Raw genomic sequence first — 72,089 nt, 5'->3', positions numbered from 1 at the left:
CCATACACAAAAATAAACTCAAAACTGATTAAAGACATAAATCCATACAAATCCTAGAAGAAAACACAGGCAGTCATTTCTCTGACATCAGTTACAGCAACAATTTTCTAGATACATCTCCTAAGGCAAAGGAATCAAAAGCAAAAATAAGCTACTGGGAACTCATCAAAGTAAACAGACCCCAAGTATGTTATGTGCATAAGACTAAAGCTGAATTTCAAGCCAGAGTTAGAGCATACCCTAAAGTGACTGAAGACCATGATACATTTGCTGAACAATTTAACATATTCATTCCAACTTACCAACCTGGCTTCTCAGATTTTTATCAGTTGGCTCACATGCTTGTTGCTGAGGGCTAGGCCAAATATTGCATAAAACTCTCCCTCTGGTAACATCCTGAACTAGATTTAGAGAAACAGAAACTTCTCGGGGTGGGGCCAAGATGGCAGAGTAGCATGGAAGGTCTCAGCTTCTCTCATCCTTGAAATGCAGCAAGATCAGCACCAAAATATTTTTGCAAACTTAGGAAATTGATCTGAGGATTAACACACCAATGTGCATTATTTGAGCCACAGGACTTGGCAGGTACGTGATGCAGAGAGGTTATGTGGGGGAGAGAGAAGCCACGGATGGTAAGGAGCTGTTTTGGGGGAGAGAGGACAGAGAAACTGGGGGAGAGTGTGGTGCACTGGGAAAGAACAGGAAAAACACTCCCCTGAAAGCTGCTTGAGAGAAAGAGTGGAAACACCCATAAGGGACTGAACAAGAAATCTGTTCCCAAAACAGAAATCTGCTCCCCATTGATGGGGACAAAGGAGAGGGTTTCAATACCATTAGGACTCTATAAACAGGGGAGCACAGACTTGGAAATTCCAGAGCTCAATACCTGGCGGTGCTCTGGTGGGATGGGTGAATACCCAATAGCAGAGAGTGAGGCCCGAGGGGTCTGTGGGCCACATGTGGAGAAGTGGTTCCCCTGCTTGGAGGGCATTTGGTAGAGGCCATACAGCCTCCCCACAGGCAAAGGTCCCAGCGGACCCTGGAGAGCAGCCATGTTTCCTGGTATTAGAACAAAGATGCCAGAGTGGAGTGAAACCTGGTGCCAGCTATATGTTGTAATTTGCCATAATCTCTGAACCTTTGCCACTACAAGGATCGCATGAACATTTTCTGGGGTAAGCTAGCATCCAGCCATTGCTCAGTGAGAACCTTCCCCAGATGGTCGGAGTGGGTCCAAGCAGCAGAGTTCTCAGAAGTGAGGGGTTTGGAAACACAACCCCATCTGAGATAAAATTCGATAGAGAAAGGTGCCACCTGGCAGGCTGACTGCTTGGACATGGACAGTGTAGAAGCAGGGAGTGGATGGAAGCCAGAGACAAAGGAGGAGTACCTGACTGCGGGTGGGTGAGAGCACAGGGTTCCTGTGCCAGAAACTAGGAAGCTGGGTGATGCCAGTTTCACCTGTCTCATGCATGTGCATGCACGTGCTCACATGCCACAACAATCCAGCCCAGTAAGCAAAGCAGCACCACCTAGTGGAAAATGGAGCCATTATATCAAGCCCTGCTCAACTGTGCCCTCTAAGCACATGCCCTAGAGGATGACCACAAAGGTCTCTGCCTACTTAGAGTATGGATTACAGAGTGCTTCATAGTTGGAGTTCTAGGGGAAACTGAATGTAACTTGATGCAGATTTCATTCTGTCTGCTGGTTCATGTGTTCGATTTTTTTTCCTTTTTCACCTTTCTTTTCTTTTTCTTGCATACAGAAAGGAAAAAAAAATTTTTATTTTCCTTTTTTTAAAAAAAATAGTTTTACCATGTTTTTAAAAAATTTTTGGTAAATATTTTTATTCTATTTAATTTATTCATTTAATTTTATTCTATTTTGTTGTATATATTTGTTTTAAATTTTTAAACTTTTTCTTACTTTTTTAAATTTTTAAATTTTTTTCACTTATTTCCTTTATTCCTCTATTCTATCAAACTTCTTTCAACCACCAGACTGAAACACACGTAGGATATAGCTACCTTTACTTGATTTTTTTGTGTTTTTAATTTTTTAACTTAATTTTTATTTTATTAATGTTTTTACTTCCTCCAAAATGACAAAGTGAAGGAATTCAAACTAAAAGAAATAACAGGAAGAAATGGCAGCCAGGGGATTATTCAACAAAGATATGGTAAGATGTCTGAACTAGAATTTAGAATCACAATAATAAGAATACTAGCACAGGCTGAGAAAAGCATAGAATCCATTTCCCTTCCTGTGGAGATAAAGGAACTAAAATCTAGTTAGGATGAAATTAAAACTACTATAACCGAGATGCAATCTTGAATGGATGCCATGGTGGAAAAAGTGGACAAAGCGGAGTAGTGAATCAACATTACAGAAGACAAAATTATGGATGATAATTAAGCATGAAAAAATAGGGAAACAAAGGCAAAAGAGCATAATGCAAGAAGTAGAGAAATCAGTCTTAAAAAAGAAAAAAAGAGATAACATCTGAATCATAGGAGTCCCAGAAGATGAAAAGAGAGAAAAAGGGGCAGAAGGTTTATGTGAGCAAATGGTAGGGGGAAACTTTTCTAATCTGGGACGGACACAGACATCACCACCCAAGGAGCACAGAGAACTCCCATTAGAGTCAACAAAAACCAATCATCAAAAAGGCATATCATAGTCAAGTTCAGGAAAGGAAAGAAATATGAAAGCAGCAAGGGAAAAAAAGTCCTTAATCTACAAGGGAAGACAGGTCAGGTTGACAGCAGACCTGTAAACAGAAACTTGGCAGGCCAGAAAAGAGTGGCAGAATATATTCACCGTGCTGAATCAGAAAAATATGCAGCCAAGAATTCTTTCTCCAGCAAGGCTGTCATTCAAGATAAGGGAGAAATAAAGGGTTTTCCAGACAAACAAAAACTAAAGGAGTTTGTGACCACTAAACCAGCCTTGCAAGAAATGTTAAGGGGGCTCTCTGAGGGGAGAAAAGATGAAACAGAAAGACCAAAAGCAACAAAGACTAGAAAGGACCAGAGACCACCACCAGAAACTCCAACTCTACAGGCAACACAATGCAATAAATTTATATCTTTCAGTACTCACTCTAAATGTCAATGGACTAAACGCTCCAATCAAAAGATGTAGGGTATGAGAACAGGTAAGAAAATAAAATCTCTGTATAAGCTGTTTACAAGAGACCCATTTTAGACCTAAAGACACCTTCAGATTGAAAGTAAGGGGATTGAGAACACCTTCAGATAGAAAGTAAGGGGATCTATCATGCTGATGGTCGCCAAAAGAAACAGCAAGTAGCCATACTGATATCAGACAAACTAGATTTTAAAATAAAGACTGTGCAAAGAGATGAAGAAGGGCATTATATCATAATTAAGAGGACTACCCACCAAGAAGAGCTAACAAATGTAAACATTTAAACCCCCAACGTGAGAGCACCCAAATATATAAATCAATTAATCACAAACACAAAGACACTTTTTGATAATAATACCATAATAGTAGGGGACTTCAACTCCCCAGTTACAACAATGGACAGATCATCTAAGTAGAAAATCAACAAGGAAACAATGGCTTTGAATGACACACTGGACCAGATGGACTTAACAGACATATTCAGAACATTTCTTCCTAAAGGAGAAGAATACACATTCTTCTTCAGTGTACATGGAACATTCTCCAGAATGGATTACTTTACTGGGTCACAAATCAACCCTCAACAAGTATAAAAGGATCAAGATCATACCATGCATAGTTTCAGATCACAATGTTATGAATCTCAAAATCAACCATAAGATAAAAGTTGGAAACCCCACAAAAACTTTGAGAGTAAAGAACATCCTACTAAAGAATGAATGGGCTAACCAAGAAATTAAGGAGGAAATTAAAACGTACACGGAAGCCAATGAAAATGATAATACAACAGCCTGAAACCTCTGGGATGCAGCAAAGACAGTCATAAGAGGGAAGTATATAGAAATCCAGGCCTTCCTAAAGAAGGAAGGTCTCAAATACACAATCTAACCTTACACATTAAAGAGCTGGAGAAAGAACAGAAAATAAAGCCCAAAACAGGTAGAAGAAGGGAAAAAATAAAGATTCGAGCAGAAACCAATGACACCAAAGTCAAGAAAACAGAACCGATCAGTAAAACCAGGAGCTGGTTCCTTGAAAGAAGCAACAAAATTGATAAAAACCTAGCCAGATTGATGACAACAAAAAAAGGAAAGGACCCAAATAAATACAGTTAAGAATGAAAGAGAAGAGATCACAACACTGCAGAAATAAAAAAACAATCTTAAGAGAATATGATGAGTAATTATATGCCATTTAATTGGGAAATCTAGAAGAAATGGAGAAATTCCCAGAAACATATAAGCTACCAAAAGTGAAACAGGAAGAAATAGAACATTTGAATAGACCCATCACCAGTAAAGAAAGTGGATTATTAATCAAAAATCTCCCAAAACCAAGAGTCCAGGGCTGCCGGATGGCTTATCAGGGGAACTCTACCAAACATTTAAAGAAGAGTTAACACCTAATCTTCTTTTATAAAGAAGAGTTAACACCTAAGCTTTCCCAAAAAATAGAAATGGAGGACAAGCTACCAAACTCATTCTCTGAGGCCAGCATTACCTTGATTCCAAAACCAGACAAAGACCCCACTTAAAAGAACTACAGACCAATTTCCCTGATTAACATGGATGCAAAAATTATCAACAAGATACTAGCCAAGCAGATCCAACAATACATTAAAAGAATTATTCACAACGACAAAGTGGGATTTATGCCTGGGATGCAAGGCTGGTTCAATATCTGCAAATCAACCTATATGATACATAACATTAATAAAAGAAAGAAAAAGAACCACTTGATCCTCTCAATAGATGCAGAGAATGAATCTGACAAAATACAGCATCCTCTCTTGATAAAAACCCTCAAGAAAGGAGGCATAGAAGGATCATACCTCAAGATCATAAAAGCTAGATACAAAAGACCCACTTCTAATATCACACTCAATGCGGAAAAACTGAGACCTTTCCCCTTAAGGTCAGGAACCTGACAAGGATGTCCATGCTCACCACTCTTATTCAGCGTAGTGTTGGAAATCCTAGCCTCAGCAATCAGACAACACAAATAAATAAAAGGCAGCCAAATCGACGAGGAGGAAGTCAAAATTTCAGTCTTTGCAGTTGATAAGATATTCTTTGTGGAAAATCCAAAAGATTCCACCAAAAACACTGCTAGAACTGATCCATGAATTCAGCAAAGTCGCAGAATATAAAATCAATGCACAGAAATCGGTTGGATTCCTATACACCAATAAAGAAGCAGCAGAAAGAGAATCAAGAAATTGATTCTGTTTACAATTGCACCAAAAACCATATAATATCTAGGGATAAACCTAACCACAGGGGTGAAAAATCCATACACTGAAAACTATAGAAAGCTTATGAAAGAAATTGGAGAAGACACCAAAAAATGGAAAAATATTCCATGCTCACGGATTGGAAGAACAAATATTGTTAAAGTGTTGACACTACCCAAAGAAATCTACATATTCAATGTGATCCCTATCAAAATAACTCCAGCATTCTTCATAGAGCTACAACAAAATCCCTAAAATTTATATGGAACCAGAAAAGACCCCAAATAGCTGAAGCAATCCTGACAAAGAAAGGAGAATGGAGGTACCACAAGTCCGGACCTAAGGATGTATCACAAAGCTGTAATCATCAACACAGTATGGTACTGGCACAAAAGCAGATACATAGATCAACGGAAACAAATAGAGAACCCAGAAACGGACACACAAACGTATGGCCAACTAATCTTTGACAAAGCAGGAAAGAAGATCCAATGGAAAAAAGTCTCTCCAGCAAATGGTGCTGGGAAAACTGGAGAGTGACATGCAAAGGATGAAACTGGACCACTTCCTTACACCATACACAAAAGCAAACTCAGAACGGATGGAACACCTAAACGTAACGCAGGAAGCCATCACAATCCTAGAGGAGAAAGCTGGCAAAAACCTCTTTGACCTTGGCCACAGCAACTACTAACTTGACATGTCTCTGGAGGCAAGGGAAATAAAAGCAAAAATGAACTATTGGGACCTCAACAAGATAAAGAGCTTAACCGACTGAGCCACCCAGATGCCCCTCCACTGAACAATTTTAACGGCTTTTCCTAAGCCTGAAGGTTGAAAGAAAGTTCAGTCTTATACCAAAAAAGCCTCATGAATCTGTTCACGATTATCACCTTTGACTCTAAATTGTCTTTAATTAACTCTGCTCCTCCTTTAGATCTATGTTTGTTAATGTGCTAGTCTGGGACTTTTCCCTTTTAGTTAAAAGGACCAAGAATGGAATGGGAAACTATGTCCACTCTAGGTTTAATTAACCTGGAAAATCACTTTGCTCAGAGCCTAGATGAGTCATCTAGTGGAAAGACTGTTAAATTTTCAATGCTCAATTCCAGCAAATAAAGGCCACCTGAAACTAGAAGTCTAGTTCCTGCTGTGACTGCAAGAACTAGGACATTGAAAAAAGATGGTTATAAATTTAAGAGCTTCAAGGCCCTGCAGCCCTCTTTCCAACCTTTTCAATGTCCTCCCAATTCCCAAAGATGGGATTCCAAGGAACCACGGAGCCCTTCCCAAGCCTCCGTCTTAATCTCTTTGGAGAAACTACTCTCCCGATTGGGAATGAATGTATCTCTGTCTTTACTGAAGCTGCAACTAACCCAAGTGCTATAAAGCAGCCTTAGCCTCGGGGTACAAAAACAGCTCAATTAGGGGGGATCTATTAGATTTCAACACGTTCCTACCTCTGATCCTATTCCCTTTGATCAAGGCCCTTTGAGAGATATACACCCTATTCTCCTTAGTTCTTCGACCCGTATTGATTACCTGGACTGAGATTTCTTAGAAAAATACCATGCTGGAATTTCTTTTGCCCAAAAGGGAAAATAATTCTAGAATTTGACAACAGTAACCAAAATAGCAAAAAGGGATAACAGGATCCTTTGGCACCTTTTCTGTGCCGTGTCTGTGCCGTGCCAGCTGAGTCTGGAGGTACTGATCATTTATTCCTATTGGATCAGCTCCCATCCTCGTTATGGGCAAAATCTTCAACTGATCTTGGCAGAATCCACCGTGTACCCCCCGTCGAGATTCAAATCGATCCTGCAAAACTTCTCCCTAGAATTAATCAATATCCTATAATTTAAGAAGGCCTTCAATGCATCAACACCATAATAGAATGTTACAAGGCTCATGGCCTCATAATCCCCTGCAGTAGTCCATATAACACCTCTATCATACCTGTGAGAAAACCCAAATGCTGAGGATATTATTTTGTCCAAGACCTCCGAGAAATAAATAGCACTGTAATCCCTCGACATCCCCTTCTTCCCAAACTTCACACTCTACCTACATGGACTCCCATTGAAAGCAAAGTTTTCAATGTACTTGACCTATGTGGTGTAGTTTTTAGCATTCCAGTTTATAAAGATAGCCGGTATCTTTTTGCCTTCACTTGCAGGGAATGAATGACAGTACATCTGGACTGCAACCTCCCTGGGTTTCACAGAGTGCTTCATGTTTCCCACAAACCTTAAAGGCTGATTTGGATGATGGAAAGTGTTCTGCAGGCTCTACTTTGTTACAATGTGTAGATGATTTGTTTCTCTGCTTCCCTACTCATGCCTCTTCACAGAAGACAGCACCCCCCCTGGGAAAACTTTTTGTTTTACAACTTAAGCCTACAAAGTCTCCAAAGAAAAACTGCAGTTTGCTCAAACTCAGGTTAGGTATTTAGCTCACCTGTTCTCAGAACAAGGCCCACATCTGGACCCAGGCAGACTGAAGGCATCCACAATCTCTCACAACCTAAAACTAAGAGCCAATTACAAGGCTTTCTTGGATGGCTGTCTACTCTCAAAACTGAATTCCAAACTTCTCTCTTAAGGCTCAGCACCTAAATGCTCTACTGAAAAAATGAGAATGCTAATCCTACTATTCGGAAAGAGGGGGATGACACAGCCTCGTAAACGTTATACCTTTAATTTATGTTCTGTGGGCCATTATGTATATAAGACAGCCTGGTCCTTACCCACGACCGCTTTGCATGTCCCACCCTATGGACCATCCTTCATCACCAGTCATGAGCTATGACCCCACCTCCTCCATTTGGTAAGATGACCTGAAGTGGATGAGGGACTTGTAAAGCATATTCATCTTTTTCGGGAAAGACTTGGTGGGAATGTCGTAGAGATGGTTGTGAGGGCTTGGCAATTCAATTGCAAACCTGTCTGAGGACAGTGTAACATATCTCAAGCTTCTCAGGATGTATGTACAATGTGCTGTGTCATTTCCATGTAATGAGGTCAGCTATAGGTTTCTCTTGTCAAAAAGAAAGAGGATTTTTACACAAAGGCAGATGTATCGTGAGTAGTTGTGCACACTTTACAGACACAATGTTTTGAGTTCTGTGAAGGATGAAATGCACCCCTAAGTGTAGGTGCCTCAGGTGTCCTGTGTGAAATGGGGCACATGCATTATATGACACAGACCTTGTGTTCACCACAATGGAAGCACCAGTGAAGGAATGGGGGAAACTTGAATCACACAGGAATAGAAGGGAAGTTGAGGACAGTAAGCAGAGTTTGAGGAGGTGAAGAGGGGAGTATCCTGGGGTCAGTGAGATGCAGTTGCAGGCCATTCCTGACCACAGCCTGAGCAGGGAGCATGAGTTCCACAGGGAGCTGCTATGTGGGATCACTCTCCGTGCACAGTGCAGGGTTCATCTCTGAAGTGTCATTTTTGTCAAAGTGCACCTAGGTGATCATCTAAAAAGGTTGTTGTCTCCCTGCATTGTCTGAAGGTTCTGGATATTTATGGGTGAGAAAGTGCCCTGGATATATAGGAAATTTAGCTTGGTCTTAAGGAAATCCTTGTCTGCCTAAGTTCACATCCCTCAGTGAGACTAAAAGTGAAGACAGGATCTAGATCAGCTGAGAGCCTGCATTAGCCTTCAGCCTCAGTCAACCTACAATTCAGGGCTGGCCAGATGCCACCCCTGCTGGACCCCTGACATCACCCTAACTACAGCTTTGCATCTATCTCCTTAAACTTTTCTCACAATATCCCGAGGATTTACCTGTGTTTCTGCTGTCTCAGCCAGAATACCAATTCTCACTGGGACCTACACAGAGCCTGAGCTGTGTTATCTGTGAAACAGAGGTAATATTTGTTTCTAAGGGCATAATAAAAAGAAGACATTGAACACAGAATGCATCTGCAAAATGTCTGTGAAATGTCCACTCACCCTTCTCACAGTTTCAATTAAGATATCTCCACACAAATGATCATCAAAAACAGATGGTCACAGTCATACTCCTAGGCTTTTTGGACTTGGGTGGTCGCGTTTTGTGCACTATCCGACTGAAAGAGTGCCGGCACCACTAGGATGAAGCTCGTAAGATTTTGAAATTGAGTCATGAAACCATAACCATTGAATTAAAGAATGGAACACAGGTCCATGGAACAATCACAGATGTAGATGTCAGCATGAATACACATCTTAAAGCAGTGAAAATTACTTTGAAGGATAGAGAACCAGTGTAACTGGAAACACTGAGTATTCGAGGAAATAACATTCGATATTTTATACTGCCAGACAGCTTACCTCTGGATACACTACTTGTGGATGTTGAACTGAAGGTGAAATCTAAGAAAAGGGAGGCTGTTGCAGGAAGAGGCCGAGGCCGAGGAAGAGGAAGAGGACGTGGTCAGGGTAGAGGAAGAGGGGGTCCTAGGTGATAATGTCTCTCAAGATTACTATTTCAAAGTGATACGTGATTTGGAATATTTTTTGTACAGGCTTTGTTTGTTTATGTCAGTTTTTAATAAACATGAATGTAGGACACAGTTGTCTACTGACTGTCAAATTTTAATAGTTCATATAGATTCATGATATTTACATAGTAGGAGCTAAGCATTTCTACTAGGCAATCACAGACTGATTTCGTTTTAGATCAGACTTAATTTTTGAACTAAAGTTTTTGTATGAATGTATGTAGAATATGTACCTATTTCACATGCACTGAATATGCATTTTATTGTTTTACTTTGACTCCATTCTGTAGAACCTGCCTACAAGTGAAATAATAAGTTCATTTTGGTACTTCAGGGAAAAAAAACAGATGGTCACGGAAGTTCATTAAACTAAGACTGTTAACACCTCAGCCAAGGGATTGGGAATCGCCATTTTAAACAATAAGACAAAGACATGCTTTTTCTATTAAAATTCAGGCCCTACCAGGCAAAGAAAGAAAACGATAATTACGAGAATGTGTATATCAGAGTTCTACATCTGAGATCTGAAGACAATCATATTCCATTACATATAGACTCGCAGATGCATCCACACACTAAAGTGTTCATCTGAGGCCACAGATTAACTATCGAAGAGGGAATGCAGGTAGGAAAACATAACACCATAGGGAAATAACCCCAAGTCTCATAAATCTCACTGCCTTACATGACAACTATTTTGAAATTTGAAGAGGACTGTGTGAGCTGACAGAGTATGGTGATTATATATCTTAAAAATGTGTCAGATCTGCCTGCATGCTTTCTCTGCCCACATGGTGCTCTCCACTTTGTTTTTCTTAGTATCCCCTAATACTACTTTCACTGTTCTCTCTCTGTTTCAGTGTTTGCTTCTAGGAGGACCTACTCTCACTCCCCATCGAATACACACAGTACGGTTCCTATACACACAGGTAACAAACCAGCAGAAATTGAGGTGATGGAGGATAGTAGCAAGATCACCCTTTGTGCAGAGGAGCCCGAGAGAGTTTTCTGGGGTGATGGTAATTTCCTATATCTAGATGCATGGGGTCCTTGTGCTCATTTATTTTAGAAATACTCACTGACTCCTGGTGCTTCGGGTCAGATAGACAGGTTCCTGACCCTAGAATATGGCTGATTTGTAATGGTGGGTAAGGATCAGGGACCAGCAGTGACTGTGGGAGATGAGTGAGGAGGCTACACATAGAGATCCTTACCCAGGATGCCATGTCTCCACAGACAGCAACCTTGTGCAGGAGGGCTCTGAGGATCATATATTTCTTGATCAGTCCTGTGAACTCCATAATCCTACTCCAGATTTCTCACTGGGGGATGGACAGGGCAGAGGCCAGCAGCTGGATGACACCCTGATTATGGCTGGAGTGGAGCAGTGGGCCTGGGAGATTGAGTCAGAGAAAGGGAAAGGCAGAAGGTAGTGAAGAGGAGTTTGAGAGATAAAGGGAAGAGGAGAGAAGGCAGTGTTTTCTACTGACTTCACTTACATTTCTGTGTGAACAAAAGGAGATTCTTGTCTTCAAGGGAAGGGAAGAGCGCTGGCAAAAAGACAGAGTGACATTCTCAGCTCAAGTGCTCAGGATATCTGGCTTGCTCTTGAATACCTAACACAGGAAGCCTTCACTTTGTCATAAGTGGAACTGCAGCTCATGCCATTTAGTGAAAATTAAAGTGATGATGAAGGCCTCATCATTAAAGTGGTGCAACAAAAGTATGTGAACATACAGAGAGATACAATAGAAGCAAAAGTCCAAAGGTAGACTGACTGCAATACTTATGGGAATATAGACTATTGGAAAAGGAGGTACCCCAATGCAGGCTTTGAGACACCTGGGCAATATCTGAAAAAAAAAAAAAAAAGTAGTCCTTACTTCAAAAGCAACATTAGCGTTAGACACAAAGGGATTGTGATGGAAGGTTTAGGGAGAAACCATATGATTTCATGGTGCTGTACCCATGGTCCTGTACCCTCATGTCTCACCAAATTATACCCTTTAACTTGAGGCTATTTGTTATATGTAAATTATCCTTCATTAAAGAGAGTTTCAAAACATAAAATACTAGAAGCACATGTTGGAAAGTTCCTTTCAAATCCTGAAGTGCATGGGTGATATGAATCTGCCCGCCCATGTCTCAAAAATACAAAATAATAAGATATTTAAAAACTTAATAATAGCAGAGTAAGAGGACCCTGAGCTCACCCTGTGCCATGTGTTCAACTACATAACATCCACATCCAAATCCATGAACCAGAGAGCGATCCAAAGACTGGCAGAACAAATTCCACACCTAAATAGAGAGAAGCTGCATCAGAAAGGTAGGAAGGCCAGAAAGGTGGAGGCTGGCTGCCTGCAGAGAAGGCAGAGAAAGTGAGCCCTCACACCCAGGAGCTCACACAGAGAAGACTAATCTCCATAACATTTGGCATTAAAACCCAGAGCAGCTGAATTTCCTTGAGTTTAGATCCAGGAGCTTTGGAGGTGAGCTGACCCAGCACTGGGTGATCCAGGAGGATGAGTGCTAGCCAGGTCCCTGCCTGTGTAGAGAGGCAATGTAAACGTGGCAGTTTACACAATGCCGAGGCAACAGGAGACAGATGTATTCATGCTGATTCCTGAGTGTGTTGGAGGACTTCAACAATGATGGAGCTCACAGGCACCATTCTTCTCCCCCAGCCTCCCAGAATAAGCATAGAAGAACCCACCAGAGGCTAAGGCTGCACAGACACTTGCTACCTAACTCGTTAGCAGTGCGCCAGTCCCAGGGGTTCACTGGGGGACTCACCACACCAAGCCTCCTGATCTCAGGGCAAACATTCTTAAAACCACAATGGCACCCTGTCCAACAAGCATGCATAGCTGCCACAGTACGCTGTGCACATCTGCACCTCACCCAGCTGTGCACATCCAGGCACCCTCATCTGTCTCACCCAGACACATGTCCCCAGGCACAGACATGCTCTGTGCATATCCTCAAGCCCCTAGCTTCCACCGCTGGTCCACAGCCCCCAGCCACCAAAGGATATTGGGAAATCTGGCATAGGACTAGTAGCCTTGTGCAATTTTGCTAACACTCCTGCCCTGCTCCCAAGTTACCCAGTGGGCATATACCCCCACCGCTGGCCTGCCTGGGTCCCACTAATACCACTGAGAGCAAGCACAGCCCCAAACAGGCATGCAATCAGTGCAGACACCTGCACTGAAAGGAAAAGTAACCCAGACACAACAGCAGGGAGTGAGCAATACCCATATGATATCCTCCTGAAGGTCCAGGTCCTATAAATGGAGACGTGCACAAGTGAGGACTCCAGGACCTCTTCTTCATACAGTCATTAATTTCAAGATCAGAAGGCACTACTGACTTTCTTAACACAGAGAAATAGAGTCAGAGAGAAGACATACTGGACACACTGAGATGTTTATCCACAATGAAAGACCTAGTCAAAGCCACAGCCAGAGATTTAAGCCAAAGAGATATAAGTAATATACCTGATACAGAATTTAAAGCAATGATCATAACGATACTCATTGGAGTTGCGAAATGAGTAGAAGAGTGAGACCCCTGACATAGAGATAAGATATAACACAGTAGACACTGAGGACACAATAAAGGAGAAACATGCTTGCTGGAACGAACAGAGGGATGGAAGAAGCAGAGGAACAAACCAGTGACCTCGAAGACTGAGTAATGGAAATTAATCACACTGAACCAAAGAGAGAGAACAGAATTCTGCAACGTGAGATGAGACTAAGGGAACTCAGTGACTACAGCAAACATAATAATATTCATATTGGAGGAGTCCCAGAAGGAAGAGAGAATGGGGCAGAAAATTTATTTGAGGAAATAATAGGTGAAAACTTCCCTAATTGGGGGAGGTAAACAAACATCCACATCCCAGAGACTAGAGAACTCCCATCAAAATCAACAAAATGCGGCCAACACCCAGACATATTGTAAGCAAACTTGCAAATTACAATGACAATAAAGAAAAATTCTTAAGAGGAGCAAGACAAAAGAGACCTTAACTTAGAAGGCAAGACCCATAAGGCTAGCTACAGATTTGTGAACAGAAACTTGGCAAGCCAGAAGCTAGTGACATCACATATTCAAAGTGCTGAATGGAAAAATCAGGAGCCAACAATATTCTATCCAGCAAGGCTATCCTTCAGAATGGAAGGAGACGCAGACTTTCCCAAACAAAGACTAAAGGAGTTTGTACCACTAAACCAGTCCTGCAAGAAATATTAAGAGGGACTCTTTGAGTGGAAAGGAGAGATCAAAAGTGACAGTATAAAGGTAAAAGACACAAATCAAGTAAAACATGAATATTTCTGTAAAAAAATCAGTTAAGGAACTCAGAGAAATGGATTTGAAATATAATAACATCTACCAAAAGCCTAGGGAGGAGAAAATAATGGGTTCAAAGGTAAATGACCATCAACTTAATTCAAACTGCTAAATGCAGAAGAGGTTATATAAGCACCTAACAGTAACCATATACTAAAACCAGTCATAAATATGCTAAGAGTAAAGATAAAGAAATCAAATATATCACCAAAGAAAATAAGCAAAACATGAAAGACAGACAAGAAAGGATCGGAGAAAATCATTAGAAACCACAAGAAAACAGGTAATAAAATGGCAATACATAGATACATATCAACCATTTCTTTGAAGGTAAATGGAATGAATGCTCCAATCTAGAGACGTAGGGTGTAAGAATGGATGAAAAAACAAAAGCTGGAGTAGCAATACTTGTATCAGAAAAAATACACTTTAAAAAAAGTACATAACAAGAGACAGAGGAGGACACTATATAACAGTAAAGGGTACAATCCAAAAAGAAGATAAAACAACTGTAAATATATCCCACAATTAAATGGGATTTATTCCCAAGGTGCAAGGGTGGTTCAATATTCGCAAACAATCAGTGCGATACAATACATCAACAGGAGAAGGGATAAGAACCATACGATCTGGGTACCTGGGTGGCTCAATCTTTTAACAGTCCGACATCAGCTCAGGTCATGACCTCATGATTTGTGAGTTCAAGTCCCGCATCGGACTCCGTGCTGAAAGCTCAGAGCCAAGAGCCTCCATCGAATTCTGTGTCTCCCACTCTCTTTCTGCCCCTCCCCTCCTCACGCTCTGTCTCTCTCAAAATTAATAAATGTTTAAAGAAAAGAACAATACGGTCATTTCAATACATGCAGAAAAAAGTATTTGACACACTACAACATCCATTCATGATTACAACCCCCTAATATAGGTTTACAGGGAACATACATCAATGTAATAACAGGTATCTATGAAAACCCTGCAGTGAAAATCAACCTTAATGGGGAAAATCTGAGAGCTTTTCCTGTAAGGTCAGGAAGAAGAGAAGGATGTTTACTCTTACCACTTTTAATAAACATAGTACTGGAAGTCCAAGCCACAGCCAGCAGATAAACGAAATGAAACGAAACGAGACGAAAGAAACAAAACAAAACAAAATAAAGTAAAATAAAATAAAATAAAAACAAATCCAAATCTGGAAGAAGTGAAACTTACACACTTTGCAAAGTACATGACACTATATATAAAAAACCCTAAAGAGTCCACCCAATAACTGCTAGAACTGATAAATGAATTCAGCAATGTCACAGGATACAAAATTATTGTACAGAAATCTGTTGCATTTCTAAACAACAATAATGAAGCAGTAGAAAGAGAAATTAAGAAAACAGTCCCATTTACAGCTGTACACCAAATAATAAGATATCTATGAATAAATCTAACCAGAGTGGTGAGCGACCTATACTCTGAAAACTATAAAACAGTGGTGAAAGAAATTCAAGATGACACAAAGAAATGGATACTCATGGATCAGAGGTACAAATATCATGAAAATGTCTATACTTCCCAAAGCAATTGACACAATTAATGCAATTTCCACCAAAATACCAACAACATTTTTCACAGAACTAGAACAGTCCTAAAATTTGTATGGAACCACAAAAGACCCCAGGCTTAAGAGTAAACAACCTTTATGTGAAGTGATAATTATGGATGGCATTATGCCTCTGGATCTTCTGCTCCAAAACACAGTAACTCTGACCTAAGCATTTGAACAAACGGTAGACATATCTCAACCAGGGATCATTCTACAAAATACATTCTACAGATGTACCCTCAAAACTTTGCAGGTTATAAAAAATATGGAAAAATCTAAACATCGTCATGGTCAAGTGGAGCCTAAGGAGACAGGATGACTGTAATGTGCCAGCTGGGATGAGTCTGGGACAGAAGAGGTTAAAACTGAAGAATCTGAATACAAATATAAACTTTAGTTAATACTACCATATCTCTTCAGGATACTGATTGTGATCATGTACCAATTCATATGACATCAATAATGAGGAGACAGTCTGATGTATGTGGAGACTCAATAATATCTTCCCAATTTTTTTGGAAACTAGAAACCCATCACGAATGAACAGATTATTAGTAATCATGGTTTTATGTTTTCAACACATAATATATGACTAGTTCTAGTATTAGTTACTAGTGATGGGCATGTACCTATTCTTTTTGTTCTTACTATTGTTTAATTTAAATAATAGCATTCATGTTACAGAAAACTGAATACTGATATACGATTCATAGAAACATCTACTTTACATATTTTAAGATAATAATGCATGTATATACCACTGTATTATGTGGTATGTAAATTAAGTGTTTTTCTGATCTTGAACGAGCATGTCATTGAATGGCTTTCCATAAAGGTGGTTATCCTAGATAATGAATGATACTCAGATTTTACAGGATGTACTTCACATCATGCCTGAACATTGTCAAAAAAAAATGTACACACGGCCAGATGGATAACTGTGACTGGCTCAATTATTGTAAATAATCCTTGCTTTAATATTTTCACGCATATTTTTAGCAGCACTATAAGAGAATAAAATTATTCCAAATCAAAGAGATATTCAAAGACTGGAAGAACGATACGGAGTTGAAAGGATTTCAGAAGGAAAAGATGTGACCATGAAGTGGCAGTCACAGGCAAGCAGTTTTCTCTGGTCCACTTTGACAGGTTTGCATGAGGGGATATCCATCACAGCATATGATCTGCAAAAGGGTAAGACCCAGAAGTACAAGAGGGAAAGAACCCTTTAGGGGGAGGTGACTTGGAAAGGATGCTTCTGTGCCTAAGTGATGGCTCAGCAACCTGCTGGGGGTCCCTGGGTCAAAGACTTCAAAAGACCAGCAGTAACCTAGATCACAAAGATCTTAGTAACATAGATCAAAGAAACTTAGAGCCACAAAGAGCTTAGAGCCCAGAGTTGATTTTCATCTATGATTAGGAGATGGTCACAGTTTTACAGGATATGATCATCGGGCCGGCAGTAGATGGCTAAAATATTATTTAGGGCTATACTTAAAATTTTTTTTTAACTTTTATTTTTGAGACAGAGAGAGACAGAGCATGAACGGGGGACGGTCAGAGAGAGAGGGAGACACAGAATCTGAAACAGCCTCCAGGCTCTGAGCCATCAGCACAGAGCCCAAAGTGGGGCTGGAACTCACGGACCGTGAGATCATGACTTGAGCTGAAGTCGGATGCTCAACCGACTGAGCCACCTGAGCGCCCCTTAAGGCTATATTTTAATAAAAAAATGGATGTGTAAACATTTGGGTTTGGAATGTTAAGAAAAATCACAGGCCCACCATGGAGTTACTTATGTTAAGGCCCCATGTCACTAAACCTAATTTCATTCCTGCAGGAATGTAACCTTTAACCAGTCAGCAAAGAATTTCCTAGTCAGTGCTGGAAATTTAACTGATAGACCCCTGCCATTCCCCTCAGGGAGAAAATCCTGCCTAAATAAGGTATTCCATGCCACTAAATTTGTTTTAAGTTTATTTATTTTGAGAGAGGCAGAAAGAGAGCACATGCAAGGGAGGGGCAGGAATAGAGGGAGAGAGAGAATTCCACGACAACGAGGTCATGATCTGGGCCAGGACCAAGAGTCAGACACTTAACCAAGTCATCCAGGCACCCCGAGAATGTGGCGTTTCAAAATTTAGCAGGCTTGGCTGGGATACAGCCATGAGTTCACTGGCCTACTCCTTGAGAGAAGGCAGCAAATTACTTGCAGGCAGATGGCATGGAAACAATGGTCTGTACATTGCCTGGTGGACACAGTGGGGAGATTATACACTGATCATGGAGAGCATCCCTGAGAGGCAGTGTTCACAACTAGGGGACAAAGGAGCTATGACAGAGGAGCTTGGTGGGACCATTTTCCTCCTCTTCCCCACAGCATAAACACAGAGCCATCTGCTGGAAACAATGTCATCCCCACACTGGCTGCCTAAGATGCTTACACCAACCCCACATTCCTGTGCTCTGGTGAGACTGGCCTTCTAGGTCAATCAGGCTTGCCTCAGTCCCAATGGAGGTGTCCCCTTCCCCAGAAGACCAGCGGAAGCCCGTGACCACACCACCTCTCTTGACCAGACAGTCTGCAGGGCTTCACTTTGAGTGGCAGTCGTTTCAAGTCTCATTTAATGAGCAGATTGGAGCAGACCTAGATAAAACTCAGCACATTCTGGCCAAGGACCATACATTGCCCATACAACTGGCCTGAAGAATAGTGCAGCAAGAACACAAAACCGTGCATGCAACACACACCACAGACACTCCCTGATGTGCCAGGGCCTGGACACTAGATGACTTCCTCTTCATAAAGCCATTCATCTCACAGGAAGGTAACATAATGAGCTTTTGTAACACAGAGAAGCAAATACTCAGCCAAAATTCCAAGACAAGAGGAATGCATCCCAAATGAAAGAACAAGATAAGGTCATGGCCAGAGAAATGGAAGGAACACTTCCAAACTCATTCTATGAGGCCAGCACGGCCTTGAGTCCAAACTGGACAAAGACCCCACCAAAAAAGGAAAACTACAGACCAATTTCCCTGATGAACCTGAATGTAAAAATTCTCAACAAAAATTAGCAAACCGGATCCGACAATACATACAAATAATTATTCACCACAATGGATTGGATTTATTCCTGGGATGCACAACTGATTCAATATCTGCAAATCAACTGATGTGATACATCACATTGATAAAAGAAAGGATAACAACCACATGATCCTCTCAATAGATGCAGAAAAACCATTTGACAAAATGCAGCATCCTTTCTTGATGAAAAAAAGCACTCATGAAAGGAGGGATAGAAAGATCTTGCCTCAATATCAGTATGTCCAGATATGAAAGTCCCACAGCTAATACCATCTTCAATGAGGAAAAAGTGAGAGCCTTCCCCCTGAGGTCAGGAACACGACTGGGATGTCCACTCTCACCACTGTTATTCAACATACTGTTGGAAGTCCTAGCCTCAGCAATCAGACAACAAAAAGAAATACAAGGTGTCCAAATTGGCAAGTAGGAGTCAAAACTTCCTTATTCACAGGCATGATACATTCCATGGAAAATCCAAAAGACTCCACCAAAAAACTGCTAGGACTGATACAGGAATTCAGGAAAGTCTCAGATTATAAAATCAATATACAGAAGTTGGTTTCATTTCTATACACTAATAATGAATCAGCAGAAAGAGAAATCAAGGAACTGGTCTCATTTAAAACTGCTTTAAAACCATAAAATACCCAGGGATAAACCTAACCAAAGAGGTAAAAGATCAGTACTCTTAAAACAATAGAGCGGCGCCTAGGTGGCTCAGTTGGTTAAACACTGACTTCAGGTCAGGTCATGATCCCGCATTTGTGGGTTCGAGTCCCGTGACAGGCTCTGTGCTGACAGCTTGGAGCCTGGAGGCTGCTTCAGAGTCTGTGTCTCCCTCTCTCTCTCTCTGCCCCTCGCCTGCTCATGTGGTCTCTCTTTCTCTCTCTCAAAAATAAACAAACATTAAAAAAAAATAAAGGAACAAACCATACAACGTCTATGAGAGAAATTGAAGAAACACAAAGAAAGGGAAAAACTTTCCATGCTCATGGATTAGAAGAACAAATATTGTTAAAATGTCAGTACTACCCAAAGCAATCGACACATTCAATGCAATCCCTATCAAAATAACAACAACATTCTTCACAGAGCTAGAACAAACAACCCTAAAATTTTTAAGGAGCCAGAAAAGACCCCAAATAGCCAAAGTCATGTTGAAAAAGAAAACAAAGCTGGAGACATTACAATTCTGGACTTTATGGTGTTTTAGAAAGCCACAATCATCGATACAGTATGGTACGTGCACAAAAACGGACACAGACATCAATGGACTGGAATAGGGAACACAGAAATGGACCCTCAAACATAGGGCTGAGTAATCTTTGATAATGCAGGAAAGAATATCCAATGGAAAAAAAATAGTCTCTTCAGCCAATGGTACTGGGAAAACTGGACAGTGAGAAGAATGAACCTGGACTATGTTCTTAAACCACACACACACACACCTCAAAATGGATGAAAGATCTAAATGTAAGAAAGGAACCATCAAAATCCTAGAGGAGGAGAAAAGAGGCAATCTACCTCCTTGATCCTGGCCACAGCAACTTCTTGCTTGTCATGTCTCCGAAGCAAGGGCAATAATAACCAAAATGAACTATTGGGACCTCAAGATAAAAAGCTTCTGCACAGCAGAGGACACTATCAGCAAAACTAAAAGACAACTGAATGAGATGGGAGAAGATATTTGCAGGTGACATATCAGATAAAGGGTTAGTATCCAAAATCTAAAAAGAACTTATCACACTCAACACCCAAAAACCAAATAACCCATTGAAGAAATGGGCAAAAGACATGAAGAGACACATTAACAAAGATGACATCCAGAATGGTCACACATGAAAAGATGCTCAATCTCACTCGTCATCACTGAAATACAAATCAAAACCATAATGAGATATCCCCTCACACCTATCAGAATGGCTAAAATTAACATCTCAGGAAACGACAGATGTTGGCAAGGATGCAGAGAAAGGGAACGGTTTTGCAATGCTGGTGGGAATGCAAAGTGGTGTAGCCACTCTGGGAAATAGTATGGAGATTCGTCAAAAAACTAAAAATAGAACTACACTAGGACCCAGCAATTGCACTACTAGGTATTTATCCAAAGGATACACTAACGCTGACTCGAAGTGGCACATGCACTCCAATGTTTATAGTAGTATTATCAACAATAGCTAAATTATGCAAAGAGCCCAAATGACCATTGACAGATGAATGGATAAAGAAGATGTGGTATATTCATACAATGGACTATTACTCGGCGATCAAAAACAATGAAATCTTGCTATTTGCAACAACGTGGATGGAATCGGACTTTATTATGCCAAGCAAAATATATCAGAGAAAGACACATATCATATGATTTCTCTCATCTGTGGAATTTAATACAACTGATGAACGTAGTGAAAGGAAAGCAAAAATAAGATACAAACAGAGAGGGATTCAAACGATCTAAGAGACTCTTAAATACAGAGAAGAAACTCAGGGTTCCTTGAAGGTAACTGAATAGGGGTATGGGCTAAATGGGTGATAGGCATTTAGGGGGGTTACTTGAGATGAGTACTGGGTATATTTTGTACTTGATGGATCACTAAATTCTACTCCTGAGACTGTATTCCACTATAACGTAACTAACTTGGGCTTAAATTTAAAAAAGAAGAAATATTAAAAATAAGAAATGTACTACCAGTGAAAAGCAAAGAATATTTAAATCGGACTGTTTGGGGCACCTGGGTGGCTCAGTTGGTTGAGAGACCGACTTCGGCTCAGGTCATGATCTCATGGTTTGTGAGTTCGAACCCCGCATCGGGCACTGTGCTGACACCTCAGAGCCTGGAGCCTGCTTCTGATTTTGAGCCACTCTCTCACTCCACCCCTCCCCCACTTGTGCTCTGTCTCTGTCTTAGAAATAAACATTAAAAAATTTTTTGAAATCAGACTCTTTGAGTGGAAATGAAAGACCGAAAGTGTTACAGACAAGAAAGGATCACAGAAAATATCAAGAAACAATGGCAAAACAATTAGTAGAATGGCACTAAATACATACCTATCAATAATTACTCTGAATGTAAATCAACTACATGCTCCAATCAAAAGACATTGGATAGGGTGTCAGAATGGACAAAAGAAAAAACAAACAAACAAACAAACAAACAACAAACAAGACCTATCTAGATGCTGCCTACAAAGCCTTATTTGGACTTAAGTCACCTGCAGATTTAAAGCAAGGGAATGAAGAAACATTGATCATGCCAATAATGTCAAAAGAAAGCCAGTAGCAATCCTTATATCAGGCAAAATAAACTTTAAAACCAAGACTCTATTTTGGTACCATTTGGGTAAATACCTATTAGTGAAATTGCATGACCCAATATTTATAGCAGCATTATCAACAGTAGCCAAACTATGGAGAAAGCCCAAGCATCCAAAAACTGATGAAAGTATAAAGAAGCTGTGTGTTGTGTGTGTGTGTTGTGTGTGTATAAGTATGTATACGCATATGTACATATGTACATATGTGTATGTTCATACATACATACACACATGTGTATATACAATGAAATATAACCAGCTTCAAAAAGAATAAAATCCTGCCATTTGCAACGATGTGGATGGAGCTAGAATGTGTTATTTTAAGTGAAATATGTCAATCAGAGAAAGACAAATATATGATTTCACTCATGTGGAATGTAAGAAACAAAATAGATGAAAACATGGGAAGGGGGAAGGAAAAGAGAAGAGTGGTAACAAACTACATGAGTCTCTTAATGTTAGAGGAAAAAACTGAAGGTTGATGGAGGGAGATGGGTCGGCGCTGGGCTAGATGGGGGACGAGTATTAAGGGGAGCACTTGTTGTGATGAGCACTGGGTGTTGTATGTAAGGGATGAATCACTGAATTCTATTCCCGAATCCAAGAATGCACTGTATGTCAAACTAAGACTTAAAATAAAAAAATAAATAAAGCTGTAACAAGAGATGAAGACGGACACGATCTCATACTAAAAGGGACAACCAAACAAGAAGATCCAATGTTTGTATATTTTGATGCACCCAACATTCAATCACCAAGTATATGAAACATTTAACAACAACAATAAGGGAACTCATTTATAATAATATAATGATAGTAGAGGACTTTAACACATCACTCACATCAATGGACAGAACCTGTAAACAGAAAATCAACAAGGAAACAATGGCTTTGAATGACACACTGGACCAGATGGCTTTAACAGATATATTCAGAACACTCCATACTAAAATGGCAGAGTACACATTCTTTTCAAGTGCACATGGGGCATTCTCCAGAACTGATCACATTCTAGGTCACAAATCAGGCTTCAAGAGGTACCCAAAGACAGAGATCAGACCAAGCATCATTTCTGACTGCAAAGCTAGCAAACCTTCAAAACCTGTGGTTTTTGAAGTCAACCACAAAAAGAAGGTGGGGGGGAGGCCACAAATAAAGGGAGGTTAAATAACATACTACTAAATGAATGGGCTAAACAGGAAATCAATGAGAAACTACACTGAAACAAATGAAAATGAAAATACACTGGTAAAACCCTTTGGAATGTGGCAAAAGTAGTCTATGATGGAGGTATATAGCAATTCAAGCCTACCTTAAAGAGCAAGAAAAACCTCAAACAATCCTAACTTACAACTAAAGGAATGAGAAAAAGAACAGCAGAAGGAAGGAAATAGTAGAGATTAATACAGAAATAAGGAATATAGAAACCAAAAAGACACTAGACCAAATCAATGAAACCAGGGGTTGGGCTTTTGAAAACAGCAATCAACATGAAAACCACCTAGGAAGACTTTTCACAAAGAAGAGAGAAAGGACTCAAATAAAATCACAAATAAGAAAGGAGAAATTACAGTCAACACCACAAAAATACAGTTAGAAGATAATATTATGAAAAAGTATATGCAACAAATTGGACACTCTGAGAAAAAAGGACAAATTTCTAGAAACACAAACTACCAAAATTGAAACAGGAAGATACATAAAATCTGAAAACAAAGTAATCAAAACAGTAGCAAAAAACCCTCTCCCTCCAAGGGAACAAGAGTTCAGGGCCAGATGGCTTCAATGATGAATTCTACCAAACATTTAAGGAAGAGGTAATATCTATTTTTCTCAAATTATTAAAAAAATAAAAAAAGAAGGAAAACTTACAAATTGATCTTATGGGGCCATCATTACCCTGATACCAGAACGAGAGAAAACATCCACTAAAACCAAAAACTGTAGTGGTGCCTGCGTGGCTCAGTCGGTTTACTGTCCCAACTCTTAATTTCGGATTAATTATCATGCGGTGTGTGGGTTCGAATCCTATGTTGGACCCTGCGCTGACAGTGTGGAGCATGGCCAGGATTCTCTCTCTCCCAGTCTCTCTGCCCCTCCCTCACTTTTATGTATTCTATCTCTCCAAGTAAATAAATAAACATTTTAAATATGCTAAATTTTTTTCAATAAAACTTCAGACCAATAGCCTGATGAGTATGTATGCACAAATTCTCATTAAAATACCTTCAAATTAAAGTCAACAATACATTAATAGAATCATTTACAATAATCAAGTGGGATATATTCCTGGGCTGCAAGGGTGGTAACACATTCACACATCAATCAACATGATGCACCACAGTAGAAGAAAGGGTAAGAAAAATATGATGCTTTCAACAGATGCAGGAAAACCATTTCACAAAATTTCACATCCATTAATGATAAAACCCCTCAACAAAGTACATGGAGACTCAACCTACCTGCACATAATAAAAGTCATCTAGGAAAAACCCACAGCTAATCTCATCCTCAATGGGGAAAAATTGAAAGTTTTTCCTCCAAGGTCAGGGACAAGACAAGGGTGATCCCTCTCACCACTGTTATTCCACATAGTACTAGAAGTCCTAGCCACAGCCATCAGACAACAAAAAGAAATAAGAGGCATCCAAATCAGCAAGGAAGAAGTAGCACTTTCGCTATTTGGAACTGGCATGATGCTCTCTATAAGAAACATGAAAGACTACCATAAAAATTGCTAGAATTGATATATGAATTTGACAAATCACAATACACAGAAATCAATTTACATAAATCTACTGCATTTCTATAGATGAATAATGAATTAACAGAAAGAGAAAAGGGATCAATCCCATTGACAGGTGCACCAAATACCCCAAGATACCTGGAATAAACCTAACCAAGGAAGTGAAATACCTGTACTCTAAAGGCTATGAAACACTGATGAAAGAAATGGAAGAGGACACAAAGAAAAGGAAATACATTTCATGTTCACGGATATGAGGAACAAAATACTGTTAAAAGGTCTACACTCCACAAAACAATCTACACATGTAATGAAATCCCTATCACACAAACAAAACATTTGTCACAGAACTGGAACAAATAATCCCAAAATTTGTATGGAATGACAAAGACCCCAAACAGCCAAAATAAATTGAAGACCAAAACTAAAGCTGGAGTCATCACACTTCTAGACTTTAGGTTATATTACAAAGCTGTACTGAACAGAACAGTATGATACTGGCAACCAACAACAACAACAAAAACACAGACGCAGAGATCAATAGAATGGAAACCCAGACATGAACTCACACATATATGGTCAATTAATTCTCAACAAAGCAGGAAAGGATATACAATGGGGAAAAAAAAGATACTCTTGGGACACATGTGTGGCTCCAAAGCGTGTGATTGTGGATTCAGCTCAGATCATGATCTCAGGGCAGTGCAGAGCATGCATGGGATTCTCTCTCTCCATTTCTCTTTGCCCCTCTTCTGCATATTCTCTCTCTCTCTCTCTCTCTCTCTCAAAAATAAATACATGAAGTTAAAAAAAAAGTCTCCTCAACATATGGTTTTGGAAAAACTAGACAGCAACCTGCAAAACAAAACAAAAACACAAACGGACCACTTTCTTACAACATACACAAAAATAAATCCAACATGAATAAAGAACTATGTGTGAAACCTGAAACCATAAAAATCCCAGAGGATACCTAACACAGGCAGTATCTTATTTGACATTGGCCGTAAAACATCTTTGTAGATATATCTCCTGAGGTAAGGGAAACACAAACAAAAATAATGGGACTTCATAAAAATAAAAAGCTTCTGGGGCTCCTGGGTGGCTCAGTCGGTTAAGCGGCCGACTTCGGCTCAGGTCATGATCTCACGGTCCGTGGGTTCGAGCCCCGCGCCGGGCTCTGTGCTGAAAGCTCAGAGCCTGGAGCCTGTTTCGGATTCTGTGTCTCCCTCTCTCTGACCCTCCCCCCATTCATGCTCTGTCTCTCTCTGTCTCAAAAATAAATAAATGATAAAAAAAAATTAAAAAAAAATAAAGAGCTTCTGTCACAAAGGAAATAATCAACAAAACTAAAACACCTACAGAATAATATTTGTAAACAACATATGATAAAGGTTTACTGTCCAAAATATATAAAGTTATACAGCACCCAAAAAATAAGAAATCCAATTAAAAATGGGCAGATGACATGAATGGACATTTTCCCAAGATGACATAAACATAGCCAAGAGACACATGAAAAGATGCTCAGCATTACTCATCTTCAGGGAAATACAATTCAAAAGTACAATGAGATAACACGTCACATATGTGAGAATGACTAAAATCAATGAATGATGAACAGCAGGTGTTGGCAAGGATGTGGGGAAAGAGAAAACCTCTTGCATTGTGGGAAGGAATGCAAACTGGTGCAGCCACTCTGCAAAACATCATGGAGATTCGTCAAAAAAAAAAAAAAAAAAAAAGGAAATAGAACTATGTTACGATCCAGCAATTTCACTACGAGGTATTTACAGAAAGAATACAAAAATAATTCTTTAAAGGGATACATGCAGCATGATGTTTACAGCAGCGTTTTCTACAACAGCCAAATTACAGAAACTGACCAAGAATCCATTAACTGATGAATAAGTTGAGATGTAGTGTATGGAATGTAATATTACTTAGCCGTAAAAACAGGAAATCTTGTCATTGGCCACGAGGTGGATGGAGCGAGAGAACGTTATACTGGGTGAAATAAGCCTGTCAGAGAAAGACAAATACCAGATGATTTCACTAACACGTGGAAATGAAACAAAACAAAGGGGTGGGGGGAAGGAGACAGTGACAAACAGACTCTTAACTAGGAAACAAACTGAGGGCTTCCACAGTGAGGTGAGGGAATGGGTGAAACAGCTGCTGGGGATTAAGAAGTGCACCTGGGATGAGCACCAGGTGACATGTGGAAGTGTTGCTCTATATTGTACACCTGAAACCAATATTACATTGTATGTTTACTAAGTGCAATTTAAAGTAAAAGATAACATAAGGTTAAGACACCAACCTACCAGGTTTTCTGTAGTTTTCAATCGCTTCATTAGGTTGGAAAAATAACCATAATTTTTTTTAAAAAGCATGTATGATGTGGGGGACAGTTTGTGCCCTTACCTTGGTCTCTGGTTCCAGCAGGGCTCGGAAAGTGGGTCCCAGCTCATTCTTCTAGAAGGTCCTGAGATGAACATTTCATGTATTCAAGTCCTAATGGAATGCAGCTCCCGTTCTTCTGAATTTGTCAGGGTTTCTTCCCGGAAACAAGCCTGAACCCAGAACAAACCATCGACTGCATCTATGAGGTGATGTCGTGGGACCCCGCAATCCACTAGTCCTTTCGTAAAATACGTCTCGTTCAAATACTGTCCAGGCAGTGGAAGAATGAAACACGGGGACAACCCAGGAAATGCAAGGGCCTGTGCTGCTTAGCAACCAGCTTGCCCAGGGAGGCCACCCAGCGCCCCCTCCTCAGCACTCAGTACAACAAGGCAGCTTCTCTCTGGCGACTCAGGAGATGCCAAGTTGCTGCAAACCTCCCAAGGTCTCCCCTGGGGCTTGTGGCAGAACCTGCTGGAAACGCAGCTCTGATCTGTGTCCTGAGACAGCGGTAGAGGCCCTGTGTCCTCTGGGAGCAACAGCAGCCCTTCCTGATCTGAAGTGCCCTGGTTCAGAAAAGCCGATGGTGCGCCCTCTGCTGGCCATCACTGCCTAGGCAGAGGAACCCGCCCCTCTGGGTCTGTGGTCCTTGAGCTCTCTCTGCTGGCTACCATGGGAATTCCTGCAATGTTGAAGGCCCTGGGGGCTCAGCTGAGGGACCGAAGGTGCTCTGGGCAACCCAGCCTGTTCTCCACATTGGGAAGGGTCTTAGTGACAGGGCCTGGGACACAAAGAAATCTTTTCCTTCTCCCTTCTTTTGAGTGAAGAATGAAACCGAATTTATTAACATAATGGCATCATTTGTAATGTTTTAAGCAATGTCCACAGAAAAATAGACCGCCAATTTACACATGCTGAGCAAGTAATTGTGTTTACCACCAGAGTGTTTAGGTTAGATGAAGAATTGACACCTTTGAGAGAGAGATAACTCCTTCCAGCTATGGAATGAATGAGTCCTAGGGATACAAGAGACAGCCAATTGAATAGTGTCAATCCTGTAATAATATTGTTGCATGCTTTCACAGGATAGCTACACTTGTGCTTAAGTACAACATAATTTATAGGCATATGGAATGACTACAATGTATGCCTAAAACTAATACAACAAATGTGTGAAGAATATTTCAGTGAAAAGTCGACATCCTTTATGCTATCTTTAATTAATTAATTTATTTTTTTTGCCAATAAACTATCATTCCTGGGGTGTTTGGGTGGCTTAGTCAGTTAAGCGTCCGACTTCCCCTCAGGTCATGATCTTGCAGTCCATGAGATTGAGCTCTGTGTCAGGTTCTGTCCTGACAGCTCAGAGCCTGGAGCTTGCCCCAGATTCGGTGTCTCCTGCTCTCTCCCCCCTCCCTCCCTCAGGCTCTCTCCAAAAAAGAAAAACAGAAACATTTTAAATTAAAAAAAATCATTCCTAATTTAGGACCTGTGAAATTCCATTTATACTAGATTCTCTAACATCACCATCTTGATGTTGAAAGTTTATCTGAATAGTCACTAATAATATCTTTGATGACACATATGTGGCAGGGTCAGAATGCAACTTATAGGGAGCTACACATCTGTTATGAATTTACTGTATTTATCCTTGGCTAATACTTCCAATGAAATGTGCTTTAGGGATACAGATGTATGAAATAATGTCCATCAGTCATATAGGTCAAATTCCTATAGGGCCATTCATTATGCCTTCAATTACTAATTGCCATCTCTTCAGAATTAAAGCTGGGACAAGAAAATGTCTTTGAATTTGATGTAAGAGAAGACTATGGTGTTTTAAAGGGTTCACTTACCATCTGGCATCCTCAGTTTGGCAGTGGACAGGAGGATAGAAACCCACGATCTTGATGCACACCGCTAGCTCCAGAGGGAGAATATGGACCTTCTTGTCAAATACTTTTTATCACTATCAGCAGTTCAACTCTGCCAGGTCCAGACTGCCGGACCTGGGGGCAACACAATGCCTGATGCCTGGGTTCAGAACATGAGGAAGGGCAGCTGGTAGGGAGCGGCGGGGAAATCCCACAGGGCCTGGGGCAGTGAGGGAGATGGGTCCGGGTCCCCTCCCCACAGGGCGGCTCTAGTATTTACCTGCCAAAGAGCAGCACACTCTCCCTCAAGACATCCCTCTCCATGACAGAACATGAGGCTGTGCCCCCACAATTCCAGGAGAAATGAGGGATACCCATCTTTTCCAATGCAATAGCCTCTGCAAAGCTTGGCCCCAGGGATGTTGGAGTCTGGAGTCACGGAACGCTGATGCCCATGATACCTGCCATTTCTGCCCCAGCACTCAGAGACACTTCATACATCCCCTCCCCCTGGCCCACCCCACCCCATCCACATTCCTGGACCAGGTCTCTACTTTCTCCTTGTACTTCCTCTTAGTCTCTGTTTCTCTCTAACCACATCTCTATTTCTTCCTTTCACTCTCCAGGACTTGCCCAATTTTCCTATCACAAATTCAATGTCTCTCTCCCTGCCTGTCTCTTTCTCCAACTCTCCCCAGGCTTCAGGCTATCTGCTCTGTGTATGCAGCCCTGTCCAGGAGCACAGGGCCCTCCTGTCTCTCCCTCTCTCATGTCTTGTTTTGTCCCAGGCCCTGATCACAATGGAGGAGAATCCCCTGTACAGCAGCTGCTCATGTTGACATTTGCTAGAGCAATACTGGCAGCATGTGGACAGCTAGACATTTACCCTTGGTGGCCCTGCCATGACCAAAAGCTGCTGGAAGGCTGGCTGCTTCCCTAAGCTGGGAGGAAAAAGGGGCTCACAGGGTTCAGTGTCCCTGGGGCAAAGTGGATTGGCTTGGCCTATGTAGAAGGAGCGATATGCTTACACCCAACTCTCCTGGGTGGTGTCCAAGGAACCTATCTCAGACCATGGAGCTCTGCCCTACCCATCCCTCAGTAAGGCAACACGGGAAGCTTTGTGGGACATCATGTGACTCACCACAAAAGCTGCACCATTTGCCCCCTTGGAGGCCACCTAGATTGGTGCTATTGGGGGAAGCTGGTAAGGTGCACAAGGGCACAAGAGCTGAGTTAATGCAGGGCCTCCCCACTGGTCTCCTGAATCCATTCCTCAGCATCGGAAGAGACCCTTTCCTGGAGACAGATACCTGCCCTCCTCATCAGCACAAATCCCATCAACTAGCACGCACGCCATGTGCTCATGAGTATCTATCTACAGATATAACAACCACCACCAGGTCTCCCTAAAGGATGTATCCAACTCCTCAGATGGAACTATAGGTCCCTTCCAGGCATTACAACCCCAAAGAATGATCTGTCTTCTTCCACCAATCCTGTACATACTATGTGTTGGCTAACTGCATATACAGGAACCCCAAAGTGTGCGCTTGATGCGGAATGAGTGTTGATTTTCCTGGAAGCAGATGCTGACACAGAAACACAACTGTGACAAGTGTATTAGGGGAAATTAGGAAGAACAAAGTGGAGGGACAGGGTGGTCAGGGAAAGCATTCAGACCAAGGGACAGATTAGACACCATCTCTAAATAAATAATAACCATAGCTGGTTTGTAATGGTTCAGTGTCCTCTTCAAATTTCAAACGGATTGTCCTCTATGTCAAAGTAATTTTGACTTATTGCAAAGGGATCTTCTGTTCTTCTCCATGCATTTTGTCTTCTATAATACATCTGTGGCCTTGGATGAGCACATATTTGTGTGGCTGCATTTGTGTGTCTACCTCAGATCTTAGATGTAGATGCCTGAATATACACATTCTCATATTTATCTTTTCCTTCTTTGTAAAGTACGACCTGAATTTTAATAGAAAAAAAACCACAGGTGTTTTTGTTGTATCTTTTGAAACAGGAATTGCCAGTCTCCCAACCTCAGGCATTATACCCTTAATTTCATGAAACTGAATGAACATCTGTTGATGATCTGTGTGCAGATACATTCATTTCCACCCTGAGAAGAGTGAATGCCCACTCATCACATACATTTTACAAATTCTTTATGTGCTTAACCACCTCCTCATCGCACTGACCTCAGAGACCAACATTGTTCCTGCTTCTCAGATTACAATGCTGAGGCTCTGAGTTGGCCTCACTGAGAGCTGGAATTAGGGCTGAGACAGCAGGATCACAGGCAGTGCCTCTGGAAATTGTGAGGGAAGTTTCAGAGACGTACACCTTCATGCAGCATCATGAAAGTAGGTTCAGGGGTGTGGTGACAAGATTCCAGCAGGGGCATTTCCTGGTCAACCCTGACTTCCCTGCTAAGAGTCTGATTCAGGCTGAAGGCCAAGGAAGCCACACAGCTAATCTACAACCTTTAATCACATTTAGTCTCACAGACTTAGGCACACAAACTTAGGCAGACAAGCATCCCATAAGAACCAAGGTAAAATACAAATCTCCAGGGCATTCTTTCACAAGGATCCAAAACCTTCAGGAGAACCTCCAAGAGAAACAACAGTCTTTATTTAGATAATGAACTAGGTGCACTTTGGCCACAATGACATTTCAGAGATGATACCTGCATGAACTATCCTTGAACCCATACAGCAGCTCTGTGTGGATGTCACCTTGCGCTCACTCTCCCTGCCCAGGTTGTTGGCCCTGCCACAAATGGCCTCCAACTCCATCTCACTGAGTCCAACATCCTCCCCTCTGTACCATCTCAGCTCTCCCTTCTCATGCACAGTCTCCAATTCATTCCCATGAGATTCATGTCTCCATCTCTTGTACTTAAGGACCCATTACTGGAGCTGCCATTATTGTAGACCAGAAGCTCCATGTAATTTAACGCATGGGACTCTCTCCCCATTAGGACAGTTGAAGCCCCTGATGGTAAGGGTTTGCCTCATCTCTCACAGAGCCAGGGACATGGACTGTGTACAAGGCACATCTGCAGAACTGATATGCCTGCTTTTCTATTAAAAGACTCTTTCCTTCTCCACAAAGGGTATATGCAGCCAGCTCAGTAATGGAAATGACACAGCCCAACATATGTATGTCCTGAGAAACTTGAGGAATCTTAACAGTGTCCTCTTCCAGCAGCACCCTTGCATCACAAAGCGTGTGAGGCCATCTCTACGTCTTCTCAAAGACTCAACAACATAGAAGCTGAACATGCTGAACATGTCAACTCATAGAGCTCAGTTCATCTCACAAATAGTCGAGGTGGAGGTGGTGGGTCCTGTACCTGAGAACATCAAGGAGCTGGAGGTAGCCCATAGAACCCATGAACAGTGATAAAGGGTATCTGTGGGGGATGGACCTGGGAAAGAAGGAGATCCTCTTGCATCCATAGGGACCTACAGAAGTGACAGGTGTGTTGGTATGACAGACAGAAGCAGAACGCCCACAAGAGCTGAAACACAATGAAGTAGGTGTCAGCACCTGGCCCCTTGTTCATTCATGGGTCGTAGTAGAACAGAGCATCAGTGTCAGAAAACTCTACCCTTCCATGAGGTCCCACCTATAGCCTGAAAGTACCAGATGCCACAAGGAAAAACTACTGTCGCCACACGTCACTGCCAATGTTTACAAATGCAGAAAGGCAAGGAGTCCTATTCTAGAAGATTGATGGCAGTAATGCCAGTATAATAAAGGAACGTATTCCAGAGAGGCAGGCATCTATGTCCAGGACCCCTCTGGTGTCCTCTTCCACCAGATATGAAGACTTTTTATTAGCACATTGAGAACAGACAGAACAAGAGGAATGAAAGAAATGACCAGAACCACACAGAGACCCAGGGCCACCCCAAGGTCAAACCTCTACCTGCCATCCCATGCCTGTCCTCACTCTGCTTCCCTCCCTGACAAAGACATCTTCTGTGCAAGGCCACAGAGACCTCTGAGGAGATGGGGGTTCCTGGAGTCCAGAATTGGGTCCTGGATATGTGTTTGCTGAGGGAAACACATTACCTGTGCATATTCTTTGGTCTCAAGTATGTTTATCTTAATTCACAGGTAATTCAGCTTTTAAATACAATATGAGTTGCAGAGCTATTTTGTGCCATTGTAAAAGAGAGGTAGAAATTCTACATAAAAGAATGAACAGAAACATGTCTCAATTTCAGGTGCAAAACTCCCATAAGGTATCATGAGACAAAGTACCAATTACAACTGCTCCTGGGACACAAGAGCACCTACTCCTATAAACACAACTGAAGAACTCTGTGAGGAATTGTCCCTGCAGGTAATCACTGATTCTCTCCCTTCACGACTTCAGTTCCACGTACATTTTTTTATTACACGTGCCACTTCTGAAAATTCAGAGTATTTCCACCTAGGGGACAACTGGAGAAATTCTCTATCATACATTTACCAACACAGAAGGACTAGTAATGAATTCTGAAAATTTTCTAAGAACCCTCAACACTGCACAAACACACAATATAATGTTGGAAAGAATTTTTATCTATTCCAGTCATGAGGCTCATAGCAGACATTCTGAACAAATTCATGGCCTACACTGAAATAGGAAAAAATGAAAATAATCAGGATAATCCCGTGTAAAGAAGGTGCTGAAGGAATCAGATGCTCCAGAAGACTTGAGGGTGCAGTGAAGTGTCATCCTCCTCAAGTTATTTCCACAAACACTAAGTGAAAGCCACGTGGTCCTCAGTCTCCATGCACTTGTGGTGTCCAGAGGCACTAGCTAACATGATGATGTTACATTGGAGAAGCCTGGAGGCTTGTGAGGATGTAAATCAAACAGTAGAGACAACAGTAGACAAAAAAACAAAACAAAACAAACAAACAAACAAACAAAACAGACAAGGCCAGATAAAAGTTTCCAGACAGCATTGCAACTGAAACTGGCAACAGAATTTACCTTGTCTTTTTCTGCATCCTTGGTAGAGACACAACTGATATTTTCCATTGGAAATATGCATCATGTCTTAGGTTTCATAAAGAATGGAGGTGGATGGAGGTGGATGGAGGTGGATGGAGGTTGATTCTGACTTGCATAGACTGTGTGGAAGAAAAACAAACCATCCTGAACATGTTTCATTATATTCAACTCATTCACACTCTCGGGTTCCTTACCAGGGACAGAGTGTTTTTCATGTGCCTCGGGTGACCCTTGAGGACAAGAGGGAGATCTGATCCTGTCTCTTGAGGAAGGTTTACAGGGCCCTGGTTCAGGTATTTTTATAGCTAATCAAGCAGCTGTGAACAGCTCAGGTCTCAACTCGCTAGAAAGTATGTTAGGGGTGTGTTTCATCCCTCAGAGAGCCCAGCACATGATCTCTGTACAAGCTACATCCTAGGGAGTGCTATTTCTGTCAGCACGTATAAGGCGTCTTTCCTTCTCTATCAGAGACACGTGTTGCCCAGCTCACTATGTGGAAATGACTGCCCATTTCATGCATGTCCTGAGAAACTTGAAGAACATTACAACATCCTCACTCAGGCTGACCTGAAAGCCCTGTGGTGCCCTCACTGCATCTTCTTCAACACATAACAAGTAAAAGACAAAACGTGTTTTAGAAGTCAGCTCATACTGGTCATATCATCTTTCCACATGGTGGAGGAGGAAGGTGAGGTCCCAGAGGACCCCAGTTTGGAGAAGATGGGGGTGGTCCAAAGCCCATGGGTTGTGATTAAAGTCAGCCCACGGGGTATGACATGGAGGGCACTTCTGGGAAAGGAGGAAATATCCTGGAAACCACATGGATGGACCTGAAGGACAGAAATTAAACTTTTGAGATTTGGTAGGGTAAAAGGTGAAAAATCCAACCCCAGCACCAACACTAACATACCTGAACCCCAATGAAGCCGGAATGGTACCTGTCTCCTTCCCCTCCACCTGGTTTCAACAGGGCAGCATCAGTGCCACTAAAATCCATGGTTCCCATTGGGTCCCACCTAGAACTTCTAGGAGTTGGAGGAGACAAAGCAGTGCCTTGCTGGCAGCATGGTACTAGCTGTGTCTGCAAATGTGGGGAAGGAAGTGGCTAGTCTTAAAGGATAAGAGGGATAATTCCAGACTACTAAAGAAAGTCTGTTCCACACACACAGTCTGCTATGTCCAGGACTACTCTCCACCCAGCCCTTCACCACCTCAACAGCTCCGTCTTGGCATAGTAAGAGCTGAAACGATGGGGAAGAATTTTGTTTCCGTACTATTCATTTACATCTTTAATCCATTTCAAGTTAATTCTTGGAGTGGTATAACATAAGGTGCTAAGCTTTATTCTTATACACGTGTATATCCAATTTTCCCAGCCCCAGTTATTCAAGAGACTACCCTTGTCCACTGTGTATTCTTGACTCCCTTGTCAAATTCTAGTTGACTGTGCATGCAAGGGTTTAGTTTGGGCTCTCAATTTCTGTTCCATTGTCTTGTGTGTGTGCTTATGCCAGTGACATAACTGATTTCTTTGTGTTAGAATGCAGCTTGAAATTGAGAAGTGTGATGCCTCCTGTTTTGTTCTTTCTTGGCATTGGCTACTTGGGTTTTTTTTTTTTTTTTTCGTGTGTGGTTCCAAATACATTTGAGGATATGTGTTTCTAATTGCATAAAAATTGCATCAGAGTCTTGATAAAGATTGCACTGAATCTCTAGATGGCTTTGGGTAATATGGACATTGTATCTATATTAATTCCTGCAAAAGATGGATGTGGGATGGCTTTTCACTGACTTGTGTGTTCTTCTGTTTCTTTCATACAAATTGAATTTCTTCCATTTCAGTATGCGGGTGTTATAGTTTTCTGTAGAGAGATCTTTCACTTCCTTGGCTAAATTTATTCCTATACAGTTTATTGTTTTTGATGCTATTGTAAATGGATTGTTTTCTTTTCTTCTTAGATAATTTGGTTACTGTATAGGAAAGCTACAGAATTTGATATGGTGACTTTCTAGTTTGGAACTTTAATGCATTTCTTGATTAGATATTAACAAGTTCTTTTACACTGAATTATTTCATTCTTTTATCTTATTAAAAAATCATGAGGGGCGCCTGGGTGGCGCAGTCGGTTAAGCGTCCGACTTCAGCCAGGTCACGATCTCGCGGTCCGTGAGTTCGAGCCCCGCGTCAGGCTCTGGGCTGATGGCTTGGAGCCTGTTTCCGATTCTGTGTCTCCCCCTCTCTCTGCCCCTCCCCCGTTCATGCTCTGTCTCTCTCTGTCCCAAAAATAAATAAAAAACGTTGAAAAAAAATTAAAAAAAAATCATGTTATTTGGGAATAGCTGATACAGTATGTTACATTAGTTTCAGATGAACAACATAGTGATTGGACAAGTGTATACATTCTGATAAGCTAACACAGGTGTAGCTACAATCTGTCACCATGCATCACTATTCTAGTACCATTCTCAATGTTCCCTATGCTATATCCTCTATCTGTAATTTATTATTCCATAACCAGAAGCCTGCATCAACCAATCCCCTACACATACCTAGGGCATCCTTGTCTTGTTCCTTATATTAGAGGACAATCTTTCACAATTTCACTATAGAGTATGATGTTAGATATGGGCTTCACATACATGGCCTTTCTTATGTTGAGATATGTTCCCTCTACAGGGAATTTTTAAAGAGTATTTTAGCACAAATGGATACCAAATTTTCTCAGAACTTTTTTTTTGTGTCTATTGACATCGTCACAGGGGTTTTCTTTTTAATTTTGAAAATGTATGGGGCGCCTGGGTGGCTCAGTTGGTTGAGCGTCCAACTTTGATTCACATCATGATCTCATGGTCTATGGGTTCGAGCCCCGCATCAGGCTCTGTGCTGACAGCTCAGAGCCTGGAGCCTGCTTCGGATTCTGTATCTCACTCTCTCTCTGCCCCGCCCCTGATCATTCTCTCTCTCTCTCTCTCTCTCTCTCTCTCTCACTGTCAAAAATAAACATTAAGAAAAATTTAAAAAATGTATTTATTTTGTTTAGTTTAAATTTATTTATGTATTTCTTTAGTATTTATTTTATTTTTTTTTTAATTTTTTTTTCAACGTTTTTTTTTTTATTTTTGGGACAGAGAGAGACAGAGCATGAACGGGGGAGGGGCAGAGAGAGAGGGAGACAAACAGAATTGGAAACAGGCTCCAGGCTCCGAGCCATCAGCCCAGAGCCTGACGCGGGGCTCGAACTCACGGACTGCGAGATCGTGACCTGGCTGAAGTCGGACGCTTAACCGACTGCACCACCCAGGCGCCCCATCTTTAGTATTTATTTTTTAAAGTTTTTATTTAAATTCCAGTTGGTTAACATACAGTGTAATGTTAGTTTCAGGTATACAATGTAGTCATCCATCACTTACATACAACACCCAGTGTTCCTCACTTCTAGCGCCCTCCTTAGCCCATGACCCATTTAACCCATCCCCTGCCCACCTCCCTTCTAGTAATCCTGCGTTTGCTATTTATAGTTAAGATTCTGGTTTCTGGCTGATTTTTCTTTCATTCAAGGATGTGAGGAGTCACATTTATTGATTTGTATTTCTGAAACATACTTCCTTTACAGGGAAAAAAACCCTACATCACCGTCAATGATCCTTTTTATGTGATGCTGAATTTGGTTTGCCTGTATATCACTGGTATTATTCATCTATATTCATCATGGGAATACTGGCCTATAGTTTTCTGTTCAGGTAGTATCCTTTTCTGGTTTCCTGCCAGGGTAATTCCAGTCTCATGAAATGAGTTTATGGTGTTCATTCCTTTTGAATCAGTGAGAGGACTGCTGTTATTTCTTCTACAAACGTTTGGTCACATTCACCAGTGAATCTACCTGGTCCTTTTCTTCCCTGAGAGAATTTCAATTACTGTTTCAATTTACTTACTTTGGTTATCTTCTTGTATTGATGCAGTCTTCTTTAATGGGTCGGTGCAAACCTTCTATTTCTTCCTGATACAATCTTGGTAGGTTGTGTGTTTCTAAGAACCTATCCATTTCTTCTAGTTAGGTGATTTGCTGGCATCTAATTTGGCCATGGTAGCCTCTTTGTCTCCTTTATGTTTCTTTGGTATCAGGTGTAATGTCTTCTCTTTTATTTATAATTATTTTGAGTTGGGTCATCTCTCTGTCTTAGCATAGTCTATGTATAATCTTGAAAATTTTGTTTCACTCTTCAGAAAACCCACTTTTGGTCTTCTTCATATTTTCTATTGTTTTCATGGTCTCAGTTTCATTGGTTTCCACTCTCATATGAATTACTTCCTCCCTTTTGAGAACATTGGACACTGGTAGATTGTTTTTTTTTTTTCTAGTTCTTTTAAGTTAAAGGTAGGTTATTCATTTGAGTCCCAAAGCTATCCTCCACGGATGCAAAACCAGTGACTCATCAGAGAACCTTCAATAGGTCTCTCCTGCCCTATTTCTCATTCTCCAAACTCTGAGAAATGGAACCAGAAAATTTATTTGAAGACACAATAGATGAAAACTTCCTTAATGCGGGGAATGAAACAGATCCAGAAGCAGGAGGCAAAGAACCCCCAAAATATTCAACGGAAGCAGATCCACATCAAGTCATCTAGTAATTAAAATGCAAAATGCTGTGATAAAGAAAAAAATTTAACAGCAGGAAAACAAAAGATGACAATTACCTACAAGAGAAACCCCATAAGGTTATCACTGGATATTTTTCAGAAGAAACTTTGAAACTGTAAGTGAGCAGCACGGTATGGTAAAGGTGCTGAATGGATAGCATCTGCAGCCAAAGAGAGTCTATCCACAACACTATCATTCAGATGGAAGGAGAGATCAAGAGGTTCCCAAATAAATACTCAGGGAGTTCACAACCAACAAACCACCCCTGCAAGAAATATTAAAGCGGACTCTTTAAGTGGAAAAGAAACACCTAAAGTGACAGTATTAAAGTGCGAAACGCAAAGGCAATAAAAATGAGTATATCTGTAAAACATCAGCCAAAGTATTCGCGATATGAAAGGTTTTGAAATATGACACTACATATCTACAACACGGGGAGGAGAGGAGTAAAGAACTGGTTCAAACTTAAACAACTATCAACTATAGACTTCTATATGCACAAGTGGTTAGGTACAAATCTAATAATAACCACAAATCAAACACCACCAATACATATGCAGACTATAAAGACAAGCAATTTCAACTGTGGTACTAAAGAAACCCAGCAAACCATAAAAAAGAGAAAGAGGAGAAAGGATCAGAAAGGTTCAGAAACAACAATCATCAAGTAATAGAAGGACAAGTATATGCCTATCATTACTTTGAAGGAAACAGAATAAATGCTCAAATCAAAGGCACAGGGTGACAGATAGGGGCCCCTGGATGGCTCAATCACTTGAGATTTCAACTCTTGATTTTGGATCAGGCTATGATGCCAGGATCATCTGATTGAGCCCCAATTGGGCTCTGCACTCAGCATGGAACTTGCTTAAGATTCATCCTCACTCTCATTCTCTCTTTTTGTCTCTATCTTCCCCCATTCCCCCCACCCCGCCCTCCCATCCCTGAGCTCTCTCTCCTCATAATAAAAGGCACTGGGTGAGAGAATGAATGAAATATAGGACCTATCTATCCTCTACCTATAAGAGAGTAATTATAGAAGTAAATTATCAAAAGAAAACAGCAGTAGCCATACCTATATCAGACAAATAGATTTAAAAATAAAACACTAACAAGAGAGAAAGAAGGACACTATAATGATAAAAGGTATAATCCAATGAAAGATACAACAAGTGTAAACATATATGTGCTCAAACTGAGAGCATCCAATACACAAAACACTGAAAACCTAAAGAATTGATACTCATACAATCATAGAAGGGCACTTTAACACCGCAAAGACATCAAGGGAGATATCATTCCATCAGAAAATATACATTTGTATATTTTCTAATAACAGCATACACATGGGTTCCAGAATTGATGAAGAAATTCTCGACACGGAACGTGGAATATTACTATGTCATTTACAAAGCTCGACGGCAGCGGCATGAGAGGATACCTGAAGCCTACTCTAAGGGTGGCAATTACATTTGTCTAGCCTTGGAACACATAGAATAATCCTGACCAGCACACAAACTTGTGACTCCACTCAGCCCTTTGGGAAGACACCTGCTCTGCTCTGGGGTAACTACCTGGAGCATCCAGGGACCTAACCCTAAACCAAATGGTTACCCTAACCAGAATACTCACCCTACACCTAACCCTATATATCAGAGTGGCACTACAACAGATGCACATCGGAGCATGTGCCCACATTTCAGCCTTACATGGAATTCAAAACACTGATGTCGCTTTGATCCTGGCGACTTCCCTGGACTGAACCATAAACCTCTCACAACACCACGTGACTGGGGTCCAGAGGTGGTAAAGGGTCACTCGGAATGGAACCTGGAACCTCACCATGTCACTTCCCAGGCCCGGCTGCAGCTGCCCAAAAGGATTCCTGAGGCTTACCCTACCATGGGGCCATAGATTTGTGTGAAATTGGAAGCCAGAGAGTGATCTTGACCGACACCCCCCAGTGCCCTCAACTGAGACCTTCGGGGAGACCACTACACTGATGTGGGTTCAGCGCCTGGAACCTCCTGGGACCTAACCCTAATCCTAACCCAACCCCTAATTGGAATCCTCCACCGAAGTCTAAGCCAACATCGAACCCTAACCCTATACTTGAGCCCCACCGTTGCATACGCCCTCACTTCAGACCTCGAGGGAGATCATGAGTCTCGGATCAAGTGGTCCTGGCCACGTCCCTGGACTGAACACTAACCCTAGCTAAACATGGAGACCCAATACCCCAGTCTGACAACACCACGTGCCAGGGGTCCAGAAGCGATGCAGGCTCACTCGGCATGGAACCTGAAATCTCAACATGTCGTTTCCCAACCTGGCTACAGCTGCCTGAGAGGATTCCTGAGGCCTCCCAGAACAGGGGACCAGAGAGGTTGTGGTCTTGGAAGCCAAAGATGATCCTGAACGGCACCCTCCCATGTGCCCTAAACACAGACCTCCGGGGAGTACACTGCACTGCTGAGGGGTCACCACCACATCCTCCTAGGAACAAACCCTAACCCTATCCCTTCCCGTAACTGGAACACTCCACCGAAACCGAAGCTGACCATGAAACGAAACCCTAGACTTGAGCCGCACCGTCGCATGGGCCTTCACTTCAGCCCTTGAGGAAGATCACAAGACTAGAGTCGCTTCTGCCCTGGCGACGTCCTTGGAAAGCTCTCTCCCCATGGGGACATAATAACAAAGTCTGACGATACCACGCGCCTGGGTTCCAGAAGCGGTGCACGGTCACTCGGCATGGAATCTGGAAGGTCATCATGTCGTTTCCCAGGCCCAGCAGCCGGTGCCCGAGAGGACTCTTAAGCCTCCCCTACCAGAGGCCCATAGAGTTGTGTGGCCTTGGAAGCCAGACACTGATCCTGAACGGCACCCTCAATGTGCCCTCAACTCAGCCCTTCAGGCACACCACTGCACTGCTGGGGGTTTGGCGCCTGGAGCCTCCTGGGACCTAACCCTAACCCTAAGCCTAACCCTAACCGCAACCCTCCACCGAAACTTAAGCCGACCTCGAAACCTAACCTTACACTTGAGCCGCACCATCGCATGGGCCCTCACTTCAGCCCTCGAGGGAGATCATGAGACTGGAGTAGCTTCGTCCCTGGCGACGTACCTGGACAGAATCATAACCCTAGCTAAGACTCTCTCCCCATGGGTCCCAACACAATATCTGAAAACACCACGTGCCTGGGGTCCATAAGCGGTGCAGGCTCACTTGGCATGGAACCTGGAAGCTCACCATGTCGATTCCTAGGCCGGGACCACCTGCCTGAGAGATTCCTGAGGCCTCCCTGACCAGGGGCCCAAAGAGTTGTGTGGCCTTGGAAGCCAGAGACTGATGCTGACTGGCACACTCCCTTGTGCCATCAACTCAGCCCTTTGGGTAGAATACTGCACTGCTGTGGGTTCAGCGACTGGAGCCTCCTGGAACCTGACCCTAACCCTAACCCTACTCCTCAACGAAACTCTCCACCAAAACCTAAGCCACCCTCGAAACGTCCCCCTACACTTGAACGCACCAAGGCGTGAGCCCTCACTTAAGCCCTCGAGGGAGATCATGAAACTGGAATCGCTTCTTCCCTGGACACGACCCTGGACTGATCCCTAACCCTATCTTAGGCTCTCTTCCCATGGGGACCCAAAACCAAAATTTGAAACCACGTGCCTGGGGTCCAGAAGCGGGGCAAGGTCACTCGACATGGAACCTGGAAGCTCACTTTGTTGTTTCCCAGCCGCGACAGAAGGTGCCCGAGAGGATTCCTGAGGCCTCCCCGACGAGGGACCCATCGACCTGTGTGGCCCTGTGTGGTCCCCATGGGGACCCAATTCCAACGTCTGACAACACCACACGACTGGGGTCCAGAAGCGGTGCAGGCTGACTCGTCATGGAACCTGGAAGCTCACCATGTCTTATCCTAGGCCCTGGTCAGCTGCCCGAGAAGATTCCTGAGGCCTCCCCGACCAGGGGCCCAACGACGTGTGTGGCCTTGGCAAAGACTGATGCTGACAGGCACCCTCCATTGTGCCGACAACTCAGCCCTTCGGGGAGTCCTCTGCCCTGCTGTGGGTTCGGTGCCTGGAGCCTCCTGGGACCTAACCCAAACCCTAACCGTACCACAAACTGGACCCTTCTACCGAAACCTAAGACAGCCTGGAAACCTACCCCTACAGTTGAGCCGCAACATTGCATGGGCCCTCACTTCAGCCCTGGATGGAGATCATGAGACCAGAGTCTCTTCAGCTCTGACGTCGTCCCTGGACCGAACCCTAACCCTAGCTAAGGCTGTCTCCCCATGGAGAACCAATAACAAAGTCTGACAACACCATGCGCCTGGGGTCCAGAAGCAGTGCAGGCTCACTCCGCATGAACCTGGAGCTCACCATGTCGTTTACCAGGCCCGACTGCAGATGCCCGAGAGGAATCCTGAGGCCTTGCTGACCAGGGGCCCATCGACATGTGTGGCCCTGGCAGCCAAAGACTGATCCTGACTGGCACCCTCACGTGTGCCCTCAAATCAGCCCTTCGGGGAGACCACTGCCTTGCTGTGGGTTCGGCGCATGGAACTCCTGGGAACTACCCCTAACCCTAAACCTACACTGAATAGGAAACCTCCACTGAAACCTGAGCCAGCCTCGAACGGTAACCCTACATTTCAGCCGCCACATCGCATGGGCCCTAACTTCAGCCCTCGAGGGAGATCACGAAACTGGAGTCGTTTCGGCCCTGGCGAGGTCCCTGGACCGAACCCTAACCATAGCTAAGGCTCTCTCCCCATGGGGAACCGACACCTAAGTCTGACAACACCACACGCCTGGGGTCCTGAAGCAGTGCAGGCTCACATGGCATGGAACCTGGAAGCTCATAATGTCGTTTCCCAGGCCTGACTGCAGCTGTCTGAGAGGATTCCTGAGGCCTCCCCAACCAGGGGCCCATCGACATGTGTGGCCTTGGCAGTCAAAGAATGATCCTGACCAGCACTTTACCTTGTGCTCTCAACTCTGCCATTTGGGAAGAACACTGCACTGCTCTGGTTTCATCACCTGGAGCCTCCTGGGATCTAACCCTAACCCTAACCCTACCCTGAACCGGAACCCTCCACTGAAATCTAAGCCGGCCTAGAACCTAACCCTACACTTGAGCCACCCCGTCACATGGGCCCTCACTTCAGCCCTCGAGGGACATCATGAGACAGGAGTTGCTTTGGCCCTGGTGACGTCCCTGGACTGAACCCTAACCCTAGCTAAGACTCTCTCCCCATTGAGACCCAACCAAAGTGTGACAACATCACGCGCCTGGGGTCAGGGAGCGGTGCAGCCTCACTCAGCATGGAACTTAGTAGCTCACGATGTTGTTTTCCAGGCCAGGCTGAAGCTGCCCGAGAGAATTCCTGAGGCCTCACCGAGCTGGGGTCCATCGACTTGTGTGGCCTTGGCAGCCAACGACTGATCCGGACCAGCACCCTCCCTTGTGCCCTCAACAGAGCCCTTCGGGGAAACCACTGCCCTGCTGTGGGTTCAGCACAAGGAACCTACTGGGCTGTAACCCTATCCCTACCCCAAACCGGACCCCACCCCTGAAACCTAAGCCGGCCTCGAACCCTAACCCCACACTTGAGCCACCACGTCACATCGGCCCTCACTTCCGCCCTCGAGGGATACCACAAGACTGGAGTTGCTTCGGCCCTGGCAACGTCCCTGGACCGATCCCTAAATCTAGCTAAGGCTCTCTCCCCATGGGGACCATTTACCAAAGTCTGACAACACCACGCGCCTGGTGTCCAGAAGCAGTGCAGGCTCACTCGGCATGGAACCTGGCAGCTCACCATTTCGTTTCCCAGGCCCGACTGAGCATCTGCCCGAGAGGATTCCTGAGGCCTCCCCGATCAGGGGCCCATCGACGTGTGTGGCTTTGGCAGCCAAAGACTGATCCTGACCAGCACCCTCCCTTGTGCCCTCAAATCAGCCCTTTGGGGAGACCATTGCCCTGCTGAAGGTTCGGTGCCTGGAGACTCCTGGGACCTAACCCTAACCATAACCCTTCCCTGAAACGGAGCCTCCACTGAAACCTAAGCCGGCCTTGACCCCTAACCCTACACTTGAGCTGCCCCATTGCCTGGGCCCTCCTTTCAGCCCTCGAGGGAGATCGAGAGCCTGGAGCCGCTTCAGGCTTGGTGACGTCCTTGGACCGAACCCTAACCCTAGCTAAGGCTCTTGCCCCATGGGTACCCAATACCAAAGTCTGACAACACCACTGCCTGGGATCCAGAAGCGGTGCAAGTTCACTCGGCATGGAAGCTGGAAGCTCAGCATGTCAATTCCCAGGCCCGGCTGCAGCTGCCTGAGAGTTTTCCTGAGTCCATCCCGACCAGGGGCCAATCGAGTTGTTTGACCTTGGGAGACAAAGACTGATACTGACCGGCACCCTCCCATGTGCCCTCAACTCAGCCCTTAAGGGAGACCACTGCTCTGCTGTGAGTTCAGTGCCTGGAGCCTCCTGGGACCTAACCCTAACCCTACCCTGAACTGAAACCGTCTTCCAAAACCTAAGCCGGCCTCGATCCCTAACCCTACACTTGAGCCGCCCCATCTCATGGGCCCTCATTTCAGCCCTTGAGGGAGATCGAGAGCCTGGAGTCGCTTCGGGCTTGGCGACGACCCTGGACCGAACCCTTACCCTACCTAATGCTCTCTCACCATGGGGACCCAATACCATATTCTGACAACACCACGCGCCAGGGGTCCAGAAGCAGTGCAGCCTCACTCAGCGTGGAACCTGGGAGCTCACCATGTCGTTTCCCAGTCCCGGCTCTACCTACGCGAGAGGATTCCCAAGGCCTCCCTGACCAGGGGCCCATCGACCTGTGTGGCCTTGGCAGCCAAAGACTGATCCTGACCGGCACCCACCCTTGTGCCCACAACTCAGCCCTATGGGGAGACCATTGCCCTGCTGTGAGTTCAGAGCCTGGAGCCTCCTGGGACTTAACACTAACCCTAACCCTTCCCCGAAACGGAGCTGCAAAAGAAACCTAAGCCGGCCTCCAACCCTAACCCTACATTTGAGCCGCCCTGTCGCATGGGCCCTCACTTCAGATCTCGAGGGAGAACCCGAGACTGGAATCGCTTAGGCCCTGGTGACATCCCTTGACCGAAACGTAACCCTAGCTCAGGCTCTCTCCCCCTGGGGACCCAATACCAAAGTCTGACAACACCATACACCTGGGGTTTAGAAGTGGTACAGGCTCATTTGGCATGGAATATGGAAACTCACCATGTCATTTCTCAGGCCCGCCTGCAGCTTCCCGAGAGGATTCAGGAGAACTCCCCACCCAGGGGCCCATCGAGTTGTGTGGCCTTGATAGACAAAGACTGTTCCTGACCAGCACCCTCCCTTGTGCCCTCAAATAAGCCCCTTGGGGAGACCTCTGCCCTGCTGTGGTTTCAGTGCCTTGAGTCTCCTGGGACCTAAACATAACTCTAACCCCACCCTGAACCAGAACCCTCCACCAAAACTTAAGCTGGCCTGGAACCCTAATCCTACACTTGAGTCACCTGGGCCCTCACTTCAGCCCTCGAGGGAGATCACGAGACAGGAGTCGCTTCGGCCCTGGCGACTTCCCTGGACCAAGCTCTAAACCTTCCTAAGGGTTTCTGCCCATAGGAACCCAAAACCAAAGTGACAACACCTCGTGCCTGGGGTCCAGAAGCGGTGCAAGGTCACTCGGCATGGAACCTGAAGCTCACTATGTAATTTCCCAGGCCCGGTTGCAGCTGTCCGAGATGATTCCTGAGGCCTCCCCGACAATGGGCCAAGAGATTTATGTGGCCGTGGAAGCCAGAGACTGATGCTGACCGGCACCCTCCCTTGTGCCCTGAACTCCGACCTTCAGGGAGCCCACTGCACTGCTGCCAGTTTGGCGCCTGTAGCCTCCTGGGACCTAACTATTCTCCTAAACGGAACCCTCTACCGAAACCTAAGCTGGCCTCGAACCCTAACCCTACACGTGACCGCACCATCGCATGGGCCCTCACTTAAGCCCTCCAGGGAAATCACAAGACCCGAGTCGCTTCAGCCCTGGCGACGTCCCTTGAGAGATCCCTAACCCTAGCTAAGGCTGTATCCCCATGGGGACCCAATACCAAAGTCTGAAACACCACGCGACTGTGATCCAGAAGCAGTGCTGGGTCATTAGGCATGGAACCTGGTAGCTCACCATGTCGCTTCCCTGGCCCGGATGCTGTTGCCCCAGAAGACTCTTGAGGCCTCCCCGACCAGGGGCCCAGAAAGCTGTGTGGCCTCTGAAGCCAGAGACTGATGCTGACCGGCACCCTCCCTTGTGTCCCCAATCAGCCCATCGTGGAGACGACTGCACCCCTGTGGGTAAGGCACCTGGAGTTTCCTAGGACCTAACCCTAACCCTAACAATACCCCTAACCACAACCCTCCACCGAAACCTAAGCTGTCCTCGAACCCTAACCCTACACTTGAGCCGCACCGTCGCATGGGCCCTCACTTCAGCCCTCGAGGGAGATCACGAGTCTGGAGTGGCTTCGGCCCTGGCGATGTCCCTGGACATAACACTAACCCTAGCTAAGGCTCTCTCCCCAAGAGGACCCAATACCAGAGTCTGACAACACCATGCGCCCGGTGTCCAGTAGCGATGCAAGGTCACTCGGCATGGAACCTCGATGCTCACCATGTCGTTTCAGAGGCCCAGATGCAGCTGCCCAAGAGGATTCCTGAGACATCCTCGTCCAGGGGCTCAGTGAGTTGTGTGGCCATGGAAAGCAGACTGATGCAGATGGGCACCCTCCCTTGTGCCCTTAACTCAGCCCATCGTGGAGACCACTGCACCCCTGCAGGTTAGGCGCCTGGAACCTCCTGGGACCTAACCCTAAAACTAACCTTACCACTAACACCAACCCTCCACTGAAACCTAAGCCGGCCTTGAACATAAACCCTACACTTGAGCTGCACTGACGCATGGGTCCTCACTTCAGCTCTCGAGGGAATCACAAGACTAGAGTCACTTCAGCCCTGGAGATGCCCCTGGACCGAACCCTAACCCTAGATAAGTCTCTCTCCCAATGGGGACCCAATACCAATATCTGACAACACCACATGCCTGGGGACCAGAAATGGTGCAGGGTCACTCAGCATGGAACCTAGAAGCTCACCATGTCCTTTCCCATGCCCGCCTGCAGATGCCCGAGAGGATTCCTGACGCCTCCACGACCAGGGGCCCATAGAGTTTGGTGGCCTTGGATTCCAGAGACTGATGCTGACCGGCACCCTCCAGTGTGCCCTCAACTCATCCCTTCGGGGAGACCACTAAACCGCTGTGGGTTGGGCGCCTGGAGACTGCTGGGACCTAACCCTAACCATAACCATAACCCTCCACCGACACCTAAGCTGGCCTCGAACTCTAACTCTACACTTGAGATGCACCATCGCATGGATCCTCAGTTCAGTCCTAGAGGGAGATCACAAGACTGGAGTCGCTTCATCCCTGGCGACGTCCCTGGATGGAACCATATCCCTAGCTAAGTTATCTCCCCATGCGGACGCAATACCAAACTCTGACAACACCACGTGCCTGGAGTCCAGAAGCGGTGCAGGGTCACTCGGCATGGAACCTGAAAAAGCTCACCATGTCGTTTCCCAGGACTGGCTGAAATTGCCCGAGAGAATTCCTGAGGCCTCCCCGACCAGGGGCGCATAGAGTTGTGTGGCCTTGGAAGGCAGAGACTCATGCTGAACTGCACCCTCCCTTGTGCGCTAAACTCAGCCCTTCGGGGAGACCACTGCACTGCTGTGATTTCGGCAACTGGAGCCTCCTGGGACCTAATCCTAACCCTAACCCTACCCCTAATCGGATCCCTCCACTGAAACCTATGCTGGACTCGAAACCTAATTGTACTCTTGAGCCACACCATCGTATGGGCCCTCACTTCAGGCCTCAAAGTAGATAACGAGACTGGAGTCACTTCGTCCCTAGCGACATCACTGGACCGAACCCTAACTCTAGCTAAGGCTCTCTCCCGATGGGGACCCAATGCCAAAGTCTGACAACACCATGCGCCTGGGGTTGAGATGCGGTGCAGGGTCACTAGGCATGGAACTGAAAACTCACCATGTCGTTTCCCATGCTCGGCTGCAGATGCCCCAGAGGATTCCTAAGGCCTCCCCTACCAGGGGCCCATAGATTTTTGTGGCCTTGAAGCCAGATACTGATCCTGACAGGCACCCTCACTTGTGCCCTCAACTGAGCCCTTCAGGCAGACCATGGCACTGCTGTGCCTTCGGAGGCTGAAGCTTCATGGGACTTAAACCTAAACCTAATCCTAATCGGAAACCTCCACTGAAACCTAAGCCAGCCTCGAACCCTAAACCTACGCTTGAGCTGCACCGTCACATGGGCCCTCACTTCAGCCCTCAATGGAGATCACGAGACTGGAGCGATTCGGCCCTGGCGACGTCCCTGGACTGATCCCTAACCCTAGCTAAGGCTCTCTCCCCATGGGGACCAAATACCAAAGTCTGACAACACCATGCGCCTGGGGTCCAGAAATGGTACAGGGTCACACCCGACCTTGTGTGGCCTCCCCGACCAGGGGCCCATAGATTCCAGGGCCTTGGAAGCCAGAAACTGATACTGGCCTGCTCCCTCCCTTGTGCCCTCATCTCAGCTCTTCGGGGAGACCACTTCACTGTTTTGGTTTCGGTGCCTGGAGCCTCCTGGGATCTAACCCTAACCCTAACCCTACCCCTAACCGGAACCCTCCACTGAAACCTACACTGGCATCGAACCCTAACCCTACACTTGAGCTGCCCAGTCGCATGGTCCCACACTTCAGCCCTCGAAGGAGATCACGAGACTGGAGTCGCTTCGGCCCTGGCAATTCCCTGGACCGAACCCTAACCATAGCTAAGGCCCCCCCCCGGATTGGAACCCAATACCAAAGTCTGACAACACCACGTGCCTGGGGTCCAGAAGCGGTGCGGGGCACTCGGCATGGAATCTGGAAGCTCACCATGTCATTTCCCAGTTCTGGCTGCAGCTGCCCGAGGGGATTCCTGAGGCCTCCCTGACCAGGGGCTCAAAGAGTTGTGCGCCCTGGAAGCCAGAGACTGATGCTGACTGGCACCTTCCCTTGTGTCTTCAACTCAGCCCTTCGGGGAGAACACTGCACCCCTGTGGGTTCGACGCCTGTAGCCCCCTGGGACCTAACCCTATCCCTAACCCTTCCCCTAACCAGAACCCTCCACCGAAACCTAAACCGGCTTCGATCCCTAACTCTACACTTTAGCCGCACCATCACATGGGTCCTCACTTCAGCCCTCAAGGGAGATCATGAGACTGCAGTCGCTTCAGCCCTGGCGACGTCCGTTACAGCCCTAACCCTAGCGAAGTCTCTCTCCCCATGGGGCCCAAACCAAAATCGGACAACACCATGTGCCTGTGGTTCAGAATCATTGCGGGGTCACTCAGCATGGAACCTGGGAGCACCCATGTCGTTTCATGGCCCAGCTGCAGCTGAGAGAATTCCTGAGCCCTCCCCGACCAGGGGCCCAGGGAGTTGTGTGGCCTTTGAAGCCAAACACTGATCCTGACCCGCACCCTCCCTTGGGCCCTCAACTTAGCCCTTCGAGGAGTCCACTGCACTGCTGTGGGTTCAGCTCCTGGAGCCTCCTGGACCTAACTCTAAATCTAACCCTACCCCTAACCGGGATCCTCCACTGGAACCTAAGCCAGCCTGGAACAGTACTCCTACACTTGAGCCGCACTATCTTATGGGACCTCACGTCAGCCCACGAGGGAGATCACGAAACTGGAGTCCCTTTGGCCATGGCGAAGTCCCTGGCCCAAACCTTAACCCTAGCTAAGGCTCTCTCCCTATGGGGCGCGAATACCAACGTCTGAGAACAACACGCACCTTAGGTCCAGAAGCGTTGCAGGGTCACTCCGCTTGGAACCTGGAAGTTCACCATGTCGTTTCACAGGCCCGGCTGCAGCTGCTCCAGAGAATTCCTGAGTCCTTCCCGACCTGTGGTCCATAGAATTTGTGGCCTTTGAATCCAAATTCTATTCTGACCGGCACCCTCCTTTGTGCCCTCCACTCAGCCCTTCGGGGATACAACTGCAGTGCTCTGGCTTCAGCACTTGGAGCCTCCTGGGTCCTTACCCTAACCGTAAATCTAACCACAATGGTCAGTGGAAACCTAACCCTTTCTGAGAGATTATCCTACACTTGACCCTCCCCGTCGCTTGGGCCCTCACTTCAACTCTTGAGGGATATAACGAGTTTGAATTTACTTTCCCCCTGGGACGACCCTGGACTGAACTTCAAACCTAGCTAATACTCTCTCCCAATGGGGATCCAATACCAGAATCTGACAACACCACGTGCCTTGTCTCAGAAGAGATGAGGGATCATTGGACTAGATCCTGGTACATTAGCATGTCGTTTCCAAGGCCTGGCTGCAGCTGCCTGAGAGTTTTCCTGATGCCTACCCAACTAGTGGCCCATACAGCTGACTGGTCTTGGAAACCAAAGACTAATATTGACCAGCACCCTCCATTTTGCTTTCAACTCAGGTCTTTGGGGAGACAACTGCACTGCTGTGGTTTTAGCCCCTTGAGTCTCCTGGGAAATAAACCTAACCCTAACTCTAAGCTTATTCCTCAACCAAACCCTATTGTATAAACGAAGGTCATGAGACAGGAGTTGCTTCAGCCTTGGTGAAGTGCCTGGATCGAATCCTTGGCAATGTTAAGGCTCTCTCCCAATCGGGACCCAATTCCAATGTCTGACAACAGCACGTACATGGGTTCGAGTATCAGTACAGAAATACTCGGCATGGAACGTGGAACATCACCATGTCATTTCAAAAGTGCACCTGCAGCTGCACGAGATGATACCTGAGGCCTCCCTGAAGGGTTGACCATATTTTGTCTGGTCTTGGAACCCACGCCTATTCCTAACTCGCACCCTCCCTGTGTACTCCACTCAGCCCTTCGGGCAGAAAATTGCTCTCCTGTGGGGTCAGTGCCTGGAGCCTCCTCGGACATAACCCTAACCCTAACCTTAACCCTTACCATAAACCTCAACCTACACCTAACCCTATCTGTCACAGTAACTCTACAGCAGACCCGCATATGCCCTCACTTCAGCCCTCCATGTAATTCATGACACTTGTGTCATTTCAGCCATGGTGATGTCCCAGGTCGAAATCTAACCCTAGCTACGGCTGTCTCCCCATGGGAACCCAATTTCACAGTCTGACAACAGCACACACACGGGTTCCTAAATCGGTGCAGAAATACTCAGCATGGAACCTGAAATATCACCATGCCATTTCCAAACCACGACTGCATCTAACCCTACCCCTAACCGGGATCCTCCACTGAAACCTAAGCCAGCCTGGAACAGTACTCCTACGCTTGAGCCGCACTATCTTATGGGACCTCACGTCAGCCCACGTGAGAAAGTATTTCTGAGGTCTACTCAAAAAGTGTCCCTTAGAGTTGGCTGGTCTTGGTACCCAAAGATTAATCCTGACTGGACCCTCCATTGTGTACTCCACTCAGCCCTTCAGGGACGCAAGTGCACTGTTGGGGTTTCAGTGCCTGAAACCTTCTGGGACCTAACCCCAATCCTAACCCTTACCCTAACCATAACCATCAACCTACCCCTAAACCTATCTCATTAAAAAGAACAACAACAGAATCATAGCGTCCCAATGATAAAGAGAGAGAAAAGGGGTAGAAGTGTTAGGTTAGCAAATCATAGCAGATAATTTTTCTTACCTGGGAAAAGGCACAGACATTAAAATCCAGGAAGCACAGAAGTCTCTCATTAGATTCAAGAAAAACCCACAAGTAAAAAAATATTACATTCCAAGTCAGAGAATACTCAGGCAAGGAAAGAATCATGAAAGCAGCAAGGGAAAAAAGTCCTCAACAAACAATGGAAGACAGATCAGATTAGCAGCACACCTATTAACGGAGACTTGGCAGGGCAGAAAAGAGTGGCAAGGTATACTCAGTGTGCTGAATCAGAAAACTATGCAGCTAAGAATTCCTTATCCAGCAAATCTGTCATTCAATATAGAAGGACAGATTAAAAGTTTCCCAGAAAAACAAAACTTAAAGGAGTTTGTGACCACTAAACAAGTCCTCAAGGAATTTTCAGGGGGACTCTCTGAGGAATAAAAGATGTAAAAAAGAAAAAAAAACACAAAAAGTACCAAAGACTGGATAGCACAAAAAACACCACCACAAAATCCAACTCTACAAGACACATAATGACAAAAATCTCATATCTTTGAATACTCACTCTAAATGTCAGTGGAATAAATGCTCCAATCAAAAGACATAGGGTAACAGAGTGGGGAAAAAAAGATCCATCTATATGCTGTTTACAAGATACCCACATGAGACCTAAAGACACCTTCAGATTGAAAGTAAGGGTATGGAGAACTATCTATCATGCTAATGGTAGCCAAAGAAAGCCAGAGCAACCATACTCATATGAGACAATCTAGACTTTAAAAAAAAGACTGATACAAGAGATGAAGAAGGATGTTGCATCATAATTGAGGGGGCCTATCCACCAACAAGACTTAACAATTGTAAACATTTATGCTCCCAATGTGAGAGCACCCAAAAATATAAATCAATTAATCACAAATATAAAGAAGATCATTGATAGTAAAACCATAATAGTATGGGACTTCAACACCCCATTATAACAACAGAAAGATCATTTAAACAGAAAATCAACAGACAATGGATTTGAGTGAGACACTGGACCAGATGGACTTAACAGATATTCAGAACATTTCTTCCTAAAGCAGCAGAATATACATTCTTCTCCAGGGCACATGGAACGTCTGCAGAATAGATATCATACTGGAAACAAATCAGCCCTCAAGAAGTTCAAAAAGTTCGAGATCATGCCATGCGTATTATCAGACCACAATGCTATGAAACTCAAAATCAACCACAAGAAAAAATTTGGAAAGAAAACAAATACTTGGAGACTAAAGAACATACTACTAAAGAATGAATGGTGGAATGCAAGCTGGTGCAGCCACTCTGTAAAAACAGTATGGAGGTTCCTCAAAAAACTAAAAACAGAACTACTCTACGACCCAACAATTGCACTGTTAGGCATTTATCCAAGGGATACAGGTGTGGTGATTCGAAGGGACACATGCACCACCCCCATGAGTATAGCAGCACTATCAAAAGTAGCTAAAGTATGGAAAGAGCCTAAATGTCCATCAATGGATAAATGGATAAAGAAGAAGTGGTACATATATACAAAGGTGTGTTACTCGGCAATCAAAAAGACTGAAATCTTGCCATTTGCAACTATATGGATCGAACTGTAGTGTATTATGTTAAGTGTAATTAGTCAGTCAGAGAAAGACAGAAACCATATGTCTTCACTCACATGAGGACTTTAAGAGACAAAACATGTAAACATAAGGGAAGGGAAACAAAAATAAAATAAAAACAGTGAGGGGTCAAAACAGAATTAACTCATAACTATGTAGAACAGACAGAGGGTTACTGGACGGGATGTGGGAGGGGGTTGGGCTCAATGGGCAAGGGGCATTAAGGAATCTACTCATGAAATCATTGTTGCACTATATGTTAACTAATTTGGATGTAAAGTTTAAAAAATAAAAAATAAAATAAAAAAAAAGGAATGAATGGGTGAACCAAGAAGTTAAAGAGAAAATTTAAAAGTACATGGAAGACAATGAAACTGGTAACGCCACACCCCAAAACCTCTGGGATTCAGCAAAAGTAGTCATAAGAGGAAGTTTATAGCAATCCAGGCCTTCGAAAAGAAGTAAGAAGGTCTCAGATACACAACCTAAACTTATACCTTAAAGAGCTGGAAAAAGAACAACAACAACAACAAAAAAAAAAAAACAGCAGAAGGCAAGAAATGATAAAGATTACAGCAAAAATCAATGCTATCAAAACTGAAAACAAAACAAAAATACACACATAAAAAACAACAACATATAACCCCATACAAAACAACCTAACAAACAGTAGAACAGATCAATGAAACCAGAAGCTGTTTCTTTGAAATAATTAATAAAATTGATAAACCCCTAGCCAGTTGGATCAAAAAGAAAAAGGAAAGGACCCAAATAAATAAAATCAAGAATGAAAGAGGAGAGATCACAACCAACACAGCAGAAATACGAACAATGATAAGAGAATATTATCAGCAAATATATGCCAATAAAATCAGCAATCTGGAAGAAACGGACAAGTTTCTACAAATATATAAACTACCAAAACTGAAAAAGGAATAAATAGAAAACTTGAACAGACCCATAACCAGCAAAGACATTGAATTAGTAATCAAACATATCCCAAAAAACAAGAGCCCAGGTCCAGATGGCTTTCCAGGGGTATTCTACCAAACATTTAAGGAAGAGTTAACGCCTATGCTCTTGAAGCTGTCCCCAAAAAAGAAATGGAAGGAAAACTTCCCAACATTTTCTCTGAACCTAGTATTACCTTGATTCCAAAACCAGAAAAGGACCCACTAAAAAGGAGAAGTATAGACAAATTTTCATGATGAACATGGACACAAAAATCTCCCACAAGATATGAACCAACCAGATCCAACAATACATTTAAACGTTATTCACCAAGACCAAAAGGGATTCATACCTGGAATTTAAAGCTGGTTCAATATCCGCAAAACAATGTGACTTATCACATCAATAAAGGAAAGGACAAGAACCACATGATCCTCTCAATAGATGCCGAGAAATCATTTGACAAAATACAGCATCCTTTCTTGATAAAAAGCCTCAAGAAAGTAGGGATAGAAGGATCATACCTTGAGATCATAAAAGGCATATGTGAAAGACCCGACTCTAAGATCATCCTCAATGGAGCAAAACTGAGAGCTTCCCTACTAAGGTCAGGAACAAGACAAGGATGTCCACTCTCATCACTGGTATTCAACATAATATGGGAAGTCTTAGCCTCAGCAATCAGACAACACAAAGAAATAAAAGGCATCCAAATGGTTCAGGAGGATGTCGATCTTTCACTCTTCGTAGATGGCATGAAATTCTATGTGGAAATATAAAATAGTGCACCAAAAAAACTGCTAGAAATAATACATGAATTCAGCAAAGTGGCAGGATATAACATCAATGCACAGAAATCAGTTGCATTCCTATGCACTAACAATGAAGCAACAGAAAGAGAAAACAGAGAATCGATCCCATTAACAATTGCACCAAAAACCATAAAATACCTAGGAATATATCTAACCAAAGAGGTGAAAAATCTATACACTGAAAACTACAGAAAGCTTATGAAAGAAACTGCCAATGACAAACACACAAAAAGGAAAAATATTGCATGCTCCTGGATAGGAAGAACAATTATTGTTAAAATGTCAATAGTACCCAGAGCAATGTATATACTCAACACAATACCTATCAAAATAACACCAGCATTCTTCACAGAGCTACAACAAAGAATCCTACAATATGTATGGAACCAGAAAAGACCCTGAATAGCCAAAGCTATCTTGAAAAGGAAAACCAAAGTAGGAGGCATCAGAATCCTGGACTTCAAGCTGTATTACAAAGTTGTAATCACCAAGACAGTATGGTCCTGGCACAAGAACAGACACTCAGATCAATGGAAGAGAATATAAACACAGAAATGGACCCACAGACGTGTGGCCAACTAATCTTTGACAAGGAAGGAAAGAATATCCAATGGAATAAAGACAGTTTCCTCAGCAAGAGTGCTGAGAAAACTGGACAGCGACATGAGAAGAATGAGTATGGACCACTTTCTCACACTCAAAATGGATGAAAGATACTCAAATGGATGAAAGACCTAAATGTAACATAGGAAACTGTCAAAACCCTTGAGGAGAAAGCTGACAGAAACCTCTTTGATGTTTGCTTCCACAATTTCTTAGTCAACGAGTCTCTGGAGGCAAGGGAAACGAAAGCAAAAATGAACTATTAGGTCCTCATTAAAATAAAACGCTTCGGAACAGAGAAGGAAACAATCGGCATAACTAAAAGGCAACTAACAGAAAGGGAGAAAATATTTGCAAACAACATATGAGATACAGGATTAGTATTCAAAATCTTTAAAGAACATATCGAACTCAACACCCAAAAAACAAGTAATCCAGTGAAGAAATGGGCAAAGACATGAGAAAACACTTCTCCAAGGATGACATCCAGATGGCCAAATGAGACATGAAAAAATGCTCAACATCACTCATTATCAGGGAAATACAAATCAAAACCACAATGAGATCACACCTCACTCCTGTGAGAATGGCTAACATTAACAACTCAGGCAACAACAGATGTTGGCAGCGAAGCGGTGAAAGAGGAACTCTTGCACTGCTGGCGGGAATGCAAAATGGTGAAGCCACTCTGGAAAACAGTAGGTAGGTTCCTCACAAAATGAAAAAGAGGACTACCCTAACCCAGCAGTAGCACTACTAGGTATTGATCCAAGAGATGCATATATGCTATTTCAAAGGGACAAGTGAACCCCAAAGTTTATAGCAGCACTATCAACAACAGCTAAAGTATGGAAAAAGCCCAAATGTCCATTGATGGATGAATGGATAAAAAGATGTGGTATATATATGTATGTATATATACATACACAATGGAGTATTAGCAACCCAAAGAATAATTGTACAACTCGCATGAAGGTAAATATACTTTTTAAAACAAAGCTCATTCTGAAATAGACAATCTATGCAGAAAAATCCTAAGTTCTATTTCCAACAACCAGCTGCACCCAAAGAAAGAACAAGACTCTCTTAAGTATAAATAACTGACTTTCAAAGTCTACTACGGTTTTCACCAATACAGCTCAGTCATGTTACCAAGAACACATGGTAAACTCTTACAACAAAGGCAATGACCTTTTCCTCTATATTGTAGGAAAAAATAACAGCTATTATCTTGACATTATGAATTCATTGTATAATTCAGACCTGTTACAAAGGAAACAAACTCAGTATTCTTGCTGGCTAAATTTTGCAAAGGGACAAATGCATTTATATAATCAATAAGGATAACAGAAATTGCAGCAGTAAAAAATAAAAGGATGTGATATTGTAATTCAACCTGAGGGTATAATTACTCAGATACTAAACTTAATCCCATTTCCTGGAATGTGACAGCAGCTTTACATGTACCGTTGCTTATAATATACCAGGCTGAAGTATGGCCTTTCCCCGTTCATCTTGGGGACAGTGTGGTAGATGAAAGAAAGTGGGCTTTGGAGCCCATGAGAACAAAGTTATCCAAAGAACAGCACTTACTAGTACTGTGATCTCAGAAACATGACCTACTCTTTCTTGAGTTTCAGATTGTGGATTTTCAAAATGAAAATAATCATACTTACCTCACCTAGATGTTGTGATGCCCATGTTAAGGATGTAATTCCAGTGCCAGCCAGGAACTTGGAGTATAGAGGTAGAGGGAAGATGCAAGCCTATACAAATAAATAAACAGAGTTATAACTTAGGCTAAGGGCAAACTGGGATTAGCACTGTGTGAGCAAATAATGGGAAAAAGGGCATAGAGAAAAAAAAAAACATGTAGGTAGTGACTAGGTACAACAGACAGAAAACTGTTATGGAATGCTTTTGCCCCCTAAGTCCATATATTGAAGTCCTAACTACCCATGGTACTGTACTTGGATACCATATCTTGAAAGGTAAAGTGGAGGTTGAATGAGCTCAATTGCTGGGAGGGACCCTAATCTGATAACTGGTGTCCTATAGGAAGAGAGTGGGCACCTACACACATAGAAGGAAGACCACGTGAAGACAGTGGGAAGGAGGTCATCCACCAGTCATGAACACAGGACACCCACCCTGGCCACACCTTGATCTAAAGTGTGAGAAAATTGGGGGCGCCTGGGTCGCTCAGTCGGTTAAGCGTCCGACTTTGGCTCATGATCTCGCGGTTCATGAGTTCAAACCCCGTGTCGGGCTCTGTGATGACAGCTCAGAGCCTGGAGCCTGTTTCAGATTCTGTGTCTCCATCTCTCTCTCTGACCCTCCCCCATTTATGCTCTGTCTCTGTCTCAAAAATAAATAAACGTTAAGAAAAATAAAGTGTGAGAAAATAAATAAATCAATTTCTGTTGCTTAAGCCACCCAGTGTGGTACTTTGTGATCGTGGACCCAGCAAAGTAATATGAAATCCCAATATTACTTGCTCAGCAAATGGTGTTTGAGCCTTTGAAGGAGTTAGACACTGATCTAGAGCCCTACGGAAACAGCCCTAAACAAGCTAGTTTGGTCTTTGCACCCCATGGAGCCGACATTCTGGCAGGGACTGCAGTAGGCGACATCCAGCAAGCAAGAAAGAAAAACAGATGGTGCCAAGGGCCGGGAAGAAAAGAAAGCTATGAAGGGATACCGGGTGTTCAGGTTGGAGAAGGAGCAGCTTTCGGTTTTAGATAGAGAGCTAGCAGAGACTCCACTGTGCAGGTGATGTCAGAGCAAAGATATGACGGAAATGATGGAGTATGCCATGTTGGTCTGTGGGAGAACATTCCTGACAGAGAGAGGAAAAGTGAGTGCAAAGACCTGAAGCAGGAATATGTGCCTGACATGCTCAGGGGGCAGGGAGGGGGCAGGTGTGGCCGCAGCCTAGTAAACAAGGGGAGGGGAATAGGAGAAGCCTTCAGGGAGGAAGCAGAGCCTGGGGAGGGTAGCACCTTTGTGGTATACATTGGAGTCAGTAGTCTGGAGACATGAAGAGCTGGGGGCAGGGCATAAAGACTTGGAGGCCCCAGCTGCTGGTAGATAGAAGCCTGAGGCTGGCTGCAATGACACCAGAGTAAGGGTGGACTGAAAGCAGATGGGGGAGGGTGTGGGAAAAAGATGAGTACCAACCAACACAGACACTGGTGAGCAGCGGCCCGGATGGTGGGAGGAGGACGGAAGTAATTTTTAAAGAAAGGGGGTAATCAAGTGAGTCTGTAAAATGGTGCCACGTTGTCCACATACTGGGGGTTGAGACTTCACTGTGAGCTTTAGCGATGTATGTCATTCATTAAAGAGATGAGAACTAGGGACGAGTGGGAGAGGAAGCCCATTCAGACTCAGCTGACAGAGACAAGGGAAGGTCTGCAGGCACCGGCACATGCAATGCTAGGCATAGGAAGACCAAACAGGTGGTGCTGGATGGGAAGTGATTGCTCCCCATGGGCTGGGAGAAATAGCTGGAGGTGCACAGAATGGCCGGGTCCTGAGAAAACTCGCGGTGTGCAGGAGAGAGAGAAGCGGTATGGTAAGCATGTTAGCAAGACATGGATTCCTCCCTTGGGAATACGACCCAAATGTGTCAATGGGACACCAGCCAGAGCCAAGGGGATAGATGTAGCAAGGTGGGCGGCTGTGAGGTTGTTGGGAATGTGTGTGATTGGGAAACACGATAAAGATGCCCTACGTTCTCTCTGCCTGTAGAATGGGATCATGGCCAGCATTTCAATACTGATGCACACGAGAAACAGAGCATCAAGCCCTCCATAGGGACTCCCAAGTTGTCCTCTTACAGCAGACATTCCCACCTCCTTCCTGCACCCATCAACTTTGTGATGCCTGGCAATCCCTGATCTGCTAACCATTTTTATGATTGTGTCACATCGAGAGGATTATACAAATTGAATTGAAAAGCATGTGATCTTTTTAGGATTCGCTTTTCCACTCTGGGCATAATTCTCCAGAGATTCGGTCCTGCTGCAGTGTCTGTCAGCAGTGCGTGCCCTGGCACTGCTCACAGGTGTGCGCCCACCACACGGGGATAGCATGGTTTGGCTGTCTCCCTATGGAAGGACACGTTGTACTAGGCTGTTCAATGGCACTCAAAGAAAGCAAGTCCCAATAGCTGGAATCTAACTCCCATCGATGGGATCTAGTTAAGGATCTTGAGTCCTGGGTTGCCTAAGTGAGCCCTAGATGGAATGACGAGCATTCTTAGACAGGCGAAGGGAGACTTGACAAATAGGAGGCACTGTGTCCATGAAAACAGACTGGGGTGATGTGGTCACAAGCCAAGGGAGGTTGGTGGCCACCAGGAGCTACTAGACGGAAGGGGTACACTGTCCCCTGGAACCCTGGAGTCTCCACCGGGAGTAGAGCCCTGGTGACACCTTAGTCTCAGTAAAGGGATTTCGGGTTCCTGGCCTCCAGAACTCTGAGAGAACATGATTTTGTTCTCATAAGCCATCAAGATTGTGGTAAAAGAGCAGGTGTGCGCACAACAGGCCCCCATTCCCATCTCCCTTGGACTTTGGAGTCTTCCTTCCCTGAGAAAGTCAGGGAAGTTCTGGCATTTCAACTTAGTTGACTGCAGGCAGCCATTGAGTCATTATTATGACTATTCCCCGTTCTCCAGGCAACATATTAAATTACATTTCCTGCAGGAAGAACCGTGTATCCATGTCTGGCCTATCTTATGTCACCCTCTTTGGTGTAATACTCACTCCCATACTTGTCCCCCATCTACTACCAGTGCGAAATGGTAATATCCTGCAACTCCCCTGCATGGACACCTGATCATGCGTGGACCTGATCCCACACCTCCGTTTGGAGTACACTGGAATCCCTCTATTTTCCAGGAAGTAAACACAGATGGTAGATGTCGAGCGTGAAGATGTGCCAAGTGCGCATCCGTGAACATGTGCAGGAGCATGAGTGAAACACCTCTCGTGCAGAGAGGGGGAGTAAGCATGACCTAACCCTTACCCTAAACCCTAGATGTAATGCTAACCCTAACCCTTACCTTAAGTGATGCGTGCTTCTTCAGCTGTGAAAGGAGAAGAATCATTGATGAAAAGTCACATTTAATAGTGACAACACTACTCCCTCTCCGAGGGGTGGCACTGTTAATGGGTGACACCCTCCCTCGCCAAGAGGTGAGGAGCATTTGTGAACCACCTCCCATGTGGAGGGAGACAGGGCACATGTGTCAACACCCTCACTCACCTTAGCGGGGATGTGCAAATGTGCGAATACGTGAACGCACTACCAAGTGGAAGGGGATGGGGCACATGTGTGAACACCCTACCATGCTGAAAGGGGTGGGGCACATGCATTAATATTCTCCTGCACTGAAGGGCGGTGCTATTGCGTGAATATACTCTGGTGACGAGGGGTGTGGAAGCATGACCTAACCCTTACCCTAACCGTTAATGGTAATGCTAACCCTAACCCTTACCTTAAGGGTTGTCTGCTAGTTCAGCTGTGAAAGTGAAAAGAAACATTCATGAAACATCACATTTAATAGTGGCATCACTATTCCCTCATTGATGGGTGGCGCTCTGCATGGGTGACCTCTCCACACCAAGGTGGGGCTGTGCACATGTGTAAAAACCCTCCCATGCTGAGGTGGGCAAGACACATGCATGCACCATCTCCCATGCATAGGTGGGGTGTGCCATGAGTGAACACCCTCCCACACCGAGAGGTGGTGGTACACATGTATGAACAATCTGTCCCGAAGTGGGGACCTACGCAGCAGAGGTAGAGTGGAGCACATGCTTCAATATTTTACCACTCTCAGGGGGTGGGGTGAAAGGGTGAACACTCTCCTTTGCTCAGGATAGCAGGGTAATGCGTGAAACATTCCCATGCTGAGGGGGGAGAGCAAGATTAAACTAACAGTTATCTTAACCCCTAACTGTAATGCTAACCCTACCCTTGACCTTAAGAGATGTATGCTTCTTCAGCTGTGAAAGTGAAAACAGCCGTCCATGAAAAATGAGATTTAATAGTGGCATCACTACTCCCTTATTGACTAGTGGTGCTGTGCACAAGTGACCCTCTCCAGCGCCTCAGGGGGGCAGGGCACATGCGTGAACCCCTCCCACACCTAGAGGCCTGTGCGTGCACATAACTGAACACCCTCCCAAGCCAATGGGGGACTGTGCGCATGCGTGAACACCCTCCTGAGCCAAAGAGGGCAGGGTGCAGGGGCAAATGGCCTCCCTTGCCTAGGGTTGTGGTGCCCATGCGTGAACACCCTCGCACACGAGAGAGGTGCAGGCGCATACATCAACACGCTACCCCGCGGAAGGGGGCTGAGTCCTATTGGTGAACACCCTCTCCAGATTAGAGGGGGCGTGGAGCATGTGTGAACGCCCTCCCACTCCAAGGGAGGGTGCAGGCATGGTCTATCCCTTACCCGAACCATGAACGGCAATCCTAACCATAACCCTTACCTTAAGAAATGCCTGCTTCTTCAGCTGTGAAAATGAAAAGAGCCATTCATAAAACAACACATTAAATAGTGGCATCACTACTCCTTTGTGGAGGGGAGGCAGGGTGCATGCCTGAACACCCTTTGGCACCAAGGGTGGTGGGGGTCAGGTGTGACCGTCCTCCCTTGCCAAACGGGGGGGTGCAAGCATGACCTAACTCTTACCCTATCCCTCAGGGTAATCCAAACTCTAACCCTCATCATAAGAGACGCTGCTTCTTCAGCCATGAAAGTGAAAAGACCCATTCATGAAACATCAGATTTAATAGTGGCATCACTACTCCCTCGCCAAGGGGTGCTGGCACATGGATGACACCCTCCCATGCTGAGGGGTGGCAAGGTGCATGAGTGCCTCCCTCCCACACCTAAGGGGGGGGGTGTAAGTGTGACCTAACCTTTATCCTAACCCCTAACTCTAACTCTAATCCTAACCCTAACCCTAACTGTAACATAAGACTGCTTCTTCAGCTCTGACTGTGATGAAAACTATTCAAGAAATGTTAGATTTAGTGGTGGTATCACTACTCCCTTGCCGATGGGGGAGTGCTAGCATGACACCCGTCCAAGACCGATAAGGGATTTGAGCATTACACCCCTGCATCACCAAGTACGTGTATCAGGCTGACCTAGAAGGGCAAAAGATATAATTTGCGTACTGTAGGCGGTTGTTAGGTCTGTGGTGATGAGCGTTCATAGTATGGCTCAGGCACTTGTATATGATCTTAAGATCTGAATACAAAAAAAAGACAACCAACCCCTAAGTTATGACCAGGTTAATTTCACAATAGAAGCAATAAGGCTAGTATGTGCAACAAGAAATAATTGTCCTTGGATAAGCATCTATCAGAGCAGATAAGCATGGATAAACATAAGATAAAAATAACCTAACTGTAAAGTCAATATCAAACCAATTGTTGACCCAACACAGATAGGCAATCAAGGAAAAATGAAAAGAAATAAAAAGAACTCAGTGAACACAAACCCCACCGTTTACCAATAAAATAACCTGTAGCATTTGTAGTTTTAGAGGCCCTGCCTGCCCAGGGACATTCGTGAAATGACCGTGCGAAGGTAGCATAATCATTTGTTCCCTAAATAGTGACTCATATGAATGGCCACACGAGGGTTGTATTGTCTCTTCCAATCAGTGAAATGGAACTTCCCATGAAGAGGCAGGAATAGGACAAGACCCTATGGAGCTTTAATTCACTGGCCTGCAGAGACAACATCAATACAACCAATAGGGACAACACATCTCCCATGGGCCAACAATTTAAGTTGGGGTGACCTCAGAGAATATCCTCTCCGAGGGATTTAGATGTACACTTACCAGTCAAAAGTACAACCTCACTTATTGATCCAAAATACATGACCAACACCTTAGGTTCCATACATGTACCCTGCTGGAGTTTCATTTTGGGGGTGGGTGGTTGTTGTCTCCACATTTGGTGCAGGGTTATGAAACGGTGGTGGTGGGTGTTTTCTCCTCTTCCATAAAGAGTTCCAAGGCGACCATTTGTGGGAGAAAAGTGGTAGCTGGTCTGCTCCTGAATCCCTCTCTGCTTAGGGTTCCCTGTTGGGCGTCGTAGCAGTGGCCTAGTGGAAACATGAGAGATGTCAGAAGACACTCAGGTAACCAAAGATGCGAATGAAGAACCTCCTCAAACACCATCAGAAGACTATGGGACAGTGCTACCATCCATAGTTACAGTCCAGTAGCCGGGAGCATGTGGGATGCGCTAGAGGAATGCAGTGTTACAGTGGACAAGAGGTGTCCGGCTCATAGAAGAAATGTTGCGCACCCCCGATGCTGGTTGGGGAAATGTCCTATATGTCGTCAGCTATGCCAAAGATAACAAAAGAACAATGGACGAGACAGACACCCTGCTTCTTCAGGAATGAAAGTGAAAAGTGCCATCCAGGAAATATCAGATTGAAAATGATTTTAGGTACATTAATTTTTGAAAGAGACAAAGAACACAAGTGGGGCATAGGCAGAGAGGGAGAGAGACAGACGGTATCTGAAGCAGGCTCCAGATTCAGAACCATCAGCACAGAATCCACCCAGGGCTCAAAACCAGACCGAGAGACCATGACCCAAGACGAAGTGGGACGATTAACCAAATGAGACACCCAGGTGCCAAAGAAAACATCTGAAATAAAAGGAATATCACTGCTACATCGCGGATAAAGGGGAGCAGATGGGACACATTCGAGAAGCCCTCCTACACCAAGGGGGATTGCGACCATGACCTAAACCTTACACTGACATCTAATATTAATGCTAACCATAAACCTTACCTTATGAAACGCCTGCTTTTTCAGCTATAAAAGTGAAAAGAGATATTCAAGATTTAATACTGACATCAGTATCAGATTTAATACTGGCATCAGTAATCCCAATCTAAGGAGTGGTGAGGCTCATGGGTGATACCATCGCACGCAGAGGGTGTGGAGGGTCACATATGTGAACACAACCCATGCACCAAAAAAGGAATGGGAGATATGTGAAACCCTACCATACTGAGACAGGGTGGGATGACAGTGTGAAACACTCCAGAGCAAAGCTGGAATGGGGCGAGGGGAGAACAACCTGCAATGCAGAGAGACTGGGGTGATAGCATGAACACAATCCCTCAAAGATGGAGGGTGGTGTCCACGCATGAACACCTTCCCTCTCAAAGTGGGGGTGCAAGCATGACCTACTCTTTGCCCAACTCCTAACCCTATCACTAAACGAAATCCCACCAACTAAAGCTAACACCTAACCATAACCATAACCCTAATGCTAAATCCTGCCTCTACCCTTCCCCTAACCCTACCCCTAACTCTAACTAACCATTAACGTAAACATAACCTGAACTAACCCTAACCTTAAACTTAACCGTCTAACACTAACCCTCTAACTCTAACCCTAAAACCCTAACCTTAATGCTCTAACTCTACCCGTTAACCATAAAACTATAAACCTAAGGCCCACCCTCATGGGAATCCATATCGAAAGACTGACAACAGCATACACATGGGGACCATAAACAGTTCATGAACACTCGGCATGGAAAGTAGAAAACACCATGTATTTCCAAGTGTGGCTGCAGCTGCACAAGAGGATTCCTGACGCCTAAACGATGGGTGACCCATACAGTTGTCTGGCCTTGGAACCCAAAGAATAATCCTGACCAGCACCCTCCCTTGTATACTCCACTCAGCCCTTTGGGAAGACAACTGCTCTGCTGTGGGTTCAGTGCCTGGAGCCTCCTGGGACCTAATCCTAATGCTAACCAGAACTGTACGCTAACCCTCAACCTCAACCTAACCCTATCTCTCACACTACACACACATATCTACACCAGACCGGATACAGTTGTCTATCCTTGGAACCGAAAGACTAATCCTGACAAGCAGCCTCCATTGTGCACTCCACTCAGTCATTCTGGGAGGCAACTGCACTGTTGTGGATTCAGTGCTTGGAGCCTAGGGACTGATGTGAACCCTAACCATACCCCTATACATAACCCTCAACCTAATCATAATCCTGTTTCTAACCCTAACCCTACACTTGAGCCGCACCTTCGCATGGTATCTCAGGTCAGCCCTCAAGGGAAATCACGAGACTGGAGTTGTTTCGGCACTGGTGACTTCCCTGCACCGAACCCTAACCCTGGATAAGGCTCCATCCCCATGGGACCCAATTCAAAGTCTGACATCAGCACGCACATGGTGTCGAGAAGCAGTGCAGGAATACTCGGTGTGGAATGTGGAACATCATCATGTCATTTCAAAAGCCTGGCTGCTACTGCACTCGAGGATTCAACAGGCCTACCCGAAGAGTGCCCGAAACATTTATCTGGACTTGGAAACAAAAGACAAATCCGGACTGGCAGCCTCCATTGTGCACTCTGCTCAGCCCTTTGGGGAGACAAGTGCACTGCTGTGGGTCCAGCGCCTGGAGACTCCTGGGACCTAACTCTAAACCTAACCATAACCCTAACTATAACCTTCAACCTAAACCTAACCCTATCTCTCACACTAACTCTATACCAGACAAGGGTTCTCATTTCAGCCCTCCATGAAATTCATGAGACTGGAGTCCCTTGGCCTGGTGATGTCCTGGCACTGAATCCTAACCCTAGCTATGTCTCCTCCCTCATGGGGACCCAATTCCAATAACAGACAACAGCACACGCATGGTGTAGAGAAGCGGTGCAGGATTACTCGGCGTGGAACCTGGAACATCACCATGTCATTTCCAAAGCCCAGAGGGAGCTTCACAAAGGCGCTGCTGAGGCCCAACTAAGGAGTGTCCTACACCCAAGGATGGCCTTGACACCCTAAGACTAAGAAGGAATGGCACCATCCCTTGCGCCCTCCACTCAGCCCTCTAGGAGACCTCTGCACTACTTAGGTTTCTGTACTTATGCACCTTCTGGAACCTACCCCTAACCCTCACCATGACCCTAGCCGTTTTCCTCAACCTAAACCTCACCCCAACCCTAACACTAACCCTACCCCTGACCTGCTACCACGCATGGCCCTCACTCAGACTCAATGGAGATAAATGGAATGTTGTTGCTTCAGCTTTGTTTATGCCCCTGGATCAAACTGTAACCCTAGCTGTTTCTCTATCCAGATGGGGATCCAATTCCTAACTCAGAGAATATCACGCACATGGGGCCCAGAAGCGGTGCAGGATTACGCCACATGGAACGTGGAGCACCACCACGTCATGTCCAAATACCAGAGGGAGGTGCAAAAGTGCTTGCTGAGGCCCAAATGAAGAGTGGCCCACATGCAAGGCTGGCACTGGTAACCAAAGACTAAGCCTGACCAGCACCTTCCCATGCGCCCTCCACTGAGCCCTCCCAGGAGACCACTGAACTGCATGGGGTTCATCACCTGGGGACTCCTTGGAGCTATCCCTCACCCTAATCATGACCCAAACCATACTCCTCAATCGGAACCTCACCCCAAGTCTAACGCTAACAAGAGGCTGGTCTTGGCACTCAAAGTCTCAGCATGACTGGCACCGTCCCATGCGCCCTCCTCTGAGTCCCCCAGGGAAACAACTGCACTGCCTTGGATTCAGCACCTTGGGCCTCCTCGAACCTAGCCCTAACCACAATCTGGCTCTCCCCATACTCCTCAACCTCTACCTCACCTCAACGCTAATGCTAACCCTACACCTGACCCTCACCAACTCATTGGCCCTCATACAGGCCCTCATGGAGATAACGGGACCGGTGTCTCTTCAGCCCTGCTTATGTCCCTGAACAGAACCTCACCCTATCCGTGGTTCTCTCCCAATGGGTATCCAGGTCCTAATTCTGAAACACCACACATATAGGACAAAACCCCTGCAGTATTATTTAGTATGGAATTGGAACATCATCATTTCGTTTCCACTGCCGGGATGGAGCTGCCCCAGGAGGTTACTGAGACCCAAATGAAGTGTGGCACACACGGAGGCTGGCCTTGAAACACAAAGAATAAGTCTGAACTGAAGGCTCCCATGCAGCCACCACTCAGCCTTCCGTGGAGACCACTGTGATGCTAGGGGTTCACCGCCTGGAATTTCTTGGGCCCTAACCCTAACACTAACCGTGACCCTCACCATACCCTGAACCTCAAATCATTCCAACACTAACTCTAACTCTACAACTGACCCTCACCTGCACACTGGGCATCATTTTTCACCCCATAGAGGTAAGTGGAATGGGGTAGCTTCAGCCCTGCTTATGGCCCTTGTCTGAAACCCAACTCTACCTAAAGCTCTCTCCAGATGGTGACCCGATTCTTAAGTCTAAGCATACCTCACACATGGGGTCCAGAAGAAGGGGCGGATTACTCGGCATGGAATATGGAATATCACCATGAAATATCCAATGCCCGGATGTTGTTTCAGAAGCAGCTCCTGAGGCTCAACCAAAGTGTGGCCCACAAAGGAGTCTCGCCCTGGGTCTCAAAGACTAAGCATGACCCACACATTCCCACGTGCTCACCAATGAGCCCTCCGGGAAGACCACTGCACTGCTGGTGCTTCAGCGCCTGGAGCCACTTGGGACAAAACCTAACCATTATATTTACCGGAACCATACACATCATCCTCAACCTCACCCCAACCCTAAAGGTAACCCTACACCTGACCTGCACCCCTGCATAGGCGCTCATTCAGCCCTCCATGTAGATAATGGGACTGGTGTCCCTTCGGCCCTGCTTATGTCCCTGGTCCAAATCCTGACCCTAGTATGGCTCTCCCCCAATGGGGATACAGTTCCTAACTCTGAGAACACCATACACATAGGGCCCAAACCCCTTCAGTATTCTTCAAGATGGAATTGGAATATCAGCATTTCATTTGCACTGCTGGGAAGGAGCTGCACAAGAAGGTTGCTGAGGCCCAACTGAAGAGTGTCACACATAGGATGCTGCCCTGGCACGCAAAGACTAAGTCTGAACTTTAGGCTGCCATGCAGCTTCCACTCAGCCCTCCGTGGAGACCACTGCACTGCTGGGAGTTTACCTCCTGGGACCCCCTGGGACCTAACCCTAACAGTAATGATGACCCTCACCATACCCCTCAACCTAAAGTTCACACCAACTCTAACCATAATCCTAAACCTTCTTGCATTAGTGCATTGGCCCTCACTTCAGCCTTCCTGGGTGATCACGGGACTCCTATCCCTTCAGCCCTATCTATGTCTCTGGGCCAAACCCTAACACTAGCTAAGACTCTCGCCCGATGAGGACCAAATTCATAAGTCTGATATGACCACACACACGTGGGCCCAGAAGCGGTGCAGCGTTACTTTCCACGGAAAGTGGAACATCACCAGGTAATTTCTAAAGTCCAGAGGGAGGTGCACAGGGGGTTGCTGAGGCCCAACTGAAGAGTGGCCCACAACTGAGGCTGGCCCTGCCAACCAAAGACTAAGTTGAACGGCACCCTCCCATGCACCCTCCACTCTGCCCTTCAGGGAGATCACTGCACAGCTAGGGGTTCAGCATCTGGGGAATCCTGGAACATAACTCTAAACACAACCAGGATCCTCGTTGTCCTCCTCAACCTCAACCTCACCCCAACACTAATGCTAACCCTACACCTGAACCGCACCCTTGCATGGGCCCTCATTCAGCCCCCATGGAGACAACGGGACTGGTGTAGCTTCAGCCATGCTTATGGCCCTGGACCAAACCCTAGCTCTAACTAAGTCTCTCTCCCAATGTGGATCCAGTTCCTAACTCTGAGAAAACCATGAACATAGGCCCCAAACCCCTACAGTATTATTCAGGATGGTATTGGAGCATTATCATGTCATTTCTACTGCCGGAATGGAGCTGCAAAAGGAGGTTGCTGAGGCCCAACTGTAGAGTGGTACACATGGAAGGCTGGCCCTGACACACAAAGCATAAGTATGAACTGAAGACTACCATGCAGCTTCCACACAGCTGTCCGTACAGACCATTGCACTGCCTGCGTTTCAGAATCTGGGGCCTCCTTGGCCCTACCCCTAACCTTAACTGTGATCCTCACCATACTCCTCAACCTAACCTCATCCCAATTCTAAAAATAACCCTACACCTGACTAGCATTCACGCATGGGCCTCCATTTCAGCCCTGAAGGGCAAACAGGGGACTAGTGTCACCTCGGCCCTATCAATGTTCCTGGCATGAACCCTCAACCTAGTTATGGCTCACTGCCGATAGTGATCCAATTCTGAAATCTGAGAGACCACACACGTGGGGTTCAGAAGAGCCGGATTCCTCAGCATGGAACGTGGAAAATGACCAGGTAATTTCCAAAGCCCAGAGGGAGCTGCACAAGGGGGTTGCTGAGGCCCAACCAAAATGTGGCCTATATCCGAGGCTGGCACTAGCCCCTAAAGATTAAGCCTGAATGGCACCCTCCCATGCGCCCTCCACTGAGCCCTCTAGGGAGACTGCTGCACTGCTTGGGTTTCAGCACCTAGGGCCTCCTGGAAACTAACCCTAACCCTAAGCATGACCCATGCCATAATCCTCAACCTAAACTTCACCCTAACTCTAATGCTAAACCTATACCTGACACGATCCGTGCATGGGCCTTAATTCAGGCCTGCATGGAGATAACACAACTGATATAGTTTCAGCCCTGCTTATGTCACTATACCGAGCCATATCTCCACCTAAGGCTTTCTCCGATGATGACCCAATTTTTAAGTTTGAGGATACCACACACATGGGGGCCAGAAGAGGAGCAGGATTACTCAGCAGGATTATATCACCATGTAATATCCAAAGCCCAGATGTCATTGCAGAAGGGGTTGCCGAGGCTAAACCAAAGAGTGGTCCACAAAGGAGGCTCGCCCTGGCACGCAAACACTAAGCACGACCCATACTCTCCCATGTGCCCTCTACTGAGCCCTCTGGGAGGACCACTGCACTGCTGATGGCTCAGTGCATGAGACCACCTGGGACGTAAACCCAACCCTAATACTTACCAGAACCTTACACATCATCCTCAACTCACTCTAAGTCTAACGCTAACCCTACACATGACGCGCACCCTGTGCATGGTCCCTCATTTAGACCTAAATGGAGATAATGGGACTAGTGTCGCTTTGGCCACACATATGTCCCTGGTTCAAAACCCATCCCTAGGTATGGTACACTCACGATGGAGATCCAATTCCTAACTCTGAGAAGACCACACACCTGGGGCCCAAAGCAGTGCAGGATTATTCAGCATGGAATGTGAAGCATAATCATATCATTCCCAATTCCCTCATGGAGCTGCACAAGGGGGTTGCTGAGGTCCAACTGAAGAGTGGCCCAAACCAGAGGCTTGCCCTCGCCTTC

The 72,089-nt window shown here is 44.8% G+C and overlaps 1 long non-coding RNA gene across 1 annotated transcript; it reads right to left on the bottom strand.

The window, feature by feature from the left end:
- Positions 1-30,695: 30,695 nt before the first annotated feature.
- LOC102963218 lies at positions 30,696-50,973 on the bottom strand. The gene is made up of 3 exons (XR_006212607.1): positions 50,872-50,973; positions 34,262-34,401; positions 30,696-31,230 (listed from the first exon to the last, which is right to left on the bottom strand). It is a non-coding gene; the product is annotated as an uncharacterized LOC102963218 (long non-coding RNA).
- Positions 50,974-72,089: the final 21,116 nt, after the last annotated feature.

Source organism: Panthera tigris, chromosome E3, assembly GCF_018350195.1.
Source record: "Panthera tigris isolate Pti1 chromosome E3, P.tigris_Pti1_mat1.1, whole genome shotgun sequence".
NCBI lineage: Eukaryota > Metazoa > Chordata > Mammalia > Carnivora > Felidae > Panthera > Panthera tigris.
The sequence above is the reverse complement of the archived record's forward strand: the minus strand, read 5'-3'. Positions and strand labels throughout refer to the sequence as shown.